Source organism: Aegilops tauschii, chromosome 7, assembly GCF_002575655.3.
Source record: "Aegilops tauschii subsp. strangulata cultivar AL8/78 chromosome 7, Aet v6.0, whole genome shotgun sequence".
Lineage (NCBI taxonomy): Eukaryota > Viridiplantae > Streptophyta > Magnoliopsida > Poales > Poaceae > Aegilops > Aegilops tauschii.
The window spans coordinates 628,226,820-628,298,908 of record NC_053041.3 but is presented as its reverse complement, the minus strand read 5'-3'; the positions used below and the strand labels follow the sequence as shown (position 1 = coordinate 628,298,908).

Sequence of the window (72,089 nt, the reverse complement as noted above, 5' to 3'; positions counted from 1 at the left end):
ATTCCTTGAAGTCCTCAAACCAAGGATCATGATGGGTTCGATGACCTTCATAGACCTCAGAGAGACGGTCCCAGATAAGCTTTGCATGATCGAGATGCATGATGTTCCTGAACTGATTTTGAGACAGACAGGAGCAAATGACGTCCTTCGCCATGAGGTTGAGAAGAGTGTATCTTGTGAATGTCATCAGCGTCCGCCATCTTGCACAGATCGGTAAGACCAATCTCAGTGACGGTCCACAGCTCGCTGTTCATTGCCATGAGGCGCTTCTTCATCATGGCCTTCCACTTGGGATACCCGTGACCGTCAAAGATGGGGCATGACACGGTCTTCATTCCTGTGGTCGACATAACTAAAACTCGAGGCGATTAAAGCAAAATCACACAGAACAAGGGAATACCTTGCTCTTATACCAATTGAAAGTGTGTTATATCGACTAGAGGGGGGGTGAATAGACGATTTTTATGAATTCTTCACTGAGGAATTTCAGGGTGAGGAAATTCCTAAGTGAAGAACTACTTGCAGCGGTACTCAGATGCATACATGACAGAACATAAACATGTACATCATGATGAAATGAAAACAGACACAGAGTACAGGAAGCGTAAACACAGGATAATACAGGATGAAGACAAACAGACTGAAGGAATTGAACTGAGGAGATTGAGAAAGTCTTTAGTCAAAGTCTTCAAACAGATATGAATAAGCACACAACAACTGTAATGAGGAAATGAAAGAGTTGAGGAAATAGAACCAGTAGGCTTGGTGAAGACAATGATTTGGTAGACCAGTTCCAATAGTTGTGACAGTTGTACGTCTGGTTGGAGCGGCTAGGTATTTAAACCTGAGGACACATAGTCCCGGACACACAGTCCTCACCGTATTCTCCTTGAGCTAAGGTCACACAGACCTCGCCCAATCACTCATGGTAAGTCTTCAGGTGACTTCCTAACCTTCACAAACTCGGTCACTCGGAAATCCACAATTTCCTCTTGGATGCTCTAGACCATGACGCCTAACCGTCTGGAAGATGCATAGTCTTCAAAGGTAACAAGCATCGGATCCACGCAGGATCAATCTCTTCAGTGATGCTCAATCACTTTGGGTTTGTAGGTGTTTGGGTTTGGGTTTCCTCACTTAATGATTTTCGCTCAAAGTCCTCGGAGGATGGGATGCTCACAAATGACAAGTGTCAGTTTCTCTCAGAGCAGCCAACGAGCTAGTGTTTGTAGGGGGCGGCTATTTATAGCCTAGGGAGCAGCCCGACATGATAAGACATAAATGCCCTTCAATGATATGACCGTTAGGTGGGTAGATAGTTTGGGACAGCTGGCGCATAGCACAACAACGTTCGGAATTTTGAGTATCAAATTCCTCAGGGCTATCATGTTCCTCACTGTGTAGGCAATTTGCACTGGCGAATTCCTAACTCCTCAGTCAGAACAAATTCCTCAGCGACCAGAAGAACTTTTTCTCTGTCACTGAAGAAATTGACTGAGCTGTATGAGATTTCCAATGGCTTCAGTCGAAGGGATTGGTAGGTGTAGGATTTTGAGTTGAGCATCACTTGGAAATTTTTCCTTAGTATTTCCTCGACCCCCTTTAACAGTACGGTGTTTCCTATGACTCAAGAAAGAGAAAATGAAACTACGAAAACAAAAGTCTTCACGCTTCATGTTCCTCGAATGAATGCCAAGTCTTCAAGGTCACACCAATTTCTTCACTTTCAAAGTCTTCAGAAAGTCTTCAGTCGAAGACATTCATTTTTAGGGGTCGACTTTCTCTGTAAATATCAAACTCCTCATAGACTTATAGACCTGTGTACACTCATAAACACATTAGTCCCTTAACCTATAAGTCTTCAATACACCAAAATCACTAAGGGGCACTAGATGCACTTACACTGCTGGGGGGACTCCTTGCAAAATCGCATGAGGCTTGACCTGGATCATTAGAAGTTCAGAGATAAATCTAGACATGAACAAGTGTGTTGCCTGTGCGCTTTGTGTGATTTCCCTAATGTATGAACTTGCGTCTAGCCGTCCATATTGCCCACATGGTGACCACCATGCAAACAAATTTTTCATGTGATAAGCTGCCCAAGAGGTTGAATATCCACAGTTTTGCATTGGGTTCCTTTGTGGTTCTTGCGTTAGTGGACAAAAGACATGAGATCTTTAGTTCGAAACCCAGCTATCGCATTTTTTCTTCACATTTATTTTTTCACGTCGTGGTTCACTTGGGCTGGCCCAGTAGCCTAATGCTTCGAGCGCCAGAACCCGAAACCGGAGCTGTAGGCGCCGGTTATGCGTCGTATAGGATTTTCCTTGTCATCTGCCTATATTGTGGAGGTGGGCCTGGCCCTCTCATACGTCGGTCGTATCCAGGCAAAATAATCCAACCCCGGCCGAACTAAGGTATGATTCCTATAGCGTGCTTAGGCCGCTGGATAGCGATCTACCGCGTATTAGACAAAGATGGGCCAACCCAACCAGTGACTTTCAATGACTCCTATCTTTTCTTTTCCTTCCAAGACTAGTTTCCCTTTTTCCTTCTGTTTTTCTTCTGCTTTTTTCATATATTTTTTAATTTGTTTCTTTTTCATTTTTCAAACTCATGTACATTTTTTAATTCAAAAACAGTTTTCAGATCTTTGAAAATGTTTCGAACCTTCTAAACATTTTCGAAATTCATTTTTTATTTTCAATTTCACAAACATATTTCTAATATGTAAACATTTCTTGGTTCATGATTTTTTGCAAACATTTTTTCCTATTCATGAACATTTTAAATATTTGCAAACATTTATTGAACTGCATGAACATTTGTTAACTTTCCAAGAAATTTTCAAATTCGCAAAAAGCTTTATAAACTTAGCAAAATAAATAAATTGGAAAGAACTTTTTGAATTGAAAAACATTAACTCCATAAAAGTGTTTTGAATTCAGAATATTTTGTGAATTTCTTCAAAATAATTGAATTTGCAAACCCTTTTCAGTTTCGTAAACATACTCTCATTTCCACAAACATTTTTGAATTATTGAAATTCATTCCAAATTTGAGAATATTTTTATGAATATATGGACATTTTTTAATTCATCAACACATTTCGATTTAGGATATATCTTTTTGTGTTCTCGAGCATTTTTTCAATTCTCTAAAAACTTCAAATTCAGAAACCGTTTTTGCACTCACAAACACTATTTGAAAATTTGAAAATTATTTTCCAATATTTGAATATTATTTGAGTTCTGTGAACATTTTATGAATGCTCGAAAATATAGAAATTCATGATTTTTTTAATTTCTGAACATTATGTTCAAATGCAAAAACATTGGACTTGCGAAGTTTTATTTAAATACGCAAAAAAATTCCAATTTCTCAAAAATGTTTTGATTCTGTGCTCATTTATTTGATTTTACAAAAAAGTTATTTTCATGAACATTTTTTCAACTTAATAAACATTTTTGCAGATTCACAAACATTCGTTTCCAACTCATGGTATTTTTCTAATTCAAATATGCAAATATTTTTCTGCTTCGTGTACTTTTTTCAAATTATGGAACTGTTTTTTTGCGAGGAAACCACTGATTATATTGAAACAAGAATTACAGAAAAGAACACCAGAAAGCTAGAAATTACACACAGGTCCTTTCTGCAAAACAACGTCGCCGACGCGGAGAAGAACGTGCCGGTGGCGGGCCGCCGCCGCATCTCCGCACGAACCTTGGATCGGGAGATGTCCCCAGGCGGCGGGGTAGTCGCCGGACCTCGAACTCCGGGGATCCTCCACTCTGCTCCGCTGGTAACGCCGTCTTGATCCAACATCAGGGGCTTCAGGGTCGTCAACTGGATCCGCCGCGTCGAGATCCAGAGGGGGATAAACGCACGCATCGGCCACCGGGGAATGCGAGAGCGGACGAGGAGGCGCTCCGCCGTGGCGCTCAGAAGAACTCCACCGCCGGAGGGGACGAGCACCACCTGCAAAACGAAGACCGGCCGCGCCGCCCACTCCAAGATGCCGCCGGCCAGGGTCCCAACAGAGCCTACCCTGTACACACACGCGAGATGAGGCTCCCCTACCGTCCCGCCGCCGCAGCGACCGATGGAGGGCAAGGGACCCGGCGAAACGACGATGGGGGGGGGGTGGATCTGCTCGGGGGTTCCAGAAAAGTCGCCTCTACTGAACTGTTTTTTTTAATCTATGAACATTTTTACGTTCTCGATCAGTTTTATATTTCTTGAACCTATTTTAAATTTGAAAACATTTTCTTAGTCATGGTTTTTAAAAGAGTCTTGAACATTTTTTAATGTTGTTGAAATAATATGAAATGGAAAAATAAAATAAGAAAAGAGCAGGTGTCCACGTGTGGTCGTGGGGAAGCCTCTCATCTGCTGATGTGCCGACACTTCCAAAGTGTAACGCGTCCATGCAAGCTGACTTTTCCAAGATGCACCAGGGCACAGCCACGTGATGGGTGCATCATTCGTGTCTTTCCAACGCACACTGCGTAGAATACACTAGTAGAAAACAGGGCATAAGTCACAGGACAGTTTTCACATTAGCCCCGGTTCAGTCACGAACCGGGACCCATGAAGGCATTCGTCCCGGTTCGTGAGCCCAGGGGGCCGGCCGGGGCCTCGTGGGCATTGGTCCCGGTTCGTATGGAACCATTTGTCCTTCTTATTACATAGTGCGATGGTTTTGGTATCCGCCCCCGTCGGCCCTCGTCCTGTCTATGATTCGGATGTGGTATATATTATCTTTTTATAACTATTTGATTCATTTATTGTTTATGACAAATATACCGACCAGCGTGACATAGATTTTATTTATCTAGGAGGTGGTTGAACCGGAAATTCTAACCGACCCTATTGTCGAGAGGTTAAATTTAGTTGAAGAAGAAAACAATTACTTGAAGGAAAAAATAAAAAAAAATTAAGGAGGAGAAGATGATATTGGAGTTGCATGTTGCGGATGTCGTCGATGATCACAAGATCAAGATGGATGCAATGCGCTTGAAGATTAGAAAGATTAGAAAATATGCCATTCATACCGAGGCTTGGTATCATTATGCCGTTGGATCAATTGTTACCTTGGTTGCGATTATGATCGCATTTGTTTTCGCATTGAAATGTTTTACATAGTTTCAATGTATGGTTTAATTAATTAGATGCTCTGGAGAGCTATATATATGTTGTTAGATGAGAACTATGTATGTACTTTGGTTCTAATGTGATGATGAACTTCTATTAATTTGGTCACTTAATTATCTATTCATGATGTTCTCTAATGGTTTTTGACACACTTAATTATATATAATGCACGCAGATGAACCGGCAATGGATGTATGGTGACAGACACACCTCCGAGTACATTAAGGGCGTGCATGATTTTCTCGAAGTGGCTGAGGCAAACAAGCAGAATGGTTTTATGTGTTGTCCATGCCCTACATGTGGGAACACGAAGTCTTACTCTGAACGGAAAATCCTTCACGCCCACCTGCTTTACAAGGGTTTCATGCCACACTATAATGTTTGGAGGAGGCACGGAGAAATGGGGGTTATGATGGAAGACGGCGAAGAAGAAGAGGACGATGACAGCTATGTGCCCCCTGAATACGGTGATGCTGCAACAAGGGAAGCTGCTGAAGATCAAGAGGAACCAGACGATGTTCCCAATGATGCTGCAAGGGGGGAAGCTGCTGAAGATCAAGAGGAACCAGTGCCCGATGATGATGATCTCCGCCGGGTCATTGTCGATGCAAGGACGCAATGCGAAAGTCAAAAGCAGAAGCTGAAGTTCGATCGCATGTTAGAGGATCACAAAAAAGGGTTGTACCCCAATTGCGAAGATGGCAACACAAAGCTCGGTACCGTACTGGAATTGCTGCAGTGGAAGGCAGAGAATGCTGTGCCTGACAAAGGATTTGAGAAGCTATTGAAAATATTGAAGAAGAAGCTTCCAAAGGATAACGAATTGCCCGACAGTACATACGCAGCAAAGAAGGTCGTATGCCCTCTAGGATTGGAGGTGCAGAAGATACATGCATGCCCTAATGACTGCATCCTCTACCGCGGTGCGTACAAGGATCTGAACGCATGCCCGGTATGCGGTGCATTGCGGTATAAGATCAGACGAGATGACCCTGTTGATGTTGACGGCGAGCCCCCCAGGAAGAGGGTTCCTATGAAGGTGATGTGGTATGCTCCTATAATACCACGGTTGAAACGTCTGTTCAGAAACGAAGAGCATGCCAAGTTGATGCGATGGCATAGTGAGGACCGTAAGAAAGACGGGAAGTTGAGAGCACCCGCTGACGGGTCGCAGTGGAGAAAAATCGAGAGAAAGTACTGGGCTAAGTTTGCAGCTGACCCAAGGAACGTATGGTTTGGTTTAAGCGCGGATGGCATTAATCCTTTCGGGGAGCAGAGCAGCAATCACAGCACCTGGCCCGTGACTCTATGTATGTATAACCTTCCTCCTTGGATGTGCATGAAGCGGAAGTTCATTATGATGCCAGTTCTCATCCAAGGCCCTAAGCAACCCGGCAACGACATTGATGTGTACCTAAGGCCATTAGTTGAAGAACTTTTACAGCTGTGGAATGGAAACGGTGTACATACATGGGATGAGCACAAACAGGAGGAATTTAACCTGCACGCGTTGCTGTTTGTAACCATCAACGATTGGCCCGCTCCCAATAACCTTTCAGGACAGACAAACAAGGGATACCACGCATGCACGCACTGTTTAGATGACACTGAAAGTATATACCTGGACAAAAGCAGGAAGAATGTGTACCTGGGCCATCGTCGATTTCTTCCGACCAACCATCAATGTCGAAAGAAAGGCAAGCATTTCAAAGGCGAGGCAGATCACCGGAAGAAGCCCGCCATGCGTACCGGTGATCACGTACTTGCTATGGTCAATGATTTACACGTAATCTTTGGAAAGGGTCCCGGCGGACTAGCTGTTCCGAATGACGCTGAGGGACACGCACCCATGTGGAAGAAGAAATCTATATTTTGGGACCTACCCTACTGGAAAGAGCTAGAGGTCCGCTCTTCAATCGACGTGATGCACGTGACGAAGAACCTTTGCGTGAACCTGCTAGGCTTCTTGGGCGTGTATGGGAAGACAAAAGATACACCTGAGGCACGGGAGGACCTGCAACGTTTGCACGAAAAAGACGGCATGCCTCCGAAGCAGTATGAAGGTCCTGCCAGCTACGCTCTTACGAAAGAAGAGAAAGAAATCTTCTTTGAATGCCTGCTCAGTATGAAGGTCCCGACTGGCTTCTCGTCGAATATAAAGGGAATAATAAATATGCCAGAGAAAAAGTTCCAGAACCTAAATTCTCATGACTGCCACGTGATTATGACGCAACTGCTTCCGGTTGCATTGAGGGGGCTTCTACCGGAAAACGTCCGATTAGCCATTGTGAAGCTATGTGCATTCCTCAATGCAATCTCTCAGAAGGTGATCGATACAGAAATCATACCAAGGCTAAGGAGTGATGTGGCGCAATGTCTTGTCAGTTTCGAGCTGGTGTTCCCACCATCCTTCTGCAATATCATGACGCACGTCCTAGTTCATCTAGTCGACGAGATTGTCATTCTGGGGCCCGTATTTCTACACAATATGTTCCCCTTTGAGAGGTTCATGCGAGTCCTAAAGAAATATGTCCGTAACCGCGCTAGGACAGAAGGAAGCATCTCCATGGGCCATCAAACAGAGGATGTCATTGGGTTTTGTGTTGACTTCATTTCTGGCCTTAAGAAGATAGGTCTCCCTAAATCACGGCATGAGGGGAGACTGACTGGAAAAGGCACGCTTGGAGGGGGGGACTCAATAATATGCAGGGACGGATATTCTTGGTCTGAAGCACACTACACAGTTCTACAGAACTCTACCTTGGTGACCCCGTATGTCGATGAACACAAGAACAGTCTGCGCTCCAAACACCCGGAGCAGTGTGACGACTGGATTACATGTGAACACATCAGGACTTTCAGCAGTTGGGTGGAAACACGTCTCAGAGGTGACACCACTGTTTGTGATGAGTTGTACTCGTTGTCCAGGGGACCATCTTCGACTGTATTGACTTACAAAGGATACGAGATAAATGGGAATACATTTTACACGATCGCCCAAGATCAAAAGACCACCAACCAAAACAGCGGTGTCCACTTTGATGCAGCAACCGAGAGGGGAAAGGACACATATTATGGTTACATAATGGACATATGGGAACTTGACTACGGACATGATTTTAAGGTCCCTTTGTTTAAGTGCAAATGGGTCAATCTGTCAGGAGGCGGGGTACAGGTAGACCCACAGTACAGAATGACAACAGTGGATCTGAACAATCTTGGGTACACTGACGAACCGTTCGTCCTAGCCAATGATGTGGCACAGGTTATCTATGTGAAGGACATGTCTACCAGACCGAGGAAAAGAAAATATAAGGAAGCGAATACATCATACGATGAGCCAAAGCGGCACATAGTTCTTTCAGGAAAAAGGGACATTGTGGGAGTGGAGGGCAAGACAGACATGTCTGAAGATTATGAAAAGTTTCATGAAATTCCTCCCTTCAAAGTCAAGGCTGACCCAAGCATCCTGATAAACGATGAAGATTATCCATGGTTACGGCGCAATAAGCAAATGACACAAGCGAAGAAAAAGTGAAGACTTTCTCCCGCAACTATTATGATGATACCATGCCAACTTTGTAATAGACGAGTATGATACCATTGTCCGTTTTGTACAAGAAGTGCATCTAGTTTTTGCCGTAACCCTCTCAACTTTCTTGCACATGCTATGTGGATGAAATGATGATACCATGCCAACTTTCAACCTTTTCAAAGTTCATTTGAAATGCTTTATAAGCCCTGAGTGCAGAGAGGTTAGGCCCGTAAGCCTGCTTTAGAGAGGAGCTCGACAGCTCAGGCGCACCGCACCTTATAAACAGGTGCGGCTCTCTCTTAGCTAGCGAGGTCGGACTAAACTCACCACCACGCCGCTGTGCAAGGCCATTGGTCCCGGTTGGTGGCACGAACCGGGACCAATTCCACCCTTTGGTCCCTGTTGGTGCCACGAACCGGTACTAATGAGGCTGTGGCCCCACGAGCACCTTTAGTACCTGTTCGTGGCACGAACCGGTACTAGAGTTTCTTACTAGCTAAGCAGTTTTTTAGTCCCACCTCGCTAGCTGAGAGGCACTAGGAGCGGTTTATAAGCCCTGAGTGCAGAGACGATGAAGAAGAGGCGCAATGCTCACGTTGCTTAGTTTCAAGCCTTGAGGAATAAGGTAGACTGCATCGAGCTATGTGCAGTGCAGTCTACACTATTCCGAAAGGCTTGAAGCAAATCAACGCGCATTGCGCCTCTTTTTTATTTTTAATCATTAAAAGCAAAAAGAATTTTCATAAAGAACTTTTTTTGATAGAAACTTTAATAGCAGAAAGAATTATCATAAAGTAAAATAAATAAGTAATTAGAAACAAAATAAAATAAAATAAATAAGTTTTTTGTTGTAAGTAGAAACAAAACAAAATAAATATAGCAAAAAAGAAAACAAAAAAACTAAATACAGCAAAAAGAATTTTCATAAAGAACTAATGGCACTAATAGAAAGTTTATATGTTTTCTAAAACTAATGGCACTAACAGACAGTTTATAATTTTGCTGACCTAAAAGCAAAAAGAATTAAAAAATAAAGCAAAAAACAAAAGAAAATAAATAATGCAAAAAACAGAACCAAAAAACTGGATTTTTTTAAAAAAACTGCCACCTATTGGGCCACCACGGCCTGAATACGACTAGAAACCCAACCTGGGCCAGGATTCAGGCCCGCAGAAGGCCCAATAGGCCAACAGACAGCACAGTGTGACATTAGGCCCGTAAGCCTGCATTTGAGAGGAGCTCGAGAGGGCAGCCACAGTGGGGCTTATAAACCACTCCGAGCCCCTCTCAACTAGCGAGGTGGGACTAAACATTTGGCCGCGGGCAGCGCAAGGCCTTTGGTCCCGGTTGGTGGCACCAACCAGGACCAATGCCCCCCCTTTAGTCCCGGTTGGTGGTACCGCCGCTTCCCGCCCTTTGGGCTGCTGAAAAGGGGCCTTTGGTCCCGGTTGGTGGCACCAATCGGGACTAATGCCCACCTTTAGTCCCGGTTGGTGCCACGAACCGGGACTAAAGGCTTTGCTATATAAGTCCACACTTAGGAAATTTTCGAGATACCTCGCCAGTTTCCCCCGACGCCGCCAGGCTGCCCGTGCTCGCCGTCGCCGCCCGCTCCTCGTCGCCGTCGCCCCGCGCCCTTGCCTCGACGGGTCGCCGCCCGGTGCTCGTCGCCGTCGCCCTGCCCCCACGCCCCGCCCAGCCTCGTGCTCCCCTGCTCGCGCGCGCCGCCTCGGCGCCCCGCGCCCCCTGCCCGGCCCGCGCGTGCTCGCCGGCGCCCTCGCCGCCCCCGCCCCGTCCCGCCCCCGCGCGCCGGCGCCCTCGTCGGCCCCGCCGTCGCCATCATCCTAGCCGCCCCCGCTGTGAGAGCCGCCGCCCCGGCTCTGTTTTTTTTATTAGTTTAATTTTTTTGTTCATATGTGATGTATATGTGTATGTGGCTATAATGTACATGTGAACAAAATTTTTTTGTATGTATGTAGATGTTCAAAATGTATGAATATATATGTCAAAAATGTTTTTTTGTTCATAGAAAGTTTTTTGTTCATATATAGAAAGTTTTTATATATGACAATGGATATATATTCGATATATATGAGAAATGATGATCCACATGGAAAAGTTTTATATATGCAAAAGTTACAACTTTAGAAAAGTTTTATATATCTAGCTAGGAAGGGAAGAAGAAGAAAAAGAAGGATAGGAAAGAAGAAAATAAGAAGAGGAAAGAAAGAAGAAGAGGAGAGGAAGAAGAGGAGAAATAAATAAGAAGAGGAAAAAAGAAGAAATAGAAGAGGAGAAGAAGAAAGGAATAGAGGAGAAGAAGAAAAAATAGAAAATATTCTATTTTTTCTTCTTCTCCTCTATTCCTTTCTTCTTCTCTCCTCTTTTTATTTCTTCTTTGTTTTCTTATGTTTTATCGGGTCTGTCGTCGTCGATATATACCCCTCCCGATAACTTCAACACGAGGGGGGATAACTTCAACACGAGGGGGGGTCGATATACCCCCTCCCCGATAACATTATTTTCCCGTGTATATATGTCGTCGTTGTTGATATAACCCCCTCCTGATAACTTCAACACGTGGGGGGGGGGGTCGATATACCCCCTCCCCGATAACATTATTTCCCCGTGTATGTATGTTGTCGTTGTCGATATTACCCCCTCCCGATAACTTCAACACGAGGGGGGGTCGATATACCCCCTCCTCGATATAACATTATTTTCCCATGTATGTATGTCGTCGTTGTCGATATAAAACCCCCTCCCGATAACTTCAACACGTGGGGGGGGGGGTCGATATATACCCCCTCCCCGAAAACATTATTTTACCGTGTATGTATGTCGTCGTTGTCGATATATATAACTCCCTCCCAGATAACTTCGACATGATGGACGGTCGATATGTATACCCCCTCTCGACCGTGATAACTTATACCACGGGAGCACCCCCCGGCCCTCTCGCTCGACCAAAACTCTCGAGGACACCCAAACCCTGGAAAAAAACGATGTCGGTCTCCTACCCCCTCCCGCCGCGCCCCTACCCTTGAAGCGTTGCCTAGGCCACCCCAAACCCGGAATAAGCTAGGTCTACGTTTGCACTAATATATCCACCTGCTGTCATGTTTGTGTAATAATTGCCATGTTGTAATATTTGCAGAAACAATGGAGCACGGACGAGATGAGCAAGCAGAAGACGTGTTGGGGGACATAATCTTAGCCGGAGGTGATATCTTGTCGTATCTTAACGACAATGATGGTCTGGAAGAACAGGGTGAAGAAGCAGGCTGCGGTGATCGAAGAGTGGAGGAGGAAAGACATGATTATGATGGCTCCGGTGACCCAATGCTGGTGCAAGAAGGAGCCTGTGGTGACGGCTCCGGTGACCGAACAGAGTCCGGCCAGGTAAATATATTAGTTAAGCCTGTGCTGACTAGCTAATTGATGCATTCATTGTTTTGGTATGTACACATATTAATTAACACTCGTCTTTCTCCTTTTTTCTAGCCCTCCGGATCGAGCACAACTGCGGTAAAGAGACGGGGCCCGAAGAGAAAGTTGCGCTCGGATGAAAGGTTTGAGATCACAGCAATCGCGCGCGACGGCCAACCGATTGAACCCCTCCGGACAAAGGATGCTTTTGCTGCTCAGTGCGGGGTTCTAGTTAGGGACAAGATCCCGATCAGCATCCACCAATGGTATAAGCCTAAGAAGGAAGACCCTGAGGTGTCTTATGTCAATGATATGCAGAAAGATGATCTTTGGACTGAGCTGAAGGCAAATTTCACCCTACCGCCAGAGGAGGATCCGGAGAAGCCAGTTATAGAGCAATTAATCAAGTCTCATGCTTTTAAGAAGATGGCAGACCTATTCAGGAGGTGGAAGAATGAGCTGAAAATGTTTGTCGACAAAGAAGAGACACCAGAATTCATCGGCGGGTATGAGAAGATCAGAGATCACTGGCCCGCATTTGTGGCCCACAAGACATTGGAAAAGAGTAAGAAGATGTCAGCGACAAACAAGATGAATGCTGCGAAGAAGAAGCTTCACCATCGCACGGGGTCAGGTGGCTACCTCAAAGCCCGGCCTAAGTGGGCCAAGTCTGAGAGGGATCTGCTTGATAAAGGGATCGAACCAGAGACAATGAACTGGCCAGACCGTTGCCGGACTTGGTTCTTCGGGGTGGGCGGAACCTTGCACCCTGTATCAGGGAGGTGTCATTGGACGGACGAGCAACTTGCAATACCCGTCAAGAAGCTTAAGCACTATATCGATGCAGTGCAGCAAGGGACGTTCGTTCCAGACAGAGAGAACGACAAGCTCACAATGGCCCTCGGGAATCCTGAGCACCCTGGACGGACACGAGGCACGCCAGGCTTCGTTCCGTGGAAGGCTGGTTTTCCAGACGCGGGCGGTTACAAAACCCAGGAGAGGAGGAAAAAAGTGGAGCAGATCCAAATTCAGCGTCTGCACGAAAGGGTTCAAGTGCTAGAGGAACGAGACGGCAATCGAGATGCCGAAACTGCCCCCGAAGCTACACTGCCATCTCAGCGTAGAAGCAGCGTGGCTTCCACCGAGCTGCCTCAGCTGGAGCATGCGGCTCCTGCTAGCTACCCCGTGGATGCTATCACGGAGTCTCAACATTGCCACCTTATGGCGGAATGGCAGAACTTGAAAGTCAAGGCAGCTGTTGGCTCTGTTTTACCTACTGAACGCGGCGCAACCTACCACTGCCGGCCGATTCCAGAAGGATATGCTAGGGTGATGGTGGATGAAATAATGGAGGGATTTGAGGACCTCCAGCTTGACCACCCTACCGGTGAAGGGGAGATTCGGCTGGGTTTAGCTCTGAAGACTCCATGCCTATGGCGGAAGGAGTTCATCAAGCTTCCGAACTGGACGGCTCCGGCGAGTAAGGGCACTCCGCCTCCTCCTCCGCCTTCTCCTCCGGCGAGTGATCAGGGCACTCAGCCTCCTTCTCCGGCGCGTGGCGGCACTCCGCCTCCTTCTCCGCCAGCGCCGGCGCGCCAGAGCAGCCAGCCTCCTCCTTCTCCGCCTCGTCAGCAAGGGCGGAAGAGACTCGCCGCCGCTGCAGCTGCTCCGGCGCGTCGTAGTTCTTCTCCTCCGCCTCGTAAGCAAGGAAAGAAGACAGCCGCAGCCGCTCCGTCTGCTCTGCCGGCGTCTAGCAGTACAGCTGCCAGAGGCGGGAGGCAATACAGATTCGGTCCTTCTCTGAAGACTCCAGAGAAGTTACCATATGAGAGTACCGAGGAGGAGAACGCGAAGATCGTGCGAGCCGAAGTGAAGAAATTCTTTGAAGGGGTCAAAGCAAAGAAACATCCACCTCCGGAGGAGAAGGTAGATCCGGTGAAAGCAAAGCGCACTCTGGCTGCCCTGACAAAACCACCAAAGTCTCCGCCGAGAGGCAACTATGAGCGCGTTCTTGGAAAGGCATATGCCGAAGCGGAGCGGTCGGGAAGTAGTGTCAGTGATAAAAGGATGAAAGAACGACGAGCTGGGAAAAAAATTGCCCAGCTCGGCGAACAAGCGAACCAATCGTGCCCCCCGCTCAAGGTGTCAAAAGACATCGTCGCTAATGATCCGGGTATGGTGCCCGGTTATAGCAATCTTGGAGATTACCTGCCCGACGATGTACATTATGAAATCATGGAGGTGGACGACCACAAATACCATTACGGGAAGCCTCTCGTCAAAGATGTCAGATCTCTAAGCACGATGATGCGAAGACTACATGATTGGTACATGAAAACCTGCAGAGAGTCTGATGGGATGAGTACTTTGACGCTGAGAGTTAAACCGGAGCATGACCTCGTTGGAATTGAACTGCTGAATGTTCCATTTGAGGATTTCTTCCAGTTTTACAATCAAAAGTTCCTTGATAAAACAACGATCACTTGCTACTGTCTGTAAGTAGTACTACTTCTGTCATTAAGTTTCTCTATATAGGTCAGCTCTTTCATTGCATGTATTTATACTTATCCTCACTATATTATGCAGATTGAAGATCGCCGAATTGAAGAAAAGACAAATCGGTGATATTGGGTTCATTAACACAAAACTCATAGATGCATATACGGTTAAAAAACATCCCAAAGAAGCCGAGGCCAACTTTCTACAATCGTTGGTATTAAATCAAAACAAAGATATAATACTCTTTCCTTACAACTTCAAGTGAGTGTTACTGTCTTCTGCATATTCGGTTTCCCTTATTAGTCCAGGTTATGGTAATGTAATTGATGACTTATGCATGCATGCGCAGCTTCCACTATATTCTCCTAGAGATTAAGCTTGAGCCGGGAGTAGTAACCGTCTTAGACTCGAGACGAAAAGATCCCCAGGACTATGCGAACATGACTCAAATGCTCCAGAAGTAAGTTAAATCGATCATTATCCACAATATCAGCAACTTTGTTCATTTCCTGATATCAAGTAATTGTTTTCTTTGTCTGGCAGGGTTTGGAGAAAATTCACCTCAAAAGCCCCGGGACTGCCGAACTAGCTGCAATTTAGACACCCGAAAGTAAGTACTATAGTAGCATGTTCCGCGCATCTCCTAGTGATTCAAGCGCTAGTTTGATCAATACCATTTAGCATGCTTGCTTATCAGTTTGATTGACCTCTATTTCTTGTAAAGTGGTTGTGGCAGCAACCCGGGAATAATTACTGTGGATACTACGTTTGCGAGTCCATCCGCTACCATACCTGTGAGCGGGGCTACACTGAAGAAGAATATGAAGTGCGTAAGCAATAATATTCATAATTTTATTTTATTACCATCATTTGTGTTGAGTTTCATTTATTCATATATATATGTATTGACCCCCTTCTTCAAATTAGATTTTTCGGAAGCGGGATCAACTCCTAGCAGAAGATCGTATGCGAGGAATTCAAGAGGAATTGGCGGCATTCTTCCTTGACCACGTGATCGCTGAAAACGGAGAATAATATGTGGACCCTGTGTTCCTACAATATAATTAGGAGATTGTATTGTAAGAGATAATTATTGTATATATGTAGCCGGTAGTGTCGGATAGATATACGAGAAATTGTTGTTCGACCAATATCTCGGAGAAGGAGAGGTGGTCGATATCACATCTCTCTGTATGCATATGTTCATGACGATCTTCCGTTTCCTTCATTTGATTACTAGCTAGCGTGTCTACTCCTCTCCATACGTATATAGTACGTAGCGTCGACCAAGCACAGAGATAAGAGAGGACACTTCTCTCTATTAATTAGCTAGCTAACACAATATATGAAACACCTAAATTAACCCCCCAAAACCCCTAAACCACCCCCTTTCAAAAAAAAACAAAAACCTCAGCTCCTGCCAGGTGCTGACGCGTGGATGCCTATTGGTCCCGGTTGGTGGCACCAACCGGGACCAAAGGCCCTCCTGCCTGGGCTCCCCGCACCGGCCACGTGGACGGCCTTTAGTCCCGATTCGTGTAAAAACCGGGACTAAAAGGCTAGGGCATTAGTAACGACCCTTTAGTCCCGGTTCCAGAACTGGGACTAAAGGCCCTTATGAACCGGGGTAAAAGCCCCTTTTCCTACTAGTGATAGGAGCCCCCGACCTAGGGCTAGTTTGCTCCGCACAATTGGCTCATTTCTTTGAAAATTCGAAAGGCTGGCATGGGCCTAGTGTGGTTAAGTTTCGTACCTTTCCAGGCTAGCCTGCCATGCCCTGCTGCCAGTCATCTAGTAGCGATTAAAGAATCTTAATAGGGCCCAAACTTGCTGCTGCATGTCGATGCATGGGCCAAGCTAATCCCACTGCCTAGGCTATGCTTCTTTTTTCCCTTTTTTTTTCTAGGCAATCTTATCCAGCAAAGGTTCCCTGGGAACGGTGGCAATTTAGTTTCGCGAGAATGGGCAGAAGATCGCAATTTAAGTTTCCGACCACTACCATTTTCTGGGAAATACAAGAACGGCAACATAGTTGCTATGATCGCTAACCTAAAGTTGTCATGCCCGCGACAACTAAAATTGCCATTAAAACAGTTGCGATTGACATCCCTTCCCTTGAATGTTTGTTGGCTATTGGCATCCTTGTTTTTTCAACTTGACCAGGCTATTACATCCGTCGGCATGCCATGCCAGACAAGCATTTTCTTTAGGACATAAACAAAACAGGTACCTTTCAGACTTTAGTGCTAAAGAGTTCTTATTACATATTTACAATTTGATCTAAACGTCATGATATATATATTCATCACCCAGAGTGCAGAATAAATTATTCTTCACCGAAGGTAATCTTACGATCATTTCATAAATAAATTACATTTGAAATACAAATAGTTACATTCATATTGATTCACTGCATAAAATTTAGCATAAGAAAACAAATATATAGATCATAAGACTAGAAAATTGCATTTTATGTATATTTTACACTATATTTTTACGTTTGTAATTTTATGTAACATAAAATATTTATACGGTGATTATATATTTTCTTACGGTTTCTTTTTACATTTGAAATAAGTCAAAATTTCCAGAACGTAAAATTACGGTGCATTGATGTTAAAATAGAGGGGGGTGAGGAATATTCCTCACCCAGGGTGACGAATAGTCAATCCCTATATATATTTTTTTCTGCGGCATAACATCATGATGAAATTAAGTTGTGAAGGTTTCTTGGTACAAATTGGACATGAGTAAATGTGTAACAATACATATAAGAAACACATACAACATGAGCAGTAATATCTAGAAGAAGAAACTAACCACTAATCAAAGCTAGAAATTCTCCCGAGCACAAACATGCTGAAGTTGATGCCGAGAAAAAAGCGATGGAAATTCCCAAGATGTCGGGCATGGCGAGTGGTGAGCCCACCACCAAGATGAACGAATAATGATTGTAGGGAAATGGTGGATCATGATTCTTATCCATGGGGATCTCAGCAGTATTCTCCATCCAAATACTACAAGCTCTTATCTATCCCAACTCCTCTCTTTTTTCTTCCAACTCCCAAGTTATTCCAAAGTTTGACGAAGTGAATGTCTATAAAAATATAAAAAAACAATTATGTGGCTATTTTTCATGGCTTGTTTACTCAAAACCTAATGCAACGCAAGCAATGAACTGGCAACTTGACTATAGACTATGTTGTTATGCCAGGCTTCCACTTTGGAGACAAGAAATGGCCTATTCATGGAATGCCCCTTTGCTTAGAGCATGGTTAATTGTATAGCCGGCTATTGGCTATATGTTATTGTCTTGTCCTCTATAGTCCATCTTATAGCCAACACATATAATAGTTAGCTATAAATATATACTACTATGACCCATCTTAAACTCTCACAAAGTTTCCAGCCGGGTGTTAATCTACAACCCGCTTCTCTTCTCTCTCTCATCTTCTCTCTCCTTTGGGTTAGCTTGTTCCGTGTAGCCAAGACCATGTCAGCTATGTACATATAGATAGGTGTTATATATACCTATACATAACTACCCTTGTCAACCAGATCAGAAGAAATGAACAACCAGGAGTGTGTTGCTATTATCGTCTCACGTGCTTTATGTTCACATGTGCTTACACACTTCCAGACGATCGATCCTTCAGTGTGCATGCATGAGCCAGCATCGACAGAATCAATCCACCGGGTTGTGCCGGAAAGTAATTGGGAGAAGCCAAGCCACCTTACGTGTTCCTGATGGAAAGACCCAATTGTTTGGATCTGGTCGGCCCTCCTCTAGTTTTCCTGTTGATGGTTCCTCCTTCCGATCTCGATCTTTAAGAAATACTACCTCTTCATAGGCATATATATATTTTTGTTGTCACCGCGTCTTCATTGATGATGATCATGTCGAGCACCTCATGTCCATCACTAGCGTACTCATCTCTAGAGGCCAGAGAGTAGAAGACCACCTTTCTTGACCAGTTGCCACCCAATCCACAACGACCCAGGCTCACATATATTCTGTAGCAAAACACGAGTTTTGTCAATAGAACTACAAGTTAGAGCAGAAAGCGGCTCACGAAAGTTGTGTGCTAGAGTGTGATGACCAAGCTCGTCGTCTTGAAATTGATCACATTTGCCGTGAATAGGTGCACAACATATATAACAACCATTAGCGATGGTAGTGAAGGATAGAAGTGGCACTTCTCATCATGGATGGACCGCTCAGGGCGCGCGAGGATATATATTTTTTCACCCGGTGCAACGCATAGGCATATTTGCTAGGTGTAGACCGTAGCTAGGGAAGGGAGCCCGTCACGTCCAGCTCCACGAGATTAGTTTTAAATCTATTAGACATTGACTTGCAATGGCATGGCTCAATGGCAGTTGTACGTGCTATGGCCAAGATCATCACTGTGGGATCGAACATGTTCGGACGCATTGCGGTGAGGTGGACACGGTGACCATGGTCGATGAAGGTGATAAGGACGATAAGCGACAACACTGATGATGCGCTATGTTCAAATAGATAGCATGGATCCGTGGAAGGGTCTTGAGTGGTGTTTATTGTATTAGGAGCATGCCCAATTTTTTCTCCCAATGCAACGCGTGAACATGTTTGCTAGTTCCTAAAAAAACAAACATTCATGAATCGTAGAGCAAAAATCAGGCGATCCACGAACACATGTGACGGGGGCAGTCCTCAAATCAACTGCGTTTTGTAGGCGGCTCTGTTTTAGCAAATCTAGAAAAATATTGTACAAATATCAGGTGGTCCACAAACAGACTGCATTATGGTCGTTTTCGATGGAAACAGTTGGTGTCACCTTTGATAACAGTGTTATTGTTATGCTAATATTTTGGGACGGTGAACTATCAATACCAGTATTTTACATAACCGAATTGACAACTTTGAATATAACAGGCATGTGATGGTAAATCAAGCAAAAGAGCATGTTCATTGATACCGACAAATAGAAAAACTGCACGTGTTTGTAACTTTTTTCTAAAATATAGGAACTTAAACCAGTCTCAGAGCAAAGATCAAGCGGTAGATATCCCCACAAAAAGAAAAGATTAAGCGGTACATATATCGACGCGTCTTTGCCAAAACACATGCCACTTTGGCGTTCCTCAACTCAACTATTTTTTTTCTTTTCTGCAAAAATGCAGGCCATAGTGTTTTAGCAAATCTAGAAAATGGCCCAATCGCACACAAAAGAAGGTATAATTTAAAAAATGAGGTACGTCTAAAAATTATATTTGTCAAAGCAGTCTTTCGTCCCGCTTTATAGGTAAAATAACAACGGCCAAACTGATATATGTTGACGAGGAAATCCTCTTGCACAACAAGTAAATAAAAAAAAAAACAATTGAGACAGTTGCAAGAAACACCACCAACTCAAAGCCAAGAAAAAACCCATACAAGCCACACCCAGCACTAGTCAACCTAGACTACCGACAAGGAATGAGATCACACCTCCTTAGGTACCACCGTACATCTTCACATCGAACACACCAAGGCATCGCTGGAAAGGGTAGGTAGAGCGCCGATCCTTCCAGCCGACAACAAGGATCGAGAATGGTGACAAGGAGGTCACGTATAGAAGATAGGAAACAAATGAAGCAACCCTCCATGGTATGTCCCCTGCCCGTCCCGGCCACGCCGGCCAAGGGAGGGTCTCCGTTCCCATGCCACTGCCCAAGCGTCACACCGGAGCAACCTAGCATCGTGCCATCCGGTGTTCTGTGACGTTGCCAATACCGTGTCCCTGCACGCCCTGCCCCGAGGGCCACCACTGAAAAACAACAAGTCCCGCCACCACCTTCCCTGCAGCCCTGGAGCCGACCCCACTTTGCCGGCGGCCCCTCAGGTGGCGGCGGCATGAGAAGAGAGGGAGGAGGGGCTGTACGGAAGGCGGCGGCTAGGGTTCCCCCGTGTCACTGAGGAGGAAAACACATGGAAGGAAGGGAGGGGGGGAGGGGGGGGGGGGGGGGTCTGATACACCAAATGACTTGTTGGTAACTTTTACCATCCTGCCTAAAAAGTATATAATCAAATAACCAAAACCCTTTACGGTATATAGAAAGCTAAACAAATAATCAAAACTTTACAAAAACAAATAATCAAAATGAAAACTGCTCTCACCTATGACAACAATGTAATTGTTATACTATTATTTTGGATGGTAAACTATCAGTGTCAATATTAATTTTTCCCATAGCCAAATTGACAACTTTGAATAGAACAGCGAAATGATGGTAAACTATCACTGCCAACATTAGTTTTATTCCACTTTTCCTAGAAAACGGAAACCTGGCGCATGCATGGTTGATCGATATCGCCGGTTGTCCTTCCCGGCTCGATAGGCGTTTGGGCCATGCATGCATGATGTGGATAAAAGCTGACGCCGAGTCATGGCGACCAGACAGCAAGGGCGTCAATCACAGGAGCAGTGCTCAATGGTCCTCAACAGCGACGGTTCCATGTTCACGCGGTGTGCGCGGTGGCCGCGTGGGCTTGAACTGTTAGGCAAACAGGAGGAAGTTGTTGGCGATCAGAAGAGAGAGGAAGGGACAGCTATGGCTCACGTCCAGGAACATCTCGCCCCTATACTTTATCACCGTGTAGCCCACGCTTCTCCATGCATCTCTATGCATGCATGCATGCATGCATGCACTTAGCCAGCTGAGACCAGGCTACCATTGTGATTTGATCTTCCCTACACTATTAGGAGAAATCATACTAGCAGCGCTAGAAATACCTATAGAAGTAGCGTTGGGTCCAGCACTACTGCTAACGCGCTACAACTAAGTTGTAGCAGTAGCGCTGCTCGGACCAGCGCTATTGGTAAGTATGATTAGCAGTAGCGCTGCTCCAACCAGCGCTACTGATAATTATCTGTAGCGCTGCTCCAAAGCAAACGCTGCTGATAAACCAGCGCTACTGCTAATATTGCTGCTTTCATATTTTTATTTTCCCTCTACGTATTTGTGATGTATTTGTGCATGCTCTATACAGTAGTTTCATTATATCATAACAAACATATATTATTCTGATCATATCATACACATACAGTAGTCTCGTCATACCATCATCATCATCATCATCATCCAACACAAATATCATCACATCTCGAAAATAGCGATACACAAGTCATGTCATGTCTCGAATAAATGCAATTGCATGGTCATGGCACACACACAAGTTTCATCATCTCTATCTAAACCATGAAGTAGAAGAGAAGAGCAATCAGAATGAGCAAGAGCGCGACTATGTAGTACTTCTTGAGGCACCGGTTTCACTCCCTCTCTTGCCGGAGTGTCCACCTCAAATAACTATTTTCCGCTTCGGCTCTGCTGTCGAACCCTCTGTGGCTAGCGCCCGGGTACCCCTCCACCTGGGCCTGAGTGTCTGGCCAGTGATCGTACACTCCTGGAACCCTCCCAACGAATACGGCGTAGCAGCCCTTCGCCATCTCTGATCTATGTACCTGCATCGTCAGTTGATGAAATTCAACGATATTATGCAACATAATGTACTTAGGAAACACAAAAAGGCATAATTAGCAAAATACAAGTAAGCTATAGTAAACATAAATAACGAAGTTCCTCATACCCAAACTAATTAACTAGAGCTATCTACGCTAGTTCAGGAGGACGGTTTAATTACATCACAGAGTTTCGCCGTGCATAAATTCAAAATTTTGCCATAAAACGACAGTGGTGACACATTGTCATCGTCAATCATTCCTCCATGTCGGCGGTCCAATCTTCATAGTCAGGGAGGAAGCACCCGAGCTTCGTGAAAGGCTTCAGGTCCAGACGCTGAGCGAGTAGCAGTGCTCGGACATCTTCCCACGTGATTGGCCCATGGTAGAACATCCCTGTTAGTTCGAGGACCTCCTTCATGATCACTTGGGTAAGTTCACACTGTACGTGATAAAACTCAGCTCGGATTCGAGGATCCGGTGTCCTTCTTATGCTTGTGGCCCAGTTCACAATCTCGGCATCATTGTGAGTAGCTGACATGCGAAGGCGTTGATTATCCCTTCTATAATCGATCAGGTGACGCATGAGGTAGAATCCATCAGCCTTACTGATGTACGGTTGCTGGATGCAGCAGAAGTCGGTCTTATGGCCGAAACACAGCCCGTTCTTCCTGTACTTTTTTCACCTTGATATATCCACTAGAAAGGCTAAAGGTTAATAGGGCACTATCGAGAAAACTCTTTATGTGCGTGTAATCCTTTTTCTTGATGTTCTTCGATGAGTCCAAGTACATAGCATGGGAGTATTCTGGGTACAGAGAGATGAGGACGACGCACCCCCCCCACACTGCGCAATAAGTACTCCTCAAATTAGCCTCCATGCTTGCAAAGGAATGATTAAAACTTATGAAAGGATATCCGCGGATGGCTTATGTGGGATGATAAGGCAGGAGAATAGTTTACTTGTCCTTATTAGCGATCATGAACTCGCCGATGTACTTGCTCGCATAGTCACGGTGCTCTTTGCAGACTGCCAAGAAGCTCTCGTGCATATAGTACGGGTCCGCGATGCAGATATATTTTATGTTCTCACGCTTGATGATTTAGTTGAGATACGGCGCATACATGCGGATGAACTGGAAATCCAGCTTGGTCATGTGGAACATGTCGTAGATGTAGTCAAATCGCAGGATGAACTTATCCGCGGGCCATCTCTCGACGTACAACTTCCCGACCGACACCTGAGCCGCGTAAAGCGGGTATCCTGGTTTTTCCGAGATGAGAAGGCTTTTCTCTCTGGCCAGCACATCTTCATGAAGTCTCCTTAGATCATTGTTCAGTATGTGCTCTAGCGCTTTTGGAGGTAGGATCGGGTGGCCAGCGACATGGAAACCCTCCGCACCTTCGACGGGTATTCTGTCTACCTCCCCAGGCTTCAGAGGCGGCTAGCTGCTTGAAGCAACTCTGGCGCCTTTAGGGCCTTTCTTGTTCGGTCTCCTCCTTTGCTTCTTGGCGGGTGGCGGTAGTGAGCCCACCATACCTTCCCTAACCACCACCCCCAGTGTCGTCAGGCTAATCAGTGGACAGCCCTCGAGTTGTTGCTAGGTAGAGGCGGCATCTAGAGGCGTCTCCTGCGAGGATCGCATGAAAAGAGACTTTTTGCATTCCGCCTTAGGACGTTCCGGCTCCGGCAAATCAGGAAGCATCAAGTCATCATCTCCATGCTCATAGCCTGAGTCATAGTCCCGAGCCATCAATCATCCATCATCGTAGGCGTTATTGATATACTTGAGAGGGTCATCATCCTCCTCCTCCATGAAATCATCAACATTTGCTTCTTCTACAGGGGCGCCGTCATCTGGCACTAATGGAGGCTCTCCCTCGCATCGTCCGCTATCACCCGCCACGACAGGTGCAGGTAATTTGGTAGGTGGGGTGGTGTTCATATCTTCTTGAGGAGTTGTCGTTGGTGTGATACTGGGCGCCTCGACACGAAGAAGAGTCTTCGGACAAGGCAAGAACCAGCTCTTGCAAGCGCCAATCTGTTTAGGGATCTCCTCGTCATCGACTGGTACCGGAGGAGGCAAATCCTCGAAGCCCGCCTTGACACTAGCCACGTTAACCTTGAAGACGCCCGGCTTCAGGATTGTGGAACATGCGGTCCTTCGGCTTCACGATCACTGCCTTTCCCACAGCCACCTTCTGGCCGTTGATGTCGTACAATAGGGTGCACAGGGTATCGTCGGCCTACGAAGACATGTCTGCGACGTCAAACATCCAAAAGGCAACTGAAACGGAAGACTATAGACATGCTGGTGAAAAGTGAAGGAAATATGCCCTAGAGGCAATAATAAAGTTCTTATTTATATTTCCTTATATCATGATAAACGTTTATTATTCATGCTGGAATTGTATTAACCGGAAACTTAGTACATGTGTGAATACATAGACAAACAGAGTGTCTCTAGTATGCCTCTACTAGACTAGCTCGTTAATCAAAGATGGTTAAGTTTCCTGACCATAGACATGTGTTGTCATTTGATGAACAGGATCACATCATTAGAGAATGATGTGATGGACAAGACCAATCCGTTAGCTTAGCATAAATGATCGTTTAGTTTTATTGCTATTGCTTTCTTCATGACTTATACATGTTCCTCTGACTATGAGATTATGCAACCCCCGAATACCGGAGGAACACCTTGTGTGCTATCAAACGTCACAACGTAACTGGGTGATTATAAATATGCTCTACAGGTGTCTCCGATGGTGTTTGTTGAGTTGGCATAGATCGACATTAGGATTTGTCACTCCGTGTATCGGAGAGGTATCTCTGGGCCCTCTCGGTAATGCTCATCAATATAAGCCTTGCAAGCAACGTGACTAATGAGTTAGTTGCGGGATGATGCATTACGGAATGAGTAAAGAGAGTTGCCGGTAACGAGATTGAACTAGGTATGAGGATACCGACGATCGAATCTCGGGGAAGTAACATACCGATGAGAAAGGGAACAACGTATGTTGTTATGCGGTTTGACCGATAAAGATCTTAGTAGAATATGTAGGAGCCAATATGATCCTCGAGGTTCCGCTATTGGTTATTGACCGGAGATGTGTCTCGGTCATGTCTACATAGTTCTCGAACCCGTAGGGTCTGCACGCTTAATGTTCGATGACGATTTGTATTATGAGTTATGTGATTTGATGTACCGAACCCCCGGGAGAAGTATTGGGCCTATTGGGCCTTATTGGAGGAGAGGAGAAAGGGCCACGTGAGAGGGGCGCCCCCTGGCCCAAACCGAATTGGACTAGGGGAGGGGGCCGGCCCCCTGATGTCGCTTGAAGCTACGTCGGTATTTCCCCAAAGAGAAAGGGATGATGCAGCACAGTGGCGGTAGGTATTTCCCTCAGATATGAAACCAAGGTTATCGAACCAGCAGGAGAACCAAGCAACACAACATAAACAACCCCTTCACACGGATAACAAATCCTCGCAACCCAACGTGTTAAAGGGGTTGTCAATCCCTTCCGGGGTACGGCGCCTCAAGCTAGATAGGCAAAGGACGTGAGGTAAATTCGTAGTAGATTGATAGATCGAATGCCAAATAAGATAAATAGAAATAAAACTCAGCGAGGTATTTTTGTATTTTTGGTTTAATAGATCTGAAAATAAATGCAAAAGAAAAATAGATCGCAAAAGCAAATATATGAGAAAGAAGACCCAGGGGCCGTAGGTTTCACTAGTGGCTTCTCTCGAGAAAAATAGCAAACGGTGGGTGAACAAATTATTGTTGGGCAATTGATAGAACTTCAAATAAACATGACGATATCCAGGCAATGATCATTATATAGGCATCACGTCCAAGATTAGTAGACCGACTCCTGCCTGCATCTACTACTATTACTCCACACATCGACCGCTATCCAGCATGCATCTAGTGTATTAAGTTCATGGAAAAACGGAGTAATGCAATAAGAACGATGACATGATGTAGACAAGATCTATCTCTGTAGAGATAGACCCCATCGTTTTATCCTTAGTAGCAACGATACATACATGTCGGTTCCCTTTCTGTCACTGGGATCAAGCACCGTAAGATGAACCCACTACAAAGCACCTCTTCCCATTGCATGATAAATAGATCAAGTTGGCCAAACAAAACCCAAATATCTGAGAAGAAATATGAGGCTATAAGAGATCATGCATATAAGAGATCAAATAAACTCAAATAACTTTCATGGATATAAAAAGATATAACTGATCATAAACTCGAAGTTCATCGGATCCCAACAAACACACCGCAAAAGAGTTACATCATATGGATCTCCAAGAGACCATTGTATTGAGAATTCAGCGAGAGAGAGGAAGCCATCTAGCTACTAACTACGGACCTGGAGGTCTACAAAGAACTACTCACGCATCATCGGAGAGGCACCAATGGAGGTGGTGAACCCATCCGAGATGGTGTCTAGATTGGATCTGGTGTTTCTGGACTCTGCGGCGGCTGGATGAATATTTCGTCGACTCCCCTAGGGTTTCTGGAATATTTGGGTATTTATAGAGCAAAGAGGCGGTCCGGGGGGCACCCGAGGTGGGCACAACCCACCAGGGCGCGCCTGGGCCTCCTAGCGTGCCCTGGTGGGTTGTGCCCCCCTCGGGGCACCCCCCAGGCGTAGCCAGGGCCCATTACGTTCCTTCTAGTCCAAAAAAATCTCCGTAAAGTTTCGTTACATTTGGATTCCGTCTGATATTGATTTCCTGCGATGTAAAAAACATGGAAAAAATAGCAACTGGAACTTGGCACTATGTCAATAGGTTAGTACTAAAAAATGATATAAAATGACTATAAAATGATTATAAAACATCCAAGATTGATCATATAACAGCATGGAACAATAAAAAATTATAGATACATTGGAGACGTATCACCCCCCTCTTTCCTTTCCCCTCTCTATCCCTTACCTTTCCCTCTGGTGGAAGAAAAGAAAAGGGGGGGGGGGCGAATCCTACTTGGACTAGGAGTCCAAGTAGGACTCCCCCCTGACGCGCCCTACCTGGCCGGCCTCCTCTCTCCCTTCCTCCTTTATATACGTGGCCAGGGGGCACCCCAATTGCACAACAGATATTCTCTTAGCTGTGTGTGGTGCCCCCCTCCACAGTTACACACCTCGGTCATATCGTCTTTGTGCTTAGGCGAATCCCTGCGCTGGTAACTTCATCATCACCGTCGACACGCCGTCGTGCTGACGGAACTCTTCCTCATCCTCAACTGGATCAAGATCTTGAGGGACGCCATCGTGCTGAACGTGTGCTGAACACGGAGGTGCCGTATGTTCGGTGCTAGGATCGGTTGGATCGCGAAGATGTTCAACTACATCAACCGCGTTACTAAACGCTTCCGCTTTCGGTCTACGAGGGTACGTGGACACACTCTCCCCGCTCGTTGCTATGCTTCTCCTAGATACATCTTGCGTGATTGTAGGAATTTTTTTTAAATACTACGTTCCCCAATAGTTGCATCCGAGCCAGGTCTATGCGTAGATGTTATATGCACGAGTAGAACACAAAGAGTTGTGGGCGATAATAGTCATACTGCTTACCAGCAATGTCTTACTTTAATTCAGCGGGATTGTTGGATGAAGCGGCCTGGACCGACATTACATGACTGTGTTCATGAGACTGGTTCTACCGATGTGCTTTGCACACAGGTGGCTGGCGGATGTCAGTTTCTCCAACTTTAGTTGAATCGAGTTTGACTACGCCCGGTCCTTGTTGAAGTTTAAAACAACACACTTGACAAAAAATCGTTGTGGTTTTGATGCGTAGGTAAGAACGATTCTTGCTAGAAGCCTGTAGCAGCCACGTAAAACTTGCAACAACAAAGTCGAGGACGTCTAACTTGTTTTTGCAGGGCATGTTGTGATGTGATATGGTCATGACGTGATGAGATATAAATTGTTGTATGAGATGATCATGTTTTGTAAAAGTTATCGGCAACTGGCAGGAGCCTTATAGTTGTCGCTTTATTGTATGAAATGCAATCGCCATGTAATTGCTTTACTTTATCACTAAGCGGTAGCGATAGTCGTAGAAGCAATAGTTGGCGAGATGACAACAATGCTACGATGGAGATCAAGGTGTCAAGCCAGTGACGATGGAGATCATGACGGTGCTTTGGAGATGGAGATCAAAGGCACAAGATGATGATGGCCATATCATGTCACATATTTTGATTGCACGTGATGTTTATCTTTTATGCATCTTATTTTGCTTAGTACGGCGGTAGCATTATAAGATGATCTCTCACTAAATTTCAAGGTATAAGTGTTCTCCCTGAATATGCACCGTTGCTACAGTTCGTCGTGCCGAGACACCACGTGATGATCGGGAGTGATAATCTCTACATTCACATACAACGGGTGCAAGCCAGTTTTGCACACGCAGAATACTCGGGTTAAACTTGACGAGCCTAGCATATGCAGATATGGCCTCGGAACACAGAGACCGAAAGGTCGAACGTGAATCATATAGTAGATATGATCAACATAGTGATGTTCACCATTGACAACTACTCCATCTCACGTGATGATCGGACATGGTTTAGTTGATATGGATCACGTGATCATTTAGATGACTAGAGGGATGTCTATCTAAGTGGGAGTTCTTAAGTAATATGATTAATTGAACTTTAATTTATCATGAACTTAGTACCTGATAGTATTTTGCATGTCTATGTTGTTGTAGATCAATGGCCCGTGCTACCGTTCCTTTGAATTTTAATGCGTTCCTATAGAAAACTAAGTTGAAAGATGATGGTAGCAACTACACGGACCAGGTCCGTAACTTGAGGATTATCCTCATTACTGCACAGAAGAATTACGTCTTGGAAGCACCGCTAGGTGCAAGACCCGCTGCAGGAGCAACTCTGGACGTTATGAACATCTGTTAGAGCAAAGCTGATGACTACTCGATAGTTCAGTGTGCCATGCTTTACGTCTTAGAATCGGGACTTCAACAACGTTTTGAATGTCATGGAGCATATGAGATGTTCCAGTAGTTGAAGTTAATATTTCAAGCAAATGCCCGAATTGAGAGATATGAAGTCTCCAATAAGTTCTACAGTTGCAAGATGGAGGAGAATAGTTCTGTCAGTGAACATATACTCAGAATGTCTGGGTACCACAACAACTTGACTCAACTGGGAGTTAATCTTCCTGATGATAGTGTCATTGACAGAGTTCTTCAATCACTGCCACGAAGCTACAAAAGCTTCGTGATGAACTATAATATGCAAGGGATGGATAAGACAATTCCCGAGCTCTTCGCGATGCTAAAGGCTGCGGAGGTAGAAATCAAGAAGAGCATCAAGTGTTGATGGTTAACAAGACCACTAGTTTCAAGAAAAAGGGCAAAGGGAAGAAGTGGAACTTCAAGAAGAACGGCAAGCAAGTTGCTGCTCAAGTGAAGAAGCCCAAGTCTGGACCTAAGCCTGAGACTGAGTGCTTCTACTGCAAAGGGACTGGTCATTGGAAGCGGAACTGCCCCAAGTATTTGGCGGATAAGAAGGATGGCAAAGTGAAAGGTATATTTGAACATGTTATTGATGTATACCTTACTAATGCTCGTAGTAGCACCTGGGTATTTGATACTGGTTCTGTTGCTCATATTTGCAACTCGAAACAGGGGCTACGACTAAGCAAAGATTGGCTAAGGACGAGGTGACGATGCGCGTGGGAAATGGCTCCAAAGTTGATGTGATCGCCGTCGGCACGCTACCTCTACATCTACCTTCGGGATTAGTTTTAGACCTGAATAATTGTTATTTGGTGCCAGCGTAAAGCATGAACATTATATCTGGATCTTGTTTAATGCGAGACGGTTATTCATTTAAATCAGAGAATAATGGTTATTCTATTTATGTGAGTAATATCTTTTATGAACATGCACCCTTGATGAGAGGTCTATTTTTGTTAAATCTCGATTGTAGTGATACACATATTCATAATATTGAAGCCAAAAGATGCAAGGTTAATAATGATAGTGCAACTTATTTGTGGCACTGCCTTAGGTCATATTGGTGTAAAGCGCATGAAGAAACTCCATGCTGATGGGCTTTTGGAATCACTTGATTATGAATCACTTGATGCTTGCGAACCATGCCTCATGGGAAAGATGACTAAGACTCCGTTCTCCAGAACAATGGAGCGAGCAACTGACTTATTGGAAATAATACATACTGATGTATGCGGTCCGACGAGTGTTGAGGCTCGTGGCAGCTATCGTTATTTTCCGACCTTCACAGATGATTTAAGCAGATATGGGTATATCTACTTGATGAAACATAAGTCTGAAACATTTAAAAAGTTCAAAGAATTTCAAAGTGAAGTGGAAAAATCATCGTAACAAGAAAATAAAGTTTCTACGACCTGATTGTGGAGGTGAATATTTGAGTTATGAGTTTGGTCTTCATTTGAAACAATGTGGAATAGTTTGGCAACTCACGCCACCTGGAACGCCACAACGTAATCGTGTGTCCGAACGTCGTAACCGTACTTTATTAGATATGGTGCGTGATACGTCTCCAACGTATCTATAATTTTTGATGCATTCATGCCATGTTTATAATATTTCTACATGATTTTGGTATGATTTGGTTAGAACTAACCCGGACTGACGCTGTTTTCAGCAGAACTACCGTGGTGTTGTTTTTGTGCAGAAATAAAAGTTCTAGGAATGCACTGAAAATCAACGAAGATTTTTTCTGGAAAATATAAAAAATACTGGAACGAAGAGTTACCGGAGGGGAGTCCCGTGGGCCCCACGAGGGTGGAGGGCGCGCACACCCCCCTGGGGCGAGCCCCCCTTCCTCGTGGACTCCCTGTCGGGCCCCCTGACTTGTTCTCGACGCCAACCTCTCGTATAAATCACCAAACTTCCAGAACTTAACCTAGATCGGGACTTCCGCCACCGCAAGCCTCTGTAGCCACCAAAAACCAACCGGGACCCTATTCCGGCACCCTGCCAGAGGGGGGATCCATCACCGGTGGCCATATTCATCATCTCGGCACTCCCGATGACGAGAAGGGAGTAGTTCACCCTCGGGGTTGAGGGTATGTACCAGTAGCTATGTGTTTGATCTCTCTCTCTCTCGTATTCTTGATATGGCATGATCTTGATGTATCGCGAGCTTTGCTATTATAGTTGGATCTTATGATGTTTCTCCCCCTCTACTCTCTTGTAATGGATTGAGTTTTCCCTTTGAAGCTATCTTATCAGATTGTGTCTTTAAGGATTTGAGAACACTTGATGTATGTCTTGCATGTGCTTATCAGTGGTGACAATGGGATATTCACGTGATCTACTTAATGTATGTTTTGGTGATCAACTTGCGGGTTCAGTGACCTTGAGAACTTATGCATAGGGGTTGGTACAAGTTTTCATCTTGACTCTCCAGTAGAAACTTTGGGGCACTCTTTGAAGTTCTTTGTGTTGGTTGAATAGATGAATCTGAGATTGTGTGATGCATATCGTATAATCATACCCACGGATACTTGAGGTGACATTGGAGTATCTAGGTGACATTAGGGTTTTGGTTGATTTGTATCTTAAGGTGTTATTCTAGTACGAACTCTATGATAGATCGAACGGAAAGAATAGCTTCGTGTTATTTTACTACAGACTCTTGAATAGATTGATCCGAAAGGATAACTTTGAGGTGGTTTCGTACCCTACAATAATCTCTTCATTTGTTCTCTGCTATTAGTGACTTTGGAGTGACTCTTTGTTGCATGTTCAGGGATAGTTATATGATCCAATTATGTTATTATTATTGAGAGAACTTGCACTAGTGAAAGTATGAACCCTAGGCCTTATTTCGAAGCATTGCAAAACCATTTTCGCTCACTTTTATTACTAGTTACCTTGCTGTTTTTGTATTTTCAGATTACAAAAACCTATATCTACCATCCATATTGCACTTGTATCACCATCTCCTCGCTGAACTAGTGCGCCTATACAATTTACCATTGTATTGGGTGTGTTGGGGACACAAGAGACTCTTTGTTATTTGGTTGCAGGGTTGTTTGAGAGAGACTATCTTCATCCTATGCCTCCCACGGATTGATAAACCTTAGGTCATCCACTTGAGGGAAATTTGCTACTGTCCTACAAACCTCTGCACTTGGAGGCCCAACAACGTCTACGAGAAGAAGGTTGCGTAGTAGACATCAAGCAATTTCTGGCGCCGTTGCCGGGGAGGTTAGTGCTTGAAGGTATATCTTTAGATCCTGCAATCGAATCTTTTTGTTTCTTGTTTTATCACTAGTTTAGTCTATAAAAGAAAACTACAAAAAATGGAATTGAGGTTGCCTCATATGCTTCATCTTTTTAATGTCTTTCGTGAAGATAAAGATTCCGATAATTGTGCCAAAGTGTTAGAAGAAGAATGCATTAAAATGTTTGGCACTAAATCTTTGAATGATGAGCATGATTGCAATGTTTTTAGTATGAATTCTTTGAATATCCATGATGCTATTGATATGCAAAGCTACAAGCTTGGGGATGCTATGTTTGATGAAGAGGATATTTTTAGTCCCCCAAGTTTTGATGTGCAAATTTATTATGATGAAAGCATGCCTCCTATCTATGATGATTATTGTGATGACACGTATGCTATAAAGAATAATGATAACCATGAAACTTGTCATCTTAATTTCAATTTTCAATCCCATGATAGTTATTTTCTTGAATTTGCTCCCACTATTCCGAATGAGAAGAATTTTGCTTATGTGGAGAGTAATAAATTATTTATGCTTGTGGGTCATGAAAGGAATGATTTATTTGAAGGTTATATTGTTGAATTCATTCATGAAGCTACTGAAAATTATTATGAGGGAGGAATATACGCTTGTAGGAGTTGCAATAATATCAAGTTTCCTCTCTATGCGTTGAAAATCTTGAAGTTATGCTTGTTTTACCTTCCTATGCAAGTTGATTCTTGTTCCCATAAGTTGTTTGCTCACAAAATCCCTATGCATAGGAAGTGGGTTAGGCTTAAATGTGCTTGTCATATGCTTCATGATGCTCTCTTTATGTTTTAATTCTTATCTTTTATGTGAGCATCATTGAAATCATCATGCCTAGCTAAAAAGGCAATAAAGAGAAGCGCTAGTTGGGAGACAACCCAATATTTACCTTTACTGTTTTTGTGTGTTCACATGATTATGCTACTGTAGTAATCATGTTTTATAGCTTTTGTTTCAATAAAGTGCCAAGTAAGACCTTTAGGATAGCTTACGATGATAGTTGTGTTGATCCTGCTGAAAATCAGAAACTTTTGCGCCCAGTAAATTAGTTTTGATAATTCACAGAAACGTGCTTTTGATATGATTCTTTTTTCTATGGATTGGTACACAAATTTCTCAGGTTTTCCTAATTTGGTAGAATTTTTGGGGTTACAGAAGTATGGAAAGTTACTAGATTACTACAGACTGTTCTGTTTTTGACAGATTCTGTTTTCTATGTGTTGTTTGCTTATTTTGATGAATCTATGAGTAGTATCGAGGGTATGAACCATAGAGAAGTTGGAATACAGTAGATATGACACCAATATGAATTTAGAATGAGTTCACAACAGTACCTAAGTGGTGATTTATTTTCTTATACTAACGGAGCTTATGAGTTTTCTATTAAGTTTTGTGTTGTGAAGTTTTCAAGTTTTGGGTAAAGATTCGATGGACTATGAAATAAGGAGTGGCAAGAGCCTAAGATTGGGGATGCCCAAGGCACCCCAAGGTAATATTCAAGGAAAACCAAGAGCCAAACCTTGGGGATGCCTCGGATGGCATCCCCTCTTTCTTCTTCGTTCATCGGTAACTTTACTTCGAGCTATATTTTTATTCACCACATGATATGTGTTTTGCTTGGAGCGTCATTTTATTTTATTTAGTTTTGCTTGCTGTTTGAATAATATCCCGAGATCTGAAATTCTTAAATGTTAGAGAGTCTTCACATAGTTACATAATTATTCAACTACTCATTGATCTTCACTTATATCTTTTGGAGTAGTTTGTCATTTGCTCTAGTGCTTCACTTATATCTTCTTAGAGCATGGCGGTAGTTTTATTTTGAAGAAATTGTTGATCTCTCATGCTTCACTTATATTATTGTGAGAGTCTGTTAGAACAGCATGGTAATTTGCTTTGGTTATAAAATTAGTCCTAATATGATGGGCATCCAAGATGGGTATAATAAAAACTCTCATATAGAGTGCATTAAAAACTATGAGAAGTTTGATACTTGATAATTCTTTTGAGCTATGAAGATGGTGATATTAGAGTCGTGCTAGTTGAGTAATTGTGAAATTGAGAAATACTTGTGTTGAGGTTTGCAAGTCCCATAGCATGCATGTATGGTAACCGTTGTGTGACAAATTTGAAGCATGAGGTGTTTCTTTGATTGCCTTCCTTATGAGTGGCGGTCGGGGACGAGCGATGGTCTTTTCCTACCAATCTATCCCCCTATGAGCAAGCGCGTAGTTCTTGGTTTTGATGACTTGTAGATTTTTGCAATACGTATGTGAGTTCTTTATGACTAAGGTTGAGTCCATGGATTATACGCACTCTCACCTTTCCATCATTGCTAGCCTCTTTGGTACCGTGCATTGCCCTTTCTCACCTCGAGAGTTGGTGCAAACTTCGCCGGTGCATCCAAACCCCGTGATATGATACGCTCTATCACACATAAGCCTCCTTATATCTTCCTCAAAACAACCACCATACCTACCTATTATGGCATTTCCATAGCCATTCCGAGATGTATTGCCAAGCAACTTTCCACCATTCCGTTTATTATGACACGCTTCATCATTGTCATATTGCCTTGCATGATCATGTAGTTGACATCGTATTTGTGGCAAAGCCGCCATTCATAATTTTTCATACATGTCACTCTTGAGTCATTGCCCATCCCGGTACACCGCCGGAGGCACTCATATAGAGTCATATTTTGTTCTAAGTTTGAAGTTGTAATCCTTGAGTTGTAAATATATAGAAGTGTGATGATAATCGTTATTAGAACACTCTCCCGTGTGAAGAAAAAAAAGAGAAAGGCCAGATAAAAAAAGAGAAGGCCTAAAAAAGAGAGAAAGGCCAGAAGAAGAGAGAAGGCCCAAAAAATGAGAGAAAAAGAGAGAAGGGACAATGTTACTATCATTTTCCACACTTTTGCTTCAAAGTAGCACCATGATCTTCATGATAGAGAGTCTCTTATTTTGTCACTTTCATATACTAGTGGGAATTTTCGTTATAGAATTTGGCTTGTATATTCCAACAATGGGTTTCCTCAAAATGCCCTAGGTCTTCGTGAGCAAGTGAGTTGGATGCACACCCACTTAGTTTCTTTTGTTGAACTTTCATACATTTATAGCTCTAGTGCATCCGTTGCATGGCAATCCCTACTCCTCGCATTGACATCAATTGATGGGCATCTCCATAGCCCACTGATTAGCCGCGTTGATGTGAGACTTTTTCTTTTTTGTCTTCTCCACACAACCACGATCATCATATTCTGTTGCACCTATAGTGCTATGTCCATGGCTCACGCTCATGTATTGCGTGAAAGTTGAAGAAGTTTGAGAATACGAAAGTATGAAACAATTGCTTGGCTTGTCATCGGGGTTGTGCATGATTTGAGCATTTTGTGTGACGAAGATGGAGCATGGCCAAACTATATGATTTTGTAGGGATGAGCTTTCTTTGGCTATGTTATTTTGAGAAGACATAATTGCTTGGTTAGTATGCTTGAAGTATTATTATTTTTATGTCAATATTAAACTTTTGTCTTGAATCTTTCGGATCTGAACATTCATTCCGCAATAAAGAAAATTACATTGATAAATATGCTAGGTAGCATTCCACATCAAAAATTCTGTTTTTATCATTTACCTACTTGAGGACGAGCAGGAATTAAGCTTGGGGATGCTGATACGTCTCCAACGTATCTATAATGTATTCATGCCATTTTTATAATATTTCTACATGATTTTGGTATGATCTGGTTAGAACTAACCCGGGCTGACGCTGTTTTCAGCAGAACTACCGTGGTGTTGTTTTTGTGCAGAAATAAAAGTTCTCGGAATGCGCTGAAAATCAACGGAGATATTTTCTGGAAAATATAAAAAATACTGGAACGAAGAGTTACGGAGGGGAGTCCCGTGGGCCCCATGAGGGTGGAGGGTGTGCCCGCCCTCGTGGACTCCCTGTGGGGTGCTACCTCTTGAGCATGCGTTGGTTTTCCCTTGAAGAGGAAAGGGTGATGCAGCAAAGTAGCGTAAGTATTTCCCTCAGTTTTTGAGAACCAAGGTATTAATCCAGTAGGAGACTACACGCAAGTCGCCTAGTGCCTGCACAAACAATCAAGAACCTTGCAACCAACGTGATAAAGGGGTTGTCAATCCCTTCACGGCCACTTGCAAAAGTGAGATCTGATAAAGATAATAAGATAAATATTTTTGGTATTTTTGTTGTATAGATTGGAAAGTAAAGATTGCAAAATAAACGGCGACAGAAATAGGTAGTTGACGGGAAACTAATATGATGTAAAATAGACCCGGGGGGCCATAGGTTTCACTAGTGGCTTCTCTCATGATAGCATATATTACGGTGGGTGAACAAATTACTGCCGAGCAATTGATAGAAAAGCGCATAGTTATGAGAATATCTAGGCATGATCATGAACATAGGCATCACGTCCGTGTCAAGTAGACCGAAACGATTCTGCATCTACTACTATTACTCCACACATCGACCGCTATCCAGCATACATCTAGAGTATTAAGTTCATAAGAACAGAGTAACGCATTACGCAAGATGACATGATGTAGAGGGATAAACTCAAGCAATATTATATAAACCCCATCTTTTTATCCTTGATGGCAACAATATAATACGTGCCTTGCTACCCCTACTGTCACTGAGAAAGGACACCGCAAGATTGAACCCAAAGCTAAGCACTTCTCCCATTGCAAGAAAGATCAATCTAGTAGGCCAAACTAAATTGATAATTCGAAGAGACTTGCAAAGAAATCAAATAATGCATATAAGAATTCAGAGAAGAATCATATATTGTTCATAGATAATCTTGATCATAAACCCACAATTCATCGGATCTCGGCAAACACACCGCAAAAAGTATTACATCGAATAGATCTCCAAGAACATCGAGGAGAACTTTGTATTGAGAACCAAAGAGAGAGAAGAAGCCATCTAGCTAATAACTATTGACCCGAAGGTCTGTGGTAAACTACTCACACATCATCGGAGAGGCTATGGTGTTGATGTAGAAGCCCTCCGTGATCGACTCCCCCTCCGGCAGATCACCGAAAAAGGCCCCAAGATGGGATCTCACGGGTACAGAAGGTTGCGGCGGTGGAAAAGTGGTTTTGTGGCTCTCCTAGATGTTTTCAGGGTATAAGAGTATATATAGGCGAAAGAAGTAGGTCGGTGGAGCTACGAGGGGCCCACGAGGGTGGGGGCGCGCCTACCCCCTGGGCGCGCCCTCCTGCCTCGTGGCCGCCTCGTTGCGTCTCTGACTTCCACTCCAAGCTCATGGATTTCGTTTGTTCCAAGAAAGATCCTCGCGAAGGTTTCGTTCCGTTTGGATTCCGTTTGATATTCCTTTTCTGCGAAATACTAAAATAGGCAAAAAAACAACAATTTGCACTGGGCCTTCAGTTAATAGGTTAGTCCCAAAAATAATATAAAAGAGCATATTAAAGGCCATTAAACATCCAAAACAGATAATATAATAACATGGAACAATCAAAAATTATAGATACGTTGGAGACGTATCTAGCATCCCCAAGCTTAATTCCTGCTCGTCCTCGAGTAGGTAAATGATAAAAAACAGAATTTTTGATGTGGAATGCTACCTAAGATAATTTTCAATGTAATTTTATTTATTGTGGCATCAATGTTCAGATCCGAAAGATTCAAGACAAAAGTTTTATATTGACATAAAAATAATAATACTTCAAGCATACTAACTAAGCAATTATGTCTTCTCAAAATAACATAGCCAAAGAAAGCTCATCCCTACAAAATCATATAGTTTGGCCATCCTTCATTTTCGTCACACAAAATGCTCTCATCATGCACAACCCCGATGACAAGCCAAGCAATTGTTTCATACTTTAGTATTCTCAAACTTTTTCAACTTTCACGCAATACATGAGCGCGAGCCATGGACATAGCACTATGGGTGGAATAGAATATGATGATGGAGGTTGTTTGGAGAAGACAAAAAAATAGGAGAAAGTCTCACATCGATGCGGCTAATCAACGGGCTATGGAGATGCCCAGTAATTGATGTTAATGCGAGGAGTAGGGATTGCCATGCAACGGATGCACTAGAGCTATAAATGTATGAAAGCTCAACAAAAGAAACTAAGTGGGTGTGCATCCAACTTGCTTACTCACGAAGACCTAGGGCATTCGAGGAAGCCCATTGTTGGAATATACAAGCCAAGTTCTAAAATGAAAAATACCCACTAGTATATGAAAGTGACAAAATAAGAAACTCTCTATCATGAAGATCATGGTGCTACTTTGAAGCACAAGTGTGGAAAAAGGATAGTAGCATTGTCCCTTCTCTCTTTCTCTCTCTTTTTTTGGGCCTTCTCTTTTTTTATTTGGCCTTTCTCTTTTTTTTTATTTCCTCACACGGGACAATGCTCTAATAATGATGATCATCACACTTCTATTTATTTAGAACTCAAGGATTACAACTCAATACTAGAACAAAATATGACTCTATATGAGTGCCTCCGGCGGTGTACCGGGATATGAATCAAGAGTGACATGTATGAAAAATTATGCATGGTGGCCTTGCCACAAATACAACGTCAACTACATGATCATGCAAGGCAATATGACAATGATGAAGCATGTCATAATAAAAGGAACGGTGGAAAGTTGCATGGCAATATATCTCGGAATGGCTATGGAAATGCCATAATAGGTAGGTATGGTGGCTGTTTTGAGGAAGATATCAGGAGGTTTATGTGTGATAGAGCATATCATATCACAGGGTTTGGATGCACCGGCGAAGTTTGCACCTACTCTCAAGGTGAGAAAGGACAATGCACGGTACCGAAAAGGCTAGCAATGATGGAAAGGTGAGAGTGCGTATAATCCATGGACTCAACATTAGTCATAAAGAACTCACATACTTATTGCAAAAATGTACAAGTCATCAAAACCAAGCACAACGCGCATGCTCCTAGGGGGATAGATTGGTAGGAAAAGACCATCACTCGTCCCCGACCGCCACTCATAAGGAGGACAATCTAAGAAACACATCATGCTTTAAATTTGTTACACAACGGTTACCATACGTGCATGCTACGAGACTTGCAAACCTCAACACAAGTATTTCTCAAATTCACAATTAATCAACTAGCACGACTCTAATATCACCATCTTCATATCTCAAAACAATCATCAAGTATCAAACTTCTCATAGTATTCAATGCACTCTATATGGAAGTTTTTATTATACCCATCTTGGATGCCTATCATATTAGGACTAATTTTATAGCCAAAGCAAATACCATGCTGTTCTAAAAGACTCTCAAAATAATATAAGTGAAGCATGAGGGATCAATAATTTCTATAAAATAAAATCACCACCGTGCTCTAAAAAGATATAAGTGAAGCACTAGAGCAAAATTATCTAGCTCAAAAGATATAAGTGAAGCACATAGTGTATTCTAATAAATTCCGGTTCTTGTGTATCTCTCCCAAAAGGTGTGTACAGCAAGGATGATTGTGGTAAACTGAAAATCAAAGACTCAAATCATATAAGACGCTCCAAGCAAAACACATATCATGTGGTGAATAAAAATATAGCCTCAAGTAAAGTTACCGATAGACGAAGACGAAAGAAGGGATGCTTCCGAGGCATCCCCAAGCTTAGGATTTTGGTTGTCCTTGAATTTTACCTTGGGGTGCCTTCAGCATCCCCAAGCTTAGGCTCTTTACACTCCTTATTCTGAAATCCATCAAATCTTTACCCAAAAACATGAAAACTTCACAACACAAAACTTAAACATAAAATCTCATGAGCTTTGTTAGTGTAAGAAAACAAAACACCACTTTAAGTTACTGTAATTAAATCATTCTATATTTATATTGGTGTTCAACCTACTGTATTCCAACTTCTCTATGGTTCATACCCCCCGATACTAGCCATATATTCATCAAAATAAGCAAACGACACACGAAAAACAGAATCAGTCAAAAACAGAACAGTCTGTAGTAATCTGTATCAAACGTATACTTCTGTAACTCCAAAAATTCTGAAATAAATTGGTCGTCGTGAAAAATTTATCTGTTAATCATCTACAAAAAGAGTCAACCTAAAATCACTCTCCGGTAAAAAATGGCAGCTAATCTCGTGAGTGGTAAAGTTTTTGTTTTTTACAGCAAGATCGCAAAGACTTCACCCAAGTCTTCCCAAATGTTCTACTTGGCACAAACACTAATTAAAATATAAAACCACATCTAAACAGAGGATAGATGAATTATTTATTACTAAACAGGAACAAAAAGCAAGAAACAAAAATAAAATTGGGTTGCCTCCCAACAAGCGCTATCGTTTAACGCCCCTAGCTAGGCATAAAAACAAGAATAGATCTAGGTATTGCCATCTTTGGTATGCAATCCATAATTGGCTCTCATAATAGATTCGTAAGGTAATTTAATTTTCTTCCTAGGAAAGTGTTCCATGCCTTTCCTTAATGGAATTTGGGATCTAATATTTCCTTCTTTCATATCAATAATTGCACCAATCGATCTAAGGAAAGGTCTACCAAGAATAATAGGACATGTAGGATTGCAATCTATATCAAGAACAATGAAATCTAAGGGCACATAATTCCTATTTGCAACAATAAGAACATCATTAATCCTTCCCATAGGTTTCTTAATGGTGGAATCCGCAAGGTGCAAATTTAAAGAACAATCATCAAATTCACGGAAACCTAACACATCACACAAAGTTTTTGGAATCGTGGAAACACTAGCACCCAAATCACATAAAGCCTAGCATTCATGATCTTTAATCTTAATTTTAATAGTAGGTTCCCACTCATCATAAAGTTTTCTAGGAATAGAAACTTCTAATTCAAGTTTTTCTTCATAAGATTGCATTAAAGCATCAACGATATGTTTAGTAAAAGCTTTATTTTGATTATAAGCATGCGGAGAATTTAACAAGGATTGCAACAAGGAAATACAATCTATAAAAGAGCAATTATCATAATTAAATTCCTTGAAATCCAAAATAATGGGTTCATTGCTATGTAAAGTTTTGACCTCTGCAATCCCACTTTTATTAATTTTTGCATCAAGATCTAAAAACTCCGAATCATTGGGACACCTTTTAACTAAAGTTGACTCATCTCCAGTCCCATCTTTATCAAGATTCATATTGGAAAACAAAGATTTAATAGGAGACACATTAATCACTTTTATATCTTCATCATTCTTATCATGAAAACTAGAAGAACACGCTTTCACAAAGCAATCTTTTTTAGCATGCATCGTAGCGGTTCTTTCTTTGCACTCATCAATGGAAATTCTCATGGCTTTGAGGGACTCATTGATATCATGCTTTGGTGGAATAGATCTAAGTTTCAAAGAATCGACATCAAGAGAAATTATATCCACGTTCCTAGCCAACGCATCAATCTTAGGCAATTTTTCTTCAAGCAACGCATTGAAATTCTTTTGCGAATTCATAAATTCTTTAACACTAGTCTCAAAATCAGAGGGCATCTTATTAAACTTTCCATAAGAGTTGTTGTAGGAATTACCATAATTATTAGAGGAATAACTAGGAAACGGCCTAGAATTAAAAATTTCCTCTATACGCGTCGTTACCGAAATTGTTCCTACCAACAAAATTCACATCCATAGATTCATTATTATTCTCAATCAAAGTGGACAAGGGCATATCATTAGGATCAGATGAAACACTCTTATTAGCAAACAATTTCATAAGTTCATCCATCTTTCTACTCAAAACATTAATCTCTTCAATCGCATGAACCATTTTACTAGTAGATCTTTCGGTGTGCCTTTGAGAATAATTAACCATAATATTATCTAGGAGTTTAGTAGCTTCCCGTAGCCGAATTTCCATAAAAGTGCCTCCCGCAGCCGAATCTAAAAGATTTCTTCACTAGGAAGGCCAGAAAATTGATCTTTCATGACAAGATTCTACAAACCAGTATTAATTTCACAAGATTTAGCATCGGTAATAGGAGCAATCGGAGTGCTAATAAAAACATTGTTGTTGGTATTGGAAAAGTCACATAACTTAGTATTATCATGAGCCATCGTGACAAACAATCAATCCAACACACAAGCACAGAAGAAACAAGCGAAAAGAGATGAACGGAAAAAGGGGCGAATAAAACGGCAAGGGTGAAGTGCAGGAAAGGAAAACGAGAGGCGAATGGAAAATAATGTAATGTGAGGGATAAGATTTTGTGAGGGGCACTTGGTATGTCTTGACTTGTGCGTAGATCTCCCCGACAACAGTGCCAGAAATCCTTCTTGCTACCTCTTGAGCATGCGTTGGTTTTCCCTTGAAGAGGAAAGGGTGATGCAGCAAAGTAGCGTAAGTATTTCCCTCAGTTTTTGAGAACCAAGGTATCAATCCAGTAAGAGACTACACGCAAGTCGCCTAATACCTGCACAAACAATCAAGAACCTTGCAACCAACGCGATAAAGGGGTTGTCAATCCCTTCACGGCCACTTGCAAAAGTGAGATCTTATAAAGATAATAAGATAAATATTTTTGGTATTTTTGTTGTATAGATTGGAAATTAAAGATTGCAAAATAAACGGCGACAGAAATAGCTAGTCGACAGGAAACTAATATGATGTAAAATAGACGCGGGGGCCATAGGTTTCACTAGTGGCTTCTCTCCTGATAGCATATATTACAGTGGGTGAACAAATTACTGCCGAGCAATTGATAGAAAAGCGCATAGTTATGAGAATATCTAGTCATGATCATGAACATAGGCATCACGTCCGTGTCAAGTAGACCGAAACGATTCTGCATCTACTACTATTACTCCACACATCGACCGCTATCCAGCATGCATCTAGAGTATTAAGTTCATAAGAACAGAGTAATGCATTAAGCAAGATGACATGATGTAGACGGATAAACTCAAGCAATATTATATAAACCCCATCTTTTTATCCTTTATGGCAACAATACAATACGTGCCTTGCTGCTCCTACTGTCACTGGGAAAGGACACCGCAAGATTGAACCCAAAGCTAAGCACTTCTCCCATTGCAAGAAAGATGAATCTAGTAGGCCAAACTAAATCGATAATTCGAAGAGACTTGCAAAGATATCAAATCATGCATATAAGAATTCAGAGAAGAATCAAATATTATTCATAGATAATCTTGATCATAAACCCACAATTCATCGGATCTCGACAAACACACCGCAAAAAGTATTACATCGAATAGATCTCCAAGAACATCGAGGAGAACTTTGTATTGAGAACCAAATAGAGAGAAGAAGCCATCTAGCTAATAACTATGGACCCAAAGGTCTGTGGTAAACTACTCACAAATCATCGGAGAGGCCATGGTGTTGATGTAGAAGCCCTCCGTGATCGAATCCCCCTCCGGCAGATCGCCGAAAAAGGCCCCAAGATGGGATCTCACGGGTACAAAAGGTTGCGGCGGTGGAAAAGTGGTTTCGTGGCTCTCCTAGATGTTTTCAGGGTATAAGAGTATATATAGGCGAAATAAGTAGGTCGGTGGAGCTACAAGGGGCCCATGAGGGTGGGGGGCGCGCCTATCCCCATGGGCGCGCCCTCCTGCCTCGTGGCCGCCTTGTTGCATCTCTGACTTCCACTCCAAGTCTCATGGATTGTGTTTGCTCCAAGAAAGATCCTCGCGAAGGTTTCGTTCCGTTTGGATTCCGTTTGATGTTCCTTTTCTGCAAAACACTGAAATAGGCAAAAAACAACAATTTGCATTGGGCCTTCGGTTAATAGGTTAGTCCCAAAAAGAATATAAAAGAGCATATTAAAGCCCATTAAACATCCAAAGCAGATAATATAATAGCATGGAACAATAAAAAATAATAGATACGTTGGAGACGTATCATGGGCCCCCTGACTTGTTCTCGACGCCAACCTCTCCTATAAATTCACAAACTTCCATAACATAACCTAGATCGGGAGTTCCACCGCCGCAAGCCTCTGTAGCCACCAGAAACTAATCGGGACCTTGTTCCGGCACCCTGCCGGAGGGGGGATCCATCACTGGTGGCCATCTTCATCATTTCGGCGCTCTCCATGACTAGGAGGGAGTAGTTCACCCTCGGGGCTGAGGGTATGTACTAGTAGCTATGTGTTTGATCTCTCGTGTTCTTGATATGGCACGATCTTGATGTATCGCGAGCTTTGCTATTATAGTTGGATCTTATGATGTTTCTTCCCCTCTACTCTCTTGTAATGGATTGAGTTTTCCCTTTGAAGTTATCTTATCGGATTGAGTCTTTAAAGATTTGAGAACACTTGATGTATGTCTTGCATATGCTTATCTGTGGTGACAATGGGATATTCACGTGATCTACTTGATGTATGTTTTGGTGATCAATTTGCGGGTTCAGTGACCTTGTGAACTTGTGCATAGGGTTTGGCACACGTTTTCGTCTTGACTCTCCGGTAGAAACTTTGGGGCACTCTTTGAAGTTCTTTGTGTTGGTTGAATAGATGAATCTGAGATTGTGTGATGCATATCATATAATCATACCCACGGATACTTGAGGTGACATTGGAGTATCTAGGTGACATTAGGGTTTTGGTTGATTTGTATCTGAAGGTGCTATTCTAGTACGAACTCTATGATCGATCGAGCGGAAAGAATAGCTTCTTGTTATTTTACTACGGACTCTTGAATAGACGATCCGAAAGGATAACTTTGAGGTGGTTTCGTACCCTACAATAATCTCTTTGTTTATTATCCGCTATTAGTGACTTTGGAGTGACTCTTTGGTGCATGTTGAGGGATAGTTATATGATCCAATTATGTTATTATTGTTGAGAGAACTTGCACTAGTGAAAGTATGAACCCTAGGCCTTGTTTCGAAGCATTGCAATACCGTTTTCGCTCACTTTTATTACTAGTTACCTTGCTGTTTTTATATTTTCAGATTAAAAAAACCTATATCTACCATCCATATTGCACTTGTATCACCATCTCTTCGCCGAACTAGTGCGCCTATACAATTTACCATTGTATTGGGTGTGTTGGGTTCACAAGAGACTCTTTGTTATTTGGTTGCAGGGTTGTTTGAGAGAGACCACCTTCATCCTACGCCTCCCATGGATTGATAAACCCTAGGTCATCCACTTGAGGGAAATTTGCTACTGTCCTACAAACCTCTGCAGTTGGAGGCCCAACAACGTCTACAAGAAGAAGGTTGCGTAGTAGACATCAGTGCAATCTATGATGTCTCTTACTGATTTACCGCTATCGTTTTGGGGTTATGCTTTCGAGACGGCTGCATTCACATTAAATAGGGCGCGATCTAAATTCGTTTAGATGACACCATATGAACTGTGGTTTGGCAAGAAACCCAAGTTGCCATTTCTTAAAGTTTGGGGCTGCGATGCTTATGTGAAAAAGCTTCAACCTGATAAACTCGAACCCAAATCGGAGAAATGTGTCTTCATAGGATACCCAAAGGAGACTGTTGGGTACACCTTCTATCACAGATCCGAAGGCAAGCTATTCGTTGCTAAGAATGGATCCTTTCTAGAGAAGGAGTTTCTCTCGAAAGAAGTGAGTGGGAGGAAAGTAGAACTTGATGAGGTAATTGTACCTTCTCCCGAGTTGGAAAGTACTACATCACAGAAATCAGTTCCAGTGATTCCTACACCAATTAGTGAGGAAGCTAATAATGATGATCATGAAACTTCAGATCAAGTTACTACTTAACCTCGTAGGTCAACCAGAGTACGATCCGCACCAGAGTGGTACGGTAATCCTGTTCTGGAAGTCATGTTACTTGACCATGACATACCTATGAACTATGAGGAAGCGATGATGAGCCCAGATTCCGTGAAATGGCTTGAGGCCATGAAATCTGAGATGGGATCCATGTATGAGAACAAAGTGTGGACTTTGGTTGACTTGCCCGATGATCGGCAAGCCATAGAGAATAAATGGATCTTCAAGAAGAAGACTGACGCTGACGGTAATGTTACTGTCTACAAAGCTTGACTTGTTGCTAAAGGTTTTAGACAAGTTCAAGGAGTTGACTACGGTGAGACCTTCTCACCCGTAGTGATGCTTAAGTTTGTCCGAATCATGTTAGCAATTGCCGCATTTTATGATTATGAAATTTGGCAAATGGATGTCAAAACTGCATTCCTTAATGGATATCTTAAAGACGAGTTGTATATGATGCAACTAGAAGGTTTTTTCGATCCTAAAGGTACTAACAAAGTGTGCAAGCTCCAGGGATCCATTTATGGACTGGTGCAAGCCTCTCGGAGTTGGAATATACGCTTTGATAGTGTGATCAAAGCATATGGTTTTATACAGACTTTTGGAGAAGCCTGTATTTACAAGAAAGTGAGTAGGAGCTCTGTAGCATTTCTGATATTATATGTGGATGACACATTGTTGATCAGAAATGATACTGAATTTCTGGATAGCATAAAAGGATAGTTGGATAAGAATTTTTCAATGAAAGACCTCGGTGAAGCTGCTTATATATTGGGCATCAAGATCTATAGAGATAGATCAAGGCGCTTAATTAGACTTTCACAAAGCAAATACCTTGATAAAGTTTTGAAGAAGTTCAAAATGGACCAGTTAAAGAAAGGGTTCTTGCCTGTGTTACAAGGTGGAAGTTGAGTCAGACTCAATGCCCGACCACTGCAGAAGATAGAGAGAAAATGAAAGTCATTCCCTCTGCCTCAGCCATAGGTTCTATCATGTATGCAATGCTGTGTACCAGACCTGATGTGTGCCTTGCTATCAGTTTAGCAGGGAGGTACCAAAGTAATCCAGGAGTGGATCACTGGACAACGGTCAAGAACATCCTGAAATACCTGAAAAGGACTAAGGATATGTTTCTTGTTTATGGAGGTGTGGAAAAGAGCTCGTCGTAAATGGTTACATCGATGCAAGCTTTGACACTGATCCGGATGACTCTAAGTCACAAACTGGATACGTATTTATATTGAATGGTGGAGCTGCCAATTGGAGCAGTTCCAAGCAGAGCGTCGTGGCGGGATCTACGTGTGAAGCGGAGTACATAGCTACTTCGGAAGCAGCAAATGAAGGAGTCTGGATAAAGGAGTTCATATCCGATCTAGGTGTAATACCTAGTGCATCGGGTCCAATGAAAATCTTTTGTGATAATACTAGAGCAATTTCCTTGGCGAAGGAATCCAGATTTCACAAGAGAACCAAACACATCAAGAGACGCTTCAATTCCATCCGCGATCAAGTCAAGGAGGGAGACATAAAGATTTTCAAGATACATACAGATCTGAATATTGCAGACCCGTTGACTAAGCCTCTCCCACGAGTAAAACATGATCAGCACCAAGACTCCATGGATGTTAGAATCATTACTATGTAACCTAGATTATTGACTCTAGTGCAAGTGGGAGATTGAAGGAAATATGCCCTAGAGGCAATAATAAAGTTGTTATTTATATTTCCTTATATCATGATAAATGTTTATTAATTTTTTTTGACTGGGAACTGTAGGGGAAACCCCCACAGCATATCAAAACTTTATTGGTAAAGAGAGAGCAAGTACAAGTATTGTGGGGGATTACAAGAGGTAATCAAACTAAACTAAGGGAAGAAGGAGAAGAAACAAGTTAAAATTACAGAATATTGGCCTCAAGGTGGCAGAAATGAGATCCATCTAAGGAGATCATCCTTATAGGCAACTTTCACTCTATATTGCATTAAGCTAATATCATGGATGAATGCACTTCTCCATTTATTGAATCCAGCTCTCTCATGCCTGAAGACCTTAGCATTCCTGAGAATCCAGATATTCCAGCAAGCAATAAACACCACTTCAGTGAAGAAGGGCTTCCTAAAACTCCTGCTAGTATTAATAACCAAATCAGCCATGGAGTCACCAGATGACCAATCAATTTGCAGATAGTTCCAAACTCTGACACTAAAATTGCAATTAAAGAACAGATGATCTCTTGTTTCCCTAGTCTGCAGAGGACAAAGGACACAATTTACTCCATCCTCCAAATGCCAATGCCTCCTTTCCACCATGTCCTTGGTGTTCAACCTGTCCATAATAAGCATCCAAGCGAATACTTTGATTTTCATTGTACAGGAGGACTTCCAGATCCAAGATGTCAAAGGGTTGAAGGATTCTGATGCAAAAGTATGTGAGTAAAACAACTTTGGTGAGTATCCCTTGGCAGTTTCATTCCAAAACCAAATATCCTTGGACCCAGGTGCTCTATTGTGACCGCCCAACAGAGACTGGAGAGTGGTCAGGTCATCAAAAGCCTGGCTGGACAAAGGAAGGTGGAAGTGCTGGAACATGTCATGAGAGTCCAAGAACTCTTTAGCAGTGATCCAGGGGTCCTTAACATAGGAAAAGAGCCCGGGAAATCTGATTTGAAGGCTAGACACCTGATCATCAAGCTGCCAGTTGTCTGACCACATGAGGGCAGTGTCCCCTTCATTAATCTGAACCCAAGCACACTCCCTAAAGTTTTGCATGACCTTGCATATATCCTTCCACCAGAAAGAGCCACAATCAGAAGTTCCTTGGGGTACTCTGCCATGATAGTAGGAATCCCAAATTAAAGACACCCATGGGAGATCCTTTTTATTAAGAAAGTTATTTGCATGTTTGAGCAGAAGTGCAACATTCTGAACACCAAGATTAAGAATACCAAGGCCTCCCTTGTTTTTTGGCCTGCAAATAAGGTCCCAAGCAGCAAGTGAAGGGGCAGGCTCACCCCTATTCTTCCTCTAGAGGCATTGTCTCCGGATTCTCACCAATTGCTTTAGAATTCCAGCAGGAACAACCAAACTGCAAAGGAAAAAAATGGGCATAGAAGACAAGGCAGAGTTTAGAAACTGCAGTCTTTCCCCCTGATTTAAAAAAGAGGAGCTAGCTGTCATTCTCCTCTCCATGCAGTACACCAATGGCATAAAATCCACCATTTTAGGCCTTGTAGTTCCCACTGGTAACCCAAGGTAGGTAAATGGCATTTTCCCAATCTGGCATCCAAATGCAGCAGCTAATTCAGTCATGACAGCAGTGTCCACATTGATGGGAATAATAAAGGATTTGTGGTAGTTCACATCAAGACCAGTGGACACAGAGAAGACCTTGAACATGTCCTTCAGAGCTATAAGTTGGTCCTTGTCAGCAGGCAGGATAATTAAAGTGTCATCAGCATACTGAATCACAGGGTAATCCAGGTCATGACAAGGTATAGGTAGATGAAGAATGCCGCTTCTGAACATGTCATTGATTACAGTCTGCAGGAGATCAGCAGCTAGGACAAAAAGGAGGGGAGAGACTGGATCACCCTGTCTGACACCCTTTTTACATCTGAACTTCCTACCAGGAACTCCATTAAGCAGAACAGATGAGGTACCTGTGGACAAAAGTTGCTTCATCCAAAGAATCCACTTCTCATTAAAGCCCTTATATCTCAATATTTGCACTATTGCCTCATGCTCAAGGGAATCAAAAGCCTTCTCAAAATCCAACTTGAGAATCACAATTGGTCTCTTGGACTGGTGGCACTGGTGTAAATACTCAAAAGTCCACCCAATAGAATCCTGAATTGTTCTGCTTTTTATGAAACCATACTGGTTCTTGTGAACACACTGCATAATCACCTCTTGAAACCTATTGGCTGCCATCTTAGATAGGAACTTAAGTCCCATTCCTGTTAAAGAGATAGGTCTGAAGTCACCCACCTCTTCAGGTGAGGGCTTCTTAGGCACCAGAGTTATATATGAGTCATTGATATTTTCCAGATGAGCAGTACCATCAAAGAAAGCCTGGGCCAGTTCATAAAAATCCTGAGAAATTATGTGCCAGCACCTTTCGAAGAAGAGCTTTATCAACTGGCATATGCTTGACAATCTTGTCCATTTCCTCCTTCTCAAAAGGCTTAGTGAGAATATCTAAACCCTCAACTGGTTCAATGAGGGAAGAAAGTTCAAAACCCATGTTAATTCCCCTAGAAGAACCCATTCTGTTTTTAAAACATTTCCATATAATACCCTCCATTTGTGAGTGATCAGTCACCAAAGTACCATCAGGCAATTTTAAGCTAGCAATCGAATTCCTTCTATGCCTCTCAGTAGCCATAGCATGAAAGAACTTGGTCTTCTCACCACCCACTTTTATGTATCTGATAGTACATCTTTTCTTCCAATAAAGACATTGAAGGTGGAGCAATTTCTCTACATGGTTTTTAACCACTTTCCTGAAATTGGATTCATGTCTGTAAAGTGGTCTATATTCCTCAAGCTCATCCAAAAGCAGAACAACATTATTGCATTTACATACTAGAGTTTTCAGTTTGGAAATGTTCTTCTGCCATCTCTTGAGACACATTCTCACGGACTTAAATTTGTCAGCTATCCTAGCAGTAATATGCCCCTTTCTGGATTGTTTCTGCCATGAAGAATCTACACAATCCATAAAACCCTCCAGCTCCAGCCAATAATTCTCAAACCTAAAAAGATTAGACTTGGGAATAGATGTTTTGATTGTAACCACACAAGGCACATGGTCAGATGCAGTTCTAGCAAGAGGTAGCACCTCAGTCATGGGATAGTCAGATATCCAATCAACAGAAGTGAAGAACCAGTCTAGCTGCTCAAGCAGTGGAGTATCCTGCATATTGGACCAAGTGTAAGATCTGCCTTCGATGGGCAATTCCAAAAGACCTAAGTGCCCAATAATCTCATTAAAGATGAACATGTCATTCAAATCACCACCAGGTAGGTTTCTGTTGTCCAAAGAACGCAAGAAATTAAAATCCCCTAGTAGCAGCCAATTTTCATCCACAGGAATATTCAGGTGATACATCCAGGTTACAAAATTATCCCTAGCTTCCCCCTGACAAGGACCATAAACAACCACAAGTGTCCACCTCTCATTGTTTTGCCTAGAAACAAACTCAATCACCACTGCAAATTGTTGGACTTGCAATAAAGTCCCATAAAAAATAGATGAGTTCCAAACAACTAGAATTCCACCAGAGGCCCCAAAAGAAGGAGAGAAAGCAAAGCTGTCAAATCTCTTGGGGCAAAAACTTTTAATTGTTCTGGAATCGAATGAAGCACATTTAGTTTCTTGCAGACAAGCAATAGCACAGTGACTTTCATCTACCTTTTGTCTAACAGCTCTTTGCCTAGTCTCAGAGTTTAAACCCCTGACATTCCAGCACAGGACATTCCAGCTTCTACATTGAGTATTCATAAATAAAGATCATAAACAAGTCCCCAACCAACATGACACACAATGTCATATGCCCAAAAAGCCCATAAAGGTCTGAACCAACATTATTACATAGCCAAGGATCAGAAAATGAAAACCAAACGCAGAAAGCAAATTTATGGGCTTGCAAAACCCAGCATATGAAAAGCACACTATTCATTGAAGGCATGATTTGTGGCAGCAGTAGGGTCCACCATAAGTGCATCCTCAGTGAGCAGTGTTGCATCAATCTCTAGCTCCTTGCCAATAGCTTGCAGATGACTTATGGGAGTAGGTGGAGGAACATCTCCATGTGCAGGGTCATCAGGCATCTCTGCAGAAAGGGGCTTGGCCTTGGGCTTCTTCTTCTTGGGCTGCAGAACCAGCTCATGGAAAGTAGGCTTAAACCCATCAGGCTGGGCCGAAATTCTGGTACATCTTCGAACAGAGGTTTCAACGAGAGGCGTTGGCGCCAGAGATTTGCAAGGCCTCCTCGTTTGTACACGTGTAGGGGGAGAAGGGACAACATCAGGCGTAGCCCTCTCAACATCATCCACAACTAAAGCTCTAGCCACAGGTCGAGCAGGTTCCGGCTCCTTCCACGTCAATAGAGGAAGATCATTTTGCTGAAAAGCCAAATCCCAGTTTCTCTTTGTAAAAGTGACCGGTGACAGAGGTTTCGGCAGTAGTGGTTTTGGCACCTCAAACACAACTGGTGCATTCAGCAGATTTTCAAACGATCGCGTCCAGATCATTTCAGGGGGCAGAGGGGGACCAAAGGGGACCTTAATCGCAGGTTGATCCAAAGCATGAACGTCAATGACAGGAGGTTGATAGACCACAATTGCCCAGTTACTAGCATCCTCCAGGTCCAGTGCAATCTCCATCAGATCATTTTGGTTCACAGGTTGAGCCCCATCAATAAGAGTGATAGGTGCAGGGGACACCTGTTGCTGCACGGTTGAGCCGAACTTGGTTGAGTAGAGGCATTCAACACCATGGATTCTCGATCCTCAACAGCAGGTTCCGCACCAGGCTCATCCCAGTTTCCCCAATTGTCCTCATGCACCTCATTATGTGCAGGTTCAGGCGGAGGTGGCGGCACATCGTTCCACCCCAGAGCTGGGAATGGAGGCAGAATAAAAGGTGGCGTCTCCGGGAAGGGCACACCAGGCAGGGGATGAGGATTGCCATTGATGGGCATCCAGTCTTCATCTTGGGGCATCTGCTCAGCAAAATTGGCCCCAAGAATATACAGAGGCACCGTCCAAGACACCCTGGCACCACCCCAGGCTGCATAATCCATGAACACCACATCTCTGGGCACCAGAATATCTTCTGGAAAGGACGCAAAGACTAAAGTACGCACAAGGTATGGATCCTGACTAATCCAATGATGAAATTTCCCAAAGGTGTTGACCGCTGCCCGAATACCTTCTTCATTGCGAAGATGAAGCGGAATCCCCAAAAACATGAGTAGTCTCTGACGGAAACCCTGAACACCTCTAAAAGATTCACCCTCATCGTGCTTCATAAAACGAACAAAACGATCATTGCCAAGAGGTTGGGGTGGCATCTGTAGGAGCGAGAATCTGACTGCAGCATCCCGAAGCTCAAAAAGACCAACCGATCTAATCCAAGGTTGAGCAGACCTCACCAAAACCCCATGATCTTGCAGCCATTGAACAACTTCCTCTCTAGCAACACTAATCTGATCGGGAGGAGGGATGGGCATTACCTCAGCTAACATGAACTCCTCATGGCGGCGCACAATTGGGATATGTGGCGTCACAAAGGTCCGAGGCAAACGAGCATCACCGCCGTCCACAATGTGATGGCCCGCCGGCACATACAGGAAGGGGTCGAGGGGGAATTTGGCCATCGGAGAGGCACAACCTGGGCTGGAAGCAGACAGCGAGAACTCCGGCGGAGGAGGGGTCTCAGGCGGTGCAGTCGAAGGTGTTTTGGGACCAGGACTGATGGAACAGGGCGAAGGAGTTAATGCGGAAGTGCAAGAGGAGTCCAAGTTTGGTAAAAGCTGTGTCAGAGGGATATTCTCGGTAGGAGCTGAGCGATCCTCGGACAAGATCCGTGCAAACTTGTTGCCAAACCAAACCCAAGATCCGTGCAAACTTGTTGCAATCGTTTTTACCATGCCCCACCCGCAGACAAGAGGTACAACGCAGCTTGGACGTGCACGCCACAGCAAAATGGCCCTTTTGCAAGCATTTCTGACACGTTAAAATTTCGTCCACCATACCCGATACCAAGTTATCAAAATCATCTTCTGCTTGCTGAGAGGAAGGAATAATAGAAGGCCCAGAAGATAACACCGGCTCAACTTGGACCGTGGCACGTGCAGATGACGGCCCAACATGGGATGGCACGTCCACATTCAAAGAGCCAGTATTTTCGCCCGAGATAGACGGCGTCCAATCCGCGGCTGGAAGAAGACCCCTAACCGTGCCAAAAGATATGGAGGGGGTGGTCGACGTCCACCGGAGTTCAGCCGGCGGCGGGGGATGGATGACCACCCTCTCATGCACAGAAAGCGTGTACCCCGCATCTTCAACAGTTTGAATGCAATGTTGTGTGGCCGGATAACAATAACCACGACAAGCAGGATAATTCTGGAACTTTGAAAATGAAAGCTTCTTGGCAGGGGCATGAGATGATCTTACCGAAGACTTTAGGGGTTTGGAGTGCATAGCCAACATGCCAAGGGCAGCTCGACGTTTGGAAGGACTAACAATGATCCACTCAGCATCACATTCCAACTTCCAAAGTTTGAACTCACGGCCCCAATTTGGGCCACCATTACCCCAAAGATGAAAGAAACATTTAAAATGATCACAAGAGAATGAACGGAGCTTGAGAATGATCATAGCCACAGACTTGCAAGAAACTTGAAAACCAAAAACCTTATCCTTGATCGGAAAAACCATAAACTCAATGGCAGAACCTCCGATGGCCGCCTCAAGCGCCGCTGCCACTGAATCCTCATTCAAATGAAAATCATGCCGGCCAAAAGAAATTACCATGGTGAAGAAGCCCGTGTCATCCATGGGGTGTACCGGAAAGCCCGTAGATTGAAACACCTTATCCGCAAAAACCAGACCCTTGGAGAAGTCCAAGCCAAGGGTGGATCCATCAACAGAACCCATGAAGATGGGTATTAGGACGTAGATCTCAGAGCGCCGGAGAGATCTAATGGTGAGGAAAGGAAATTTGGTGGCTAGGGGAGGAGATCACCGGAGGTGGTGGCGATCGTCGGGGTGGGGGTGGGAGCGCCCATGCGGCTCTCCTGACGTTACTGCAGCCGTGAGAATATTATACCAGTACTAAATGTTTATTATTCATGCTAGAATTGTATTAACCGGAAACTTAGAACATGTGCGAATACATAGAAAAACGGAGTGTCCCTAGTATGCCTCTACTAGACTAGCTCGTTAACCAAAGATGGTTAAGTTTCCTGACCATACACATGTGTTGTCATTTGATGAACGGGATCGCATCATTAGAGAATGATGTGATGGACAAGACCCATCCGTTAGCTTAGCATAAATGATCGTTTAGTTTTATTGCTATTGCTTTCTTCATGACTTATACATGTTCCTCTGACTATGAGATTATGCAACTCCCGAATACCGGAGGAACACCTTGTGTGATATCAAACGTCACAACGTAACTAGGTGATTATAAAGATGCTCTGTAGGTGTCTCCGATGGTGTTTGTTGAGTTGGCATAGATCGAGATTAGGATTTGTCACTCCGTGTATCGGAGAGGTATCTCTAGGCCCTCTCGGTAATGCTCATCAATATAAGCCTGGCAAGCAATGTGACTAATGAGTTAGTTGCGGGATGATGCATTACGGAACAAGTAAAGATACTTGCTGGTAACGAGATTGAACTAGGTATGAGGATACAGACGATCGAATCTCTGGAAAGTAACATACCGATGACAAAGGGAACAACGTATGTTGTTATGTTGTTTGACCGATAAAGATCTTCATAGAATATGTAGGAGCCAATATGAGCATCTAGGTTCCGCTATTGGTTATTGAACGGAGATGTATCTCGGTCATGTCTACATAGTTCTCGAACCCGTAGGGTCCGCACGCTTAACGTTCGATGACGATTTGTATTATGAGTTATGTGATTTGATGACCGAAGTTTGTTCGAAGTCCCAGATGAGATCACGAGCATGACGAGGAGTCTTGAAATGGTCGATAGGTAAAGATTCATACATTGGAAGGTTGCATTTGGACATCGGAATGGTTCCGAGTGGTTCGGGCATTTTTCCGGAGTACCGGGAGGTTACCGGAACCCCCCGGGAGAAGTATTGGGCCTATTGGGCCTTATTGGAGGAGAGGAGAAAGGGCCACGTGAGAGGGGCGCCCCCCTTGCCCAAACCGAATTGGACTAGGGGAGGGTGTCGGTGTCAAAACCGGTAGATCTCGGGTAGGGGGTCCCAAACTGTGCGTCTAAGGATCAATGGTAACAGGAGACAAGGGACACGGTGTTTACCCATATTCGGGCCCTCTCTAAGAGGTAAAACCCTACTCCTGCTTGATTATATTTGATGGTATGATTACATAGTTGATCTACCTCGAGATCATATGTTGTGGTCTAAAACCTTAGGGTATGATGAATAATGTCATCATCATCTATCGACTAGCCTGGCCTTGGCTTATATAATGTACCAGAGGCCTAGGACAACAAGAGTCCTAGTCGAATACGTTGGTGGAGAGGAGTCCTTGTCTTGATCACCAAGTCTTGCGGAATCTTCCTTGTATGCGGCATGGGCTGTCCGAAGTGGCCCATGATAGAACCGCCACGGGGGTCCTCGGCCCGATCCACCTGGTCGGGAGACGACGTGGTGAGTACCCCCTAGTCCAGGACACCGTCAGTAGCCCCCTGAACCAGTCTTCAAGTTTGGAACGCTCCTTGATTCTTCCGAACTATTCTTCATCTTCGGTCGTCGGTCTTGAAAACTGGTTCAACAAATCTCCTCATCTTCGATCTTGAGGATTGCCGAACCGAATCTGAAGAGTTTACACGTCAGGTATCCGAGGAGCCCCTTTAATTTCTCGGCCTTTATGAATGCCTTGTTATATGCCACACCTCGGGTTTGAAGTTGTTCCCGTGCGGCGGTGTCCTCTTGCATCCGAGCTCCAATGCTAGACTGTATTTGAGGTATCTTTTGCAGCCGAGCACCAACGCCGGACTATATCCAAGCTCCAACGCCGGACTATATCTGAGCTCCAACCCCGGACTATATACGAAGTGTCATAGATCACGTTGGCTTGAAAAAGTTTGAAGGTGTTTAACCGAGCTTAATGTCGGAAATGCCCTCTATAGAGCCAGCCACTTGCATCCGAGCTTTATGTCGGACTGCTTCCGAGGTGATGCACCACCTCGGGCTTGGGCTGATTGTTTGCGGATTTTATTTCCGATTGATGCAATTTATTTACTGACGAGATATATAGCCTGTAGCCCTCAAGGTGTGTGTCGGCCTAAAATCCAATATGCAGATTAGAGGAGATGGCGGACGGGCCCTTGAGAGAGGGTCTCGATAAGTCGCCGTAATATATTAGCTTGACGCCGGATAAGTCCCAGATGGTACCCATTGTTCTCAAAAGACGTGTTTGCCCATAGTTCGGTCAAGCCAAACACTGAGCACTTTGAATTTTCTGTATTGAATAGGCAATGCAGATCAGGGTATCGATGTGCCTCTTTAATATTTGTAAATGATAAGCCCAAAGCCCAGTAGCCCCCGAGACTTAATGGGGGCACGAGAGGCTGGATTAAGGATTGATATCCGGAGTAAAATCACAAATTATGTGTAATGATTCTATGTATCCAAGTACTCTACATCATTAATGCTTGGATCCGCATTGTACAAAACGTTGTTGACCGACCATCGGCTTCAACCTCTTCGGCCAGCAGCCGAGCGTGTTTTCCTACTTTAAGCCGTTATAAGGGCAAAGATTTATGGAAAACAAGGCAATCCGGCCATACGGTTTTATAAACAAAGGTACCCAGAGAGATATGAAACATCTTCCAAAGAAAATAATCCCGCTATCGGTTCCTTTCTTTGGGTTGTCATGCTGATCATGATCATGAAACCTCACCTCCGATCAATGTGGGAGGAAAATATTGAGGATTTAGTTCGGGGAAAGTTCCCGAACTCTATGGTATTAATGAACCAAAATTTTCACTTCCGTCATTGCCGACCAATTATATCCTTTAAGATCGCTAGCTTTCGGCTTCACCAGTCTGAGGTACTAACTCGGATGACCCGGTAGTAACAATCACAGACGTGCTCCCTTTACCGCCTAGCCGAACAATCGGGAACGTAGGGGTAAGCACAAGAGCCAGGTAACCCAGCTTGTCCAAAATTTTAAGTCAAATTAATGCATATTTATGGCTTTATAACGATGATGGCAAAAGGCAGCCCTCGTATATTAAATACAAACGCTGATGATATTTTTATTTTGACTCTGTTGCGACCGTTTATCAGTTGAAAGTGGCCCATCATCGGCTTCCACCCCCTTGTAGATGCTACGCAGGGTGTTTTTGCAATAACAAAACAACCCATAGCCGACGTCTCGGTGCCCGAAGGCGGTTGTGTTTGCGGAAACGAATCAATCAGATATGTGGGCTTTATAACTTTCACTTAGTCATAGGAGCTTAAAGTTGGGAGGCCAGTTACGAGCCCCGGTAGTGTTCAGCGACAGTCGAGGTCGAGCCGTAAACACTTCGGAAAATGTTATGAACGGACCGTCATTTAACACGGGTGACCTCTATCGATCTTATAGCACTGGTGCGCGTCGGTCCTAAACAAACGGTTTTTAACCCTTTTCTGCGATGGCATTTGGAACCGTCGCCAAGTGAGTGTGGGCGATAGGGGGGTCCTTCCCACACGACCCAGAAACCGTCGGGGATAGGGCCCCTACAGTACTCCTACTCGTTTCTTCTCGCATTGCCATCGCAGTCGGTATTCTGTCGTGCTACGTTTACGATGCGCAGCCCATCACAAACGGTTCACTATTATAGAACGTGTATGATGCGCGGCGCATCACAAACGGTTCACCGTTAAGAAGATTAGCTAATCGTCGTACGATTGTCGGACAGGATTACGAAACGTCGGACCGTCGTAACATCATCGTACACGAAAACTATCGCTCACGCTATTCTGTGGCGCAACGTTTACGATGCATACTTCATCAGAAACAGTTCATGGTTGCGAATCATGTACGATAAGGCAACTAACACAAACGTTTAGTTTTCCCGCACCGTTTGTGATATTGTCTGACATCGCACACGCTTTCAAACGGCAACTGTGTGCACTCTTGCACACGTTTCCTCTCTGTGAACCGTCTCCGATTAAGGTGCATATCGCAAATGTTTGTGTTTTACCAACCTTGTGTGCGGTAACAACCTGGAGAGTGTAATTTCACGGTAATTTAATTGCTGCTTTTCCAAATTGTACCGGATTTGGATTTGAATTTGAATGTATGCTACAACTTTATTCATATCCATCAGGTTCAAACAACCAATGCATTATTCGATTCATAGGCACATATGTTCAAGAATTACATAAGAACCAAATAAAGAATGATGAACCACAGTTGTATACTTGTACTATTAAAGACGGTAAAGAAAGAGGCGAAATATATTCTGGTTGCTGAACAAGGTGAAGCAGAATGCCCATATTGTGCCCTCCTCCATGCACAAGGCACGCACGACTCTAGTCCAACCCCTTGTGATGGCCGACCGCCCATCCTTCACGATCTTCATGAAAACATCTAGATAATCATTGTGTTCTGGTAGAAATACTTTAACCTTTGCATGCCCACCAATCATGTAGTTTGAGAGGTAATCTTGAGTAAACTGCTTTGGCAACCACTTCAAAGGAAAAAGATTCAGACATTGTCATCTAACACAACTCATTATGGGCAGTAAAAAGAAGGCTGCAGAGTTCTTACCTACCATCCTGTAGTTCGTTGTTGTCTTGGACAATGTGTAAACAAATAGTTTAATTGCCATCTTTGGACCCATTTTACTAAAAATATTTATCAGCTTCTTTACTTGATGCTGGTTCATCGATATCCTCATTACCCCATACGTGGAAAGGGTCGAAACGCGGATCTTTACCAATGACATATGTACCTAAAAGCACCAAGTTAATATTAGAAGCTAAACAGCAATTGCACAATGATGTAGTACAACACTCTTATAATATGTCTATATACATCCGTATGTGGTAGTCAATTTGAAATCTCTAAAAATACAAATATTTAGGAACGGAGGGAGTATCTTATAACATCCAATATACTCACATATTAGATGAATTAACATCTTATATTATGGGCCGGAAGGAGTTTAGTTCATTCTTACAAATTATCTGCTGCTGTATCCACGGGTTACAGTTAGTTTGAGCTAGTTCGGGATCAAATATCCCTAAAGTATATCTAAACATGAGGGCTAGTTTGAGCTAGTTGCATCCATAACCCACCCAAGAAAAACTAGTATCCAACCCAAGAGGTGCTAATTGGAGCTAGTTCTCCTAGCGCATTTATTGTCAATCTAACCCTGCCGTCCAAACAACTCTTTGGATGGAGTTAGTTCAGGGTTAGTAATGAGCTAGAAACTAACTCTAACCTCTAGCTAAGTTGAGTATCCAAACAGGGCTGTGTTGTTGCTATTGCTGCTTCTGCTCTTCTACGTATATCTAGACATCATTAGAACATTAATGTAACACTCTTCCTTGTTGCTATGTAGCCTAGGATTGCATATTTAGACATTAAGTACAGTGCATGTTGCTATGTAGCCTCAGATAGATTACGTATGGCCCTAGTTAACCTAAGGAAAAATGGGTTGCAGATATATTCAGTTAAAAGTCCGATTCACCGATTAGTCCCTTATTAGCCGCCGGCCTATATGGTACCAGCTACCGATATCCCGAACAGTGAGCAGATATAAGCCATGGGATGAAACTAACCTCGATGGAAAACAGCAGTCGTTCCCAAAATTTTCCTGTGTAGGTACATCAAGAAGCATGTTAAGCACAACAGGCTAAATATCAACCAAAATTACACATGGCAGACAAAATAATCTCCAAAAGATAGCTTCAGTGTGAAGGTTTAAGCACGCTAGTAAAGCAAAACAAGTTGAAAGGTGTGCTAACTGCAACATGCCAAACATTTAACAACAAGCAAACATGGTCATTCAAACTGGTATTGTGCCGGTTTAAGTACACTGGTTATGGTTAAATAAAAATGGAAAGGTGTGTTAACTACAAGATGCAGCAACCAAATGTAGTCATTCATAGTGGTATTATCCTAAGCTATGAATGCATGCCCTCCGCCCCCCCCCAACTGAGGTTCACCCTAGCAAAGTGCAAAGTAGCTAGCAGCCACCCCTCCCTCGTGTTGGCACGAAGAGAATCCTAAGCTATGAATGCACATGCCCCCCCCAACCGAGGTTCACCTAGCAAAGTGCGAAGAAGCTAGCAGCCCCCCCTCGTGTCGGCACGAAGGGAATCCTAAGCTATGAGCATGCCCCCTCCCCCCAACCGAGGTTCACCTAGCAAAGTGCGAAGTAGCTAGCAGCCCCCCACCCCCCTCGTGTTGCCACGAAGGGAATCCTAATTAAGCTATGAATCCATGCCCCCCAACTGAGGTTCACCTAGCAAAGTGCGATGTAGCAACCCCCCCCCCCACGCACACACACTTTCCGTCGGTGGGCCAGAGAGGCATATATCTTACCAAGATGGATCATAAAACGGACCAAGAATAATCCACCTTGGTCGTACAACCTCTCTCTTGTTGTTGGTCAAAGTGATGGCCGTCCATGCGAGCCCGGAGATGGGCTAGCTCGCCAATAATCACGCAAGTAGCTAGTCCCCGAAGACAACCACTACATGCGAGTGGCCCAAACATATGTATGGAGAGGTGTGTTTTTTGAGTAACAATGGAACAACTTTGATGTGGCGCCGTGATTTCGAACTAGAAATCCCCACACTGAGTGAGGGTTAGGTTGACGATGCATATGTATGTTACATCACACTTCAAGCCAACGACGGGGATTCATATATGCATGCATGCGTGCATAGTATATGCGCTCAAACTTAATTAGCTAGGTCTGAATCTCACCATGACCTATACTATGATAACACAAACCAAATGAAGAATCCGCCATGGTAACCTATCTTGTTGTTGGTCAAGGTGATCATGGATGTCCACGCGGGCCTACGAATATATAGGCTTGTCGCCGATAACCACGCGAGGGAGTGTATCGTTTGAAGGCAACCACTACATGCATATGTATGGAGGTGATGCGTGCATGCATGTTTGAATACACAACATTGATCTAGCGCGTGTGTCAAAAATTGTACACTAGCTCCCCACAAAGAGCGAGCTCGGTTCATGATGGTGTCGTTGTACTAGCCACTTCGACTCAATGGGAGGGATTCATGCGTACACATGCATGTGTGTGTGCTCAAAGTGTATCATGCATGTCATCCTAGAGCAAAAATAATAATCCCCTCCTAAGTCAAATTAACCTCTCTTGTTGTCAGGCAAAAAGAAGTGATGGACCAAGCGGGCCCACAGATGGAAAGCATCGATACCGCTGATAACCGCTTAAGTGGGTGCGAGAGGACAACCACCACCGCTTTGCATGTGGGCCAAACATATATATGTTGAATACCCAAAATGCACAACTTTGATGTGCCACATGCCTCAAAAACCGTAAACCATGCACCCACACAGAGCGAGGTTCATATCAAGCGTACTACATATGATGGTCCCCTTCCCCCTATTCACCGCATACTATATGCTCCTGGCGTAATATATGTACAACCCAAAAGAATCCTCATCGATGGTGAAATTAATTAACCTCTCCCGATGTAGGTCAAAGTGATGCATGCATGCATGCATCGACGATGGCCTCGTGGGCCCGTAGATGGAAGCGTCACACGTGAGTGTCCTAGCTAGGATATATATGCATGTGGCCCAAAAAGGTGTTGTGTGATGTTTGAATAACCAAATTCACAATTTTGATTTGGCACGTGCCTCGGTAACCAAAAAGTTCCGACAATGAGTGAGGTGTACTTGTTCACGGACACATACGTATAGTATATATGCTAGTCCCCTCCCACCTCTTCGACGCGTACTATATACCACCATAACACAAACAAAAAAGATTTTACCTTGCTGGTCAAACTAACCTCACTGCCGGCTGTTCGTCAAAGTGATGGACGACGACCTCGTGGGCCCACAGAAAGCGTCACATGCGAGTATAGTATCGAGGGGTGTGTAGGACAACCATCGACTGCATGTGGCCAAAACATTTATGTATGAAAGGGTTGTGTAATGTTTTAAATAACGATTTCACGACTCTGATGTGGCACCAGCCTGCCTAACAAAACGGCCAACCCACATGGTGGCTCACAACTCGTAGTGTACTGCGAGCCACCCGCCACCCCCAGACGCACACACCCACACACACACCGCGAATCCACCACAACTATGATGCATGTTAAATTAATTATCCCGAGGTGAACATACATGTTACCAAAGGAGGGACGTTTTAATTTGAAAAAAATCACAGAGATCATTAAGACGTTTTAGTACATTGATTGATTGATTTTCTATGGGTATAATGTGCAAAAATCAAATTTGAGCTACATGCACACGTGACAGTGCACCTAAATGGATTGCAAAAACACATGTGTCACACTGGGTGCATGTTTACTCCCCATGCAACAAATTTCAAACATTGAGAATCTTGATTTTTAAATTCTAGTACATCCAAAACTTATTTGAAGTTCATAAAACTTATCGTGTTGTCATATGGACACCAATACAAAGTGGCATTGTACTTTTTTGTCCAATTTTAGACCAGTTTTGATATAATCTTTATCTAATTACAGACGGGAGATTATTAATAATTGGGAACCAATATCCCAAACGGATTATTTATTCAAACCATGAGCGTTAGACCAACGATGGATACGTGCCATGCTTCGGTTAAGCAATAAAGCGATAGCATTAATCATCCAAATAGAAAAACAATATACATGCCGCCGCCGACCCGTGTGGCGTGCGAGCAGGCGTGAGTTGACGGGACGCATGCGAGCAGTCCGCCGCGCAGGCAGACGGGGAGGCGTGCATGCAGGTGTGTGAATTGACGGAGGCGTGCTCGCTGCGCAGTGTCATCAGGAGGCGTGCGAGTAGCTGTGTGAAACTTTGGTAGGCATGCCAGCAGTCCGGTGCGCAGGGTCACCGGGGAGGCGAGCCATCGGTTTGACCGCTGCCCGCCTCTCTCCCACAACTCCCACTACTCCATATTAATGGTGTGCCCGAGCGGCCGCACCCCCCATCCTCGCTACGCACACACAATCCTCTCTCTCCGCTTGCATCCTCGACGCCGCTCTCAGTCCTCAAAGCCGCTAGTGTATGAGGATGCCGCCGAAGCGCCCCATCGGAGGGAGTGGCGACGCCGGGGCTGCTAAAGCACCGAAGCACGACGTGGAGATGGAGATGGAGGTTGCCGTCACTGCCGGCGAGTTATCGCTGCACCCTGGCATCGTCAACGGCGTCGAGCTTCCACAGCCAGAGGCGGAGTTCCACACCGACTCCGACGACCGCTCCAGCGATGACTCCGACGACGACGGACAGCTGGTTAGTCATCTATACCCGTTTATGTGTCAAATAGATCATAGGGTTTCTCTGGTTACTCCTGCCTCCCCCTTTTTGGAATAGAAATCCTGTGGTTATGTTCTCCCAATCCATGAAATCTGAGTAAATTTCGTTAGATCCGTGCAGTGTATTGATTGTTTGAATGGTACAAGTGATAAGTGATTAGTTGTTTCATCTGTGCATATGATTTCTGCTAGTAATCCGACTAGTGTTAGTGTTCGTGCTAATAATTCCGAGCCAGGACTAGACAATTGATTTTGAATGACCTACATATGTCTGTGCCATTATTTTCTTCAAGATTGGTCTATACATTGAGGACTGTGCTTAAAAGTCGAACCATAATCTCTGGATATGTATAAATAAATAGCCATAAATTCCTAATCCTACTTCACAACATGTAATCAGTGATTTGATGCCAAATTTTTTTTACTATTTGTATAGGTGCTGTCTGACGATGTGGACAGCGAGGATGAAGATGCCCAGAGGAGGTACAAGAGGCGAATCCTGAGGGAGCTTTATGCGGGAATGCATAACAGGCATATTAGGACCTGGAACGACGGCTATGGATGCCCATTTTGCAACCACCAGATTCATGACACGTATCTAAGTGTTCTGGCGCATGCAAGAGGACGGGCCATTGGCTCCTTCAAGCAGAAGTATTCTCGCAGGGTGGCGCACAACGCATACGCCGAGTACCTGCAGAAGCTTCAGGATCATGTCGGCCGCATATGAGATGAGATGTGGGATGGATCGAACTATGTATGCTTGAGTATGCTTACTGACGGTTGAACTATGTACTTATGGTTGAACTATGCTTATGTACATGTTCGCTTATTATCTATGTCTGAGTATGTTAAATATTTCGCCAAATTTTGGTAAAAATTACAACGGGGGACCAGTAAACCAGGACGTAGGTAGTACGTCAAACACACACGGTTCCAATTGGTTCCCAAAATTGGAACCATGTGCAATGACTTTCATTTTGCCAGCTACGTTAATCACACACGGTTCGCTCTAGCAAACTGTCGCCCCAAAATTCTTTGTGGGACAGAAAACCCTCACCACCCAATTAAAAAAAGAAAAAAGAAAACCCTCACCATCCCCACGTCACAAAAACCCTCACCCTGCCCGCCACCGCCTCGGCCCCTCCGGTACATTCCCCATTCACACCTGCACAAGCTCCTTCGCGTCTATGCCATGGCCTATCGCGGCGGTAAACACTTAGGTCGACGCCTGCCGCCGCCGCCAGGCTGCCGGCAAAGCCCACTGCATTTCTCCACTTCCGCTTGCCGCCGCCTATCGCCATCGACTTTCTCGACGCTGCTCGCGGTCGACCCAGCTCCGCTCGGTTGGGGAATCTGCCGTACTGAGTGTTCTTTCTCATGGACGACAAGGTAACTAATTTAACGAGATATTATCTCATCTCTTATCCCAATTAATCTGCCTCCTTTAATCACCCGGCGGAAATCGCCGTGAATTCATTTTTATTCGAGCTGATTGGAGGGTTTTCTTTCATTCATAGAATGTACAGTGTGCCGACACTTCAAGACTTGGCGACGGCCGCCAGAGATTCCATCTCATCGTACCAGATAACTTGAGGACGCGCGCGGTATGTTCAATCTCACCCTAAATCAGTTGGCATTGCCTACTTTCCTAAACATATTCTAAATATTGCTACATTTGGATAAAAGGTGCCACATGCACCATATACGTCAAAGGGGATTTTTCCCCTCTTCTTTCTATATTAGGCAAATTAATGATGTATTGTTCTTTCGATTACTCTTATATTTCCATGACATCATGTTTACCCTATCTGTTTAATTATAGACTTTTGTCCTTCGATTTCAACTGTTGTACAATTCTTTCAATTTGGGCCCATATTTGCATGTTACCATATTTTATTTAACAATCCTACCATTTTTTGCAGGCCATCCCTCGCTATGCAACAGATTATGTAGTGCACAATTTTTCCCTTTACATACATCAAGGCTCCACGAATGTCATACTGCACACAAACCATGGATTTACAATCGTTGCTACTATAAGACTTGATGAACGTGGTGACTCCTATTTTGGCATTGGCTTTTGGAATGAAATTGCAAAGTTTTATGTACTGAAAGCTGGCACTAAAATTGCACTGCACATAGAAGGGCCTGGTCATGAGATATATGCTAACTTCCCCGACAAAATCATCCATCCAGACTTTGTTCGAAGTAAGTTTTCTTTTCAACTATATACATATGTTGACTTACCCAGCAATGTCAAATGAATTGTGTAGTATTTAAGCAACCAATTGTTATTCCCTTTTCTTACTATATTCCTACCTAATAACTTCTAGTTACCATTACACTTTTCTATTGCCCTGTTTTAACTAAATATTCACTGTACTCCCATTTCTATCAGAAAGCGCCGCTGACAAGGAGACTCCGGAGGTGGAGAACGGGGCTGCCAACAAGCGGAGGCGGGGTGAGCTAGAACTGCAAGCGACTCCAGCAGGCCTAGACTTAATCAGCAGCCTCCCCGATGATATGTTGAGAGTCATCATCTCCCTCCTCCCAATCAAATATGGGGCGCAGACAACCCTCCTTTCCCGGCGGTGGCGCCCCCTATGGAACTCCAGCCCTCTCGACCTCATCGACACCCATGAGCTCTATCATGGCTATCGCAAAAGCTTGGATGCGTTCTCCAAGATCCTCGGCAGTCACCTTGGCCCAACCAAAGGCCTTAGAATGGGCAAGTTCCGTTCTAACAGCAAGGACCGAGCCAAGCTTGACGACTGGTTCCGATCCCCCGCCCTAGATCATCTCGAGGAGCTCACTTTTGATGATGGGCATATGCGGTCGCTGCCAACGCCCGCACTCCGCCTTGCGCCCACGCTCCGCGTCGCCAAGTTCAGGAACTGCCATTTCCCGCCCCTTAATGACGCGCCCGCTCTTATTCTACCACAACTGGAGCATCTCGAGCTCGTCGTCGTCTCCCTCTCAAAGGGTGACATGGAGCGCCTGCTCCGTGGCTGTACTGCACTCGAGTACCTTCTTCTTCAGGCGATCAATGGGTTGAGTACCTTCCACATCACCTCCATGAATCTCCGGACTATTTATGTGTGTTGCTAGTGCGGCAAGAAGACATCACAAAAGGTGGACCACGGTATGGTCATCCAAGACACACCTGCACTTGAGAGATTAATTATAGTTGATCAAGAAGGTCCAACAAGAATTAATGTCAGTTTTGCGCCGAAATTGACAGTGGTGGGCTACTCGTCTGACAAATACTCCGAACTTGTTATTGGATCCACACCCGTTCAGGTACAACAACCGCCTTCTACCTCTCCTTCTACAAATTAACATTTTTTCATGTTTGTTCGTCTGTCATTCAGAAAATGATTCCGACAAGCTTGACCCTGAAACTGCGCACGGTGAAGGTCTTGGCACTAGAATCTATCGGGCCCGACCTGGAGCAAGTTGTTAGTTTCCTGAGATGCTTTCCGTGCCTGGAGAAGCTATATATCGAGGTGATGTTCCTTTCCTGTTAAATGTTAACCATAAGGGACTTCAATTTGTGACACCTTTTTCCAAGTTTACAATGACAATGTACTACGATTTCTGAAGGTTCTTTTGGAGGATTTCAGTACATACATGCCCCCCCCATATTGGTTGCTTGATCCATGTGGTTACATTCAATAAGCATTTCTCCTTTGGATTCATCTGTACTAGTTTTCTTAGGGAACTTTTCATCCACTCCAACCTCTTGTGAAGAAGGCTATGATACGTCTCCGTCATATCTATAATTTTTGATTGTTCCATGCCAATATTCTACAACTTTCATATACTTTTGGCAACTTTTTATACTATTTTTGGGACTAACATATTGATCCAGTGCCCAGTGCCAGTTCCTATTTGTTGCATGTTTATGTTTCACAGAAACTTAATATCAAACGGAGTCCAAACGGGATAAAAACGGACGGAGAATTATTTTGAAATATTTATGATTTTTGGGAAGTAAAATCAACGCGAGACGGTGCCCGAGGGGGCCACGAGGCAGGGGGGCAGGCGCACCCTGGACCCTCGTGGGCACCCCGTAAGGCGGTTGACGCTCTACTTTTGCCGCAAGAAAGCTAATTTTATGAGAAAAATCTGGGCGAAAGATTCAACCCAATCGGAGTTATGGATCTCCGGATATAAAAGAAACGGTGCCAGGGCGGAATCAGAGAGCACAAAAACAGAGAGAGACAGAGAGACAGATCCAATCTCGGAGGGGCTCTCGCCCCTCCCACGCCATGGAGACCATGGACCAGAGGGGAAACCCTTCTCCCATCTAGGGAGAAGGTCAAGGAAGAAGAAGAAGGAGGGGGGCTCTCTCCCCCTCGCTTCCGGTGGCGCGGAACTCCGCCGGGGGCCATCATCATCACCGCGATCTTCACCAACACCTCCGCCATCTTCACCAACATCTCCATCACCTTCCCCCCTCTATCTACAGCGGTCCACTCTCCCGCAACCCGCTGTACCCTCTACTTGAACATGGTTCTTTATGCTTCATATTATTATCCAATGATGTGTTGCCATCCTATGATGTCTGAGTAGATTTTCGTTGTCCTATCGGTGGTTGATGAATTGCTATGATTGATTTAATTTGCTTGTGGTTATGTTGCTGTCCTTTGGTGCCCATCATATGAGCGCGCGCGTGGATCACATCATAGGGTTAGTTGTATATTGATAGGACTATGTATTGGAGGGCAAGAGTGACAGAAGCTTCTACCTAGCATAGAAATTGATGCATACGGGATTGAAGGGGGACCAATATATCTTAATGCTATGGTTGGGTTTTACCTTAATGAACATTAGTAGTTGCGGATGCTTGCTAATAGTTCCAATCATAAGTGCATAGAATTCCAAGTCAGGGATGACATGCTAGCAGTGGCCTCTCCCACATAAAACTTGCTATTGGTCTAGTAAAGTAGTCAATTGCTTAGGGACAATTTCGCGACTCCTACCACCACTTTTCCACACTCGCTATACTAACTTTATTGTGTCTTTATCTAAACAGCCCCTACTTTTTATTTACGTGCTCTTTATTATCTTGCAAACCTATCCGAAAACACCTACAAAGTACTTCTAGTTTCATACTCGTTCTAGGTAAAGCAAACGTCAAGCGTGCGTAGAGTTGTATCGGTGGTCGATAGAACTTGAGGGAATATTTGTTCTACCTTTAGCTCCTCGTTGGGTTCGACACTCTTACTTATCGAAAGAGGCTACAATTGATCCCCTATACTTGTGGGTTATCAAGACCTTTTTCTGGCGCCGTTGCCGGGGAGTCTACCTTTATCACTAAGTAATTTTCATTTGCTGTTCTTACTTGTTCTCTATCTTTAGTTATGGATATGGAACCCGAAATACCAAAAAAAATTAGGTGTACTTGCTGCTCATGGAGATGGGGAACCTCCTAAAACCCTCGATGATCATTATGTGAAAAATATTATGTACCACTTTGATAATCCTGAGAAAACCTCATTCAATTATGTAATGGGAGACACGTTGGATCAACGTGAATACTTTAGGGATTATCGCTTGACTCAAAAAGGCAAACTATTATGAGATCAAATTTATATGTTGCATTGGTATGCTAGGCAACTATGCTTGAGATATGATTATACTTGTTGCTCTAGGATGAAGGCTCCACACCTTCCCTTTTCATGCAAATTTAATGATAATGAAACCTTAGCTTCTTATGCTAATGGTATATATGATTACTATGATGTGGAACAAATAGAAGAATTTTTTGCTTTTAAGGGTGCTTATGAAATTGAATCTTTGTTTGAAAAGTATGAAGCTTTTGATGATGATGTTTATAGGCCTGAAAATTTTGCTATATTGAAATATTGCTATGAGAATTATGAATATAATTCCGATATTGATGCTTTTATTGAGAAAGTCTCCACTGTCCAAGACGAGACTAATATTTTGCAGGAATCTAGCGAAGAAGAATTTGATGAAACTGTGAGCTCATTAGATGAAAAAGATGATGAGGAGAGCGAGGAACAAAAGGGGGAAGAGCGGATTAGCTACCCGTGCCCACCTTCTAATGAGAGTAACTCTTCAACTCATACATTGTTTAATTTCCCTTCATGCTTACCGAAGGATGATTGCTATGATGACTATTATGATCCCATTGATTCTCTTGAAATATCCCTTTTTGATGATGCTTGCTATGCTTGTGGCCAAGATGCCAATATGAATTATGCTTATGGAGATGAACTTGCTATAGTTCCTTATGTTAAACATGAAATTGTTGCTATTGCACCCACGCATGATAGTCCTATTATCTTTTTAAATTCTCCCAACTACACTATATCGGAGAAGTTTACCCTTATTAAGGATTATATTGATGGGTTGCCTTTTACCGTTGCACGTGATGATTTTAATGAATGTAATATGCATGTGCTTGCTGCTCCTACTTGCAATTATTATGAGAGAGGAACTATATCTCCACCTCTCTATGTTTCCAATATGTTAAAATTGCAAGAAACTGCTTATACTATGCATTGGCCTTTACTAGGTGTGCATGAATTGTTCTTTTATGACATGCCGATGCATAGGAAGAGAGTTAGACTTTGTTGTTGCATGATATATGTTACTTTGTGCTCACTACTAAATTACAAATCATTGTTAATTAAAATTGGCTTTGATATACCTTGGGATCCGGGTGGATTCACTACTTGAGCACTATATGCCTAGCTTAATGGCTTTAAAGAAAGCGCTGCCAGGGAGACAACCCGGAAGTTTTAGAGAGTCGTTTATTTCTGTTGAGTGCTTTTATAAAGTTTAAAAACAAAAATAAAATAAAGAGGGGAACCTAAAACTTTTCAAAAAGGAAAGTGAAAGTGAGAAAGACGAGCATTGTTAAAGTGGGAGCTAGCCTTGAACTTTGTTCATGCTCACGGAAACTTTGTGAATCTTGAATACAGAAACTTTCCAACAAAAATAATTATCCCCTTGTACAATTCCATTGTATTATAAAAATAATGTGCCAAGGTTTGCCTTTAGGATGTTTACAATGCTTGTTGGTTTGTGCGGTGCAGGACAGAAACTTTGGCTGTAGTGCGCGATTTTACATTTTTTACTGGAACGTCAAATGGTTCTGAAACTTTTTGCACTGTATTTTTATACAAATTGTTTATTTTTCATAATTTTGGCAGAAGTTTTCAAGTATCAGAAGTATGGTGAATGTTCAGATTATCACAGACTGTTCTGTTTTAGACAGATTCTGTTTTTGATGCATAGGTTGCTTGTTTTGATGAAAGTATCAATTCCTATCAGTGGATTAAGCCATGGAAAAGTTATATTACAGTAGCTCTAATGAAAAAACAAAATATGAATTGGTTTGCAACAGTACTTAGAGTAGTGATTTGCTTTATTATACTAACGGATCTTACCGAGTTTTCTGTTGAAGTTTTGTGTGGATGAAGTGTTCGATGATCGAGAAGGTCTCGATGTGAGAAGAAGGAAGAGAGGCAAGAGCTCAGGCTTGGGGATGCCCGAGGCAGCCCAAGTAAATATTCAAGGATACTCAAGCGTCTAAGCTTGGGGATGCCCCGGAAGGCATCCCCTCTTTCTTCAACAAATATCGGTATGTTTTCGGATTCGTTTCGTTCATGCGATATGTGCAATCTTGGAGCGTCTTTTGCATTTAGTTTTCTTTTTTCTTTTATGCACCATGCTGGTA

At 43.5% G+C, this 72,089-nt stretch overlaps 1 protein-coding gene across 1 annotated transcript; it reads right to left on the bottom strand.

Annotated features, from left to right (window-relative positions):
• Positions 1-22,360: 22,360 nt before the first annotated feature.
• Positions 22,361-51,271, bottom strand: LOC141027548 (uncharacterized). The gene is made up of 7 exons (XM_073504617.1): positions 50,458-51,271; positions 50,276-50,370; positions 49,358-50,232; positions 48,211-49,129; positions 23,893-24,242; positions 23,230-23,400; positions 22,361-22,775 (listed from the first exon to the last, which is right to left on the bottom strand). Exons 1-7 carry the CDS (start codon positions 51,269-51,271, stop codon positions 22,361-22,363), a joined length of 3,639 nt encoding a protein of 1,212 aa, XP_073360718.1.
• Between the last annotated feature and the right edge of the window lie 20,818 nt (positions 51,272-72,089).

Excerpts from the sequence above, each read along its gene's own strand:
- LOC141027548 (XM_073504617.1), bottom strand. The coding sequence starts at position 51,271 with ATGTATCACCTGAATATTCCTGTGGATGAAAATTGGCTGCTACTAGGG. Across the intron at positions 49,130-49,357 it reads GTGGATTTTATGCCATTGGT|GCCAAAAAACAAGGGAGGCC; the intron begins GTACTGCATGGA and ends CCTTATTTGCAG. Across the intron at positions 23,401-23,892 it reads GAGGATGATGACCCTCTCAA|AGAGAAAAGCCTTCTCATCT; the intron begins GTATATCAATAA and ends TGTGCTGGCCAG.